Source organism: Phodopus roborovskii, unplaced genomic scaffold (assembly GCF_943737965.1).
Source record: "Phodopus roborovskii unplaced genomic scaffold, PHOROB, whole genome shotgun sequence".
NCBI lineage: Eukaryota > Metazoa > Chordata > Mammalia > Rodentia > Cricetidae > Phodopus > Phodopus roborovskii.
The window spans coordinates 11,415,790-11,476,737 of NW_026126599.1; the positions used below are offsets into that span (position 1 = coordinate 11,415,790).

The 60,948-nt window shown below is 44.4% G+C and overlaps 1 protein-coding gene across 2 annotated transcripts; it reads right to left on the reverse strand.

The window, feature by feature from the left end:
- Positions 1–24,833: 24,833 nt before the first annotated feature.
- Polr1d (RNA polymerase I and III subunit D) lies at positions 24,834–57,333 on the reverse strand. Of its 2 annotated transcripts, XM_051205156.1 has the most exons (3): positions 56,931–57,319; positions 35,231–35,305; positions 24,834–25,468 (listed from the first exon to the last, which is right to left on the reverse strand). In XM_051205156.1, exons 1-3 carry the CDS (start codon positions 56,954–56,956, stop codon positions 25,210–25,212), a joined length of 360 nt encoding a protein of 119 aa, XP_051061113.1. In that variant the 5' UTR covers positions 56,957–57,319; the 3' UTR covers positions 24,834–25,209. The 2 variants fall into 2 exon arrangements, with proteins under 2 accessions (XP_051061113.1, XP_051061112.1); XM_051205155.1 differs by lacking the exons at positions 24,834–25,468; positions 35,231–35,305 and adding an exon at positions 55,565–56,120 and having other exon boundaries at positions 56,931–57,333.
- Positions 57,334–60,948: the final 3,615 nt, after the last annotated feature.

Below are 60,948 nucleotides of genomic sequence, written 5' to 3' on the forward strand. Positions count from 1 at the left end.
TTGCCTACATGTATGTGTATGTATGACATGTGTTCCTACTGCCCACAGAGAATAATTCCCTGTGACCTGGAGTTACTGATGGTTGTGAGCCACTGTGTGGGTGCTGGGAATTGAACCTGAATCGTCTGGAAGAGCAGCCAGTGCTCTTAACCACTGAGCCATCCTACAGCCCAACGTTCTGATTTTTATTAGCTGTTTTTCCCCTTTCTTTCCCTTTCTGTATTTTGAATGAGCCCTCTATTTTGTCACAAAAACATTCACAAGGGAAAAGACAGGCTTTAAAATTCTGCCACTACTCTATAAAATCTGAAAGAAAACTACAGCCTACCTCAGTCCCAGAGTAGGCCCTGCAAACACAGAGAAGCAACCCAAACAGTTCCCTACCAGAGCATTCAGCATGCCACAGAAAGCAGGTCACAGGAAAGGGCCGAGCTGAGCTGCAGCTTTGTATACCTTCTACATTAGGTGACCAAAATCGCTTTGGGAGTGGGGGGGAATCAAAATCATTAACCCTCCTTCAACCTTAGTGCCTCTTTCCTCTTTTACAAAAAAAAAAGTCAAAATCAAATCCTAACATCCCCCCACCCCACCCCAAAGAGACACATATGCAAGTTTGTCAGTCTTCAAGGCAGGCTTCAAATAGACTGAAAATGTCCATCGTCAGCACACAAGATTGTTCAAGAAAGCCGAAAAGTGGCCCAAGGGAAGATTTTTGTATGGGAATTTTAACTTCCCATTCCATTTGACTTTTGGTCTTTGAAATACAGGTCAAATCAATGAATTTAATGAAGGCCCGTTGACACAATGGCTTCGCCTTGCATTTTGACCCACATAAAGGGGAGGCAGTCCAGGTCACAAGGCTTTAGCCGAACTTAAGTGGTTGGTACACAAATGTGACAGAACGTTTAGAAACCCAGAGACTCACGAGACCTATTGACAAGCAGTTAAAAGTATTTGAAGTAGCTGCATGAATGAACTTTGGTAAGGTAGCACCATTGTCTTCCATTGTTTCTTTCTCTTCATATGAAAACTTTCCCCCAAAGAACAAGAGTCAATGAATGTGAAATGTAGTGTCAGTTTTACTGGGCTCTGGCCGCCTTTCAGTAATGTGACTTTTTTGTGGTGAGTTCATGCTATTTAAAAGTATTCTTCGCTCTGAGTTTCAACTCTTGCAAATGGTGGCTTCTCAGCCCACTACCCACCCAAATCTTTTCCAATTTCTTTCATGCCATGAATAGCTCTTGAAGTTGAAAGAAGTGAAGATTAATTTTAGCATTTTTTGCTGCTTCTGGACGCTTAGATTTTTCACGCAGGATGCCTGACTGCTCATTCCCAGCTTATGGAGGAGGGGTGGGAAGGAGCAGAAGGGAATGGCCATCTAACTGCAATTCCTTCACTCCTCACACCAAGGGCACAGGCAGGCAGCTCCATCCCAAGATACTGCCCAAATTGTCTTTCAGTTTGGGAGAGACAGCAGACTCAATTAAAAGCAAAGTGTCAAATCTTTAACAAGTATGTGGGACCAAGGAAGGTGAATGGAAAGGGCTCTATTCAGTCCAGACTGTGATGGCCCCTGAATTCCGAAAAGGCTTGTCTCTGAGACCCATCTATACTTATTTCTCTCTGTGTGTATGTGCATTTGTGTATGCATGTGTGTATGAGTGAGTGTGTGTACATGTGTGTAAGAGTGTGTGTGCGTATGTGCTTTATCAGTAAACATCCTTTTTTTACCAAGCAATGAGGACAATACCAGTTCCCTGGGGGGCGCCACTATTGTTTGAAAACACCCTGGGCTGTGGATAAGCCCTGTGGACACAGCCGTGGGATGTGAAGTCTACAAAGGCCTGCTCTGAAGAGCCATGTGCTGGCTTCACAGGGGTTGATAGTTCTAAGATTTGCTAAATATGCTTTGGAGTTTTTCTCAGTAAATCTCTATAGATAGATTTTTATTGTATTTCCCCCTTTTGTCTGGTGTGTGTGCGTGTGTTTGAAATTTCTCCCTTATTCATTGACCAGTAACTTTTTGTCACCCACCCTGACTTTTTTCCTTACATCTGCATTTAAGCTGTCATTGACTGCTGCTGTCCCCTCCTCTCAGGACCTGACAGCCAAAGCCTCGTGCGCTTTTATCCCTTTGTGCCTGCATTATGACATAACCTGCCCAAAGTGGCCCAGCTCCCCAATTCTTGTATGTAAAATTTGCAACATTTTTTGAGACGGGTCAGTGCCCATTTGGGGGACCCTTTCTTTATCTGAGTACCGTGCTAAAACTTTTTGCAGATGTGGCCTATTCAGGAGCAGCCCGAGGCTGCATGCAGAGATGAGGAAGGGAAGAAAAGACTTTCCTATTTTGTGATTGCCATAGTAACTCCAACATTGCCAGTGTGTTTGCTGGCCTGGTCAGCCGCTCCTGGGATTTTGATTTCCTGTGCAATCAAGCCCTCTACTGGGGACCATGGCTCCTGTGACTCTGGCTACACAGAGGACAGTGTGCTTGCTAGGTTTGAAATTAAGCATTTCACTTTAAAATAATACCCATTTGTATCCATTTTGTTCAACGTAACAACAGCTGCTGTCCCTGGAATGACAGAGTTTCCTTTTAATGCGAAGCTTCATATGACATTTATGAATGAGGCCGGCTCCATTCATTTGCAGTTTGAATTCACACTGCTTATTTTTTTTTTTTTTTTTTTTTTTTGTCATTTTTTTTCCTTTCTCAGCATATGGGTGAAATTCAGCATTATTCAAGTAATTATATACACAGCTCATGAGGAGGAAAAAGCCTGCTTTGTTTGTGCCATCTCTTTTAAACTAGTTAGTGGGGCTTGGCTCTTCCTCCTTTTTTTTTTTTTTTTTTTTTTAATTTTAAAGAAAGCCAAATCCAGACAATGAATTGATGGAAGCTTTCAACGTGCTGTCTGCCTCGAGAGAAAGAAGATGTAATGCTGCCACTGTGTTTATTTATTATTTGTGGATAAACAGCTAAAAATACCAGTCCTACTTGCTCACTGGGAGAGGGGCAGAGAAGCCCTGCTAAAATCATTGAAAAACTACCGTTGTGCTCTCTTGTTTTGTTTTTGCAGTGTACCACCCAGGTGAAGGTGCAGGGTGAAAACCACGGGGCACAAAAGACCAAATGGCAACCTTTTCAGACCATTCTGCAGTTTCACAGTATTGCCAGTATGAAGAAAATTAATTGGCATCTAGTCACCACGTTACCCGATAAACGAAGCGTAGTGGCAGGCCTGGATACAGCCGTTCCTAGCCCCAGTTTGTAAACACATGTGAGCCAGCAAGCAATTGGAAGTTACGGACTCAGTGCCTCCTCAACACACTGCCCTAACCTGGAAATGTAAAAAGTCTGAAAGAGTGACTGCTAATCTTCAAGTCTATGGTGCTTTTAACCAATAGAGCACACAGGGGCTGCAGAGAAGGCTGAGAGGTCAGAGCGATGACTGCTCTAGTGGATGACCTAGGTTTGATTCCCAGCACTCACATGGTGGCTCACAACCACCACCAACACCCTCTTCTGGCCTCTGTGTGCACTGTGTTCATGTAGCAACTGGCATATATCTAGGCAAACACCCCTATACATAATATAAAAATAAACTTTAAAAATTGGTCATTTTTGAGGCAGTTCTGGCTACCATGGAATTCCATCTATAGACGAGGCTGGTCCCACACAGAGATCCATCAGCCTCTGCCTTCCAAATGCTGGGATTAAAGGCATGTACCACTATGCCCAGCTAAAAATGTTTTTTGTTTGTTTGCTTTGTTTTTTTTAAATACATGATATTTTTCTTACATTAACTCATTTTTCTTTTTGTTTTGAGCAGAGTGTCTAAGTGTAGCAGGGCTGGCCTAGAATGGACAGTCCCCCTGCCCCCTACCCTGGAATGCTGGGATCACTGGGGTGTGCCACTACGCCTGCACCTTATTCATCTGGCCACTTACCCAGAAAGTTTACAGACTCAGTGTGGCACAGCGCTAAACACGGAGGCTAAACTGTATGGGGCAGGTTCCACTCCTAGCACTGAAACAAATAACAACAACAAAAAAGCAGTCTAGGCACTGGCTGGGCAAATACTGCCATTATGTGGTGATGGTAAAACACAAAGACCCTGTGGCCCGGCATCTCGGCCTCTGCTAGAGAGAGCACCAGGCTGTGTGTAAGAGGGACACTCAGGCAAACCCAGAGGGTGACCAGTGTGGAATTCAGAAGCCTGGGGAGCCAGAGAGGGCAGAAGTGTTCAGAATGTACATAGCCTGGTGGTAGGGAGGAGGCAGCCTTTGTGGGAATAAGGGGCGCTCAGCAATCCCCGGTATTTCTCTGTAAGTACTCTTGTGGCAGGGATTAAGGCTTTCCTATTAGAAGTTTCTTTGTTAACAGGATGGAAACCTCAATCTTGGCCCCCAGAATAACTCCTAAGCTTTTGCCCTATGTCTCATGAGGCCAAAAATCACACCCCCCAAACTAAGAAGCAGCTCTCTTTGGCTTTGGCTCTGCCGTGTACCACTCAAATTGTCACAAGGAACCCAGGGCTTCCTTACCGACGACCCTCTTTGTTAGCTACCCCGTGAGCACGTGTCATATGTCCTGTGAGCTCCCCACCCTGTGATGTGTATATCTTCTGTGGTCTGAGGACTGCATTTCTGAGGCTCAGTGGAAACCTCAGGGACAGTGATGAGACCCAGTAGTACCCAAAGCAGTGGCCAGGAGGGAGGGAAAAGCAGCTTGTAATGGAGACAGTCCTTGACCATGAGGTCTATGCATCCCATATGGGGTGCCCTCTCATCTCCCTGCTTACACGCACACGCACACACACACCTCCTATAATATAATAGTAACATTATTCTGAATTTGTGGGTATATTCTCTCATGATTGCTTTTCCTAGTTTAGGGCCAATGGGTCAGCCCTGTTCTGCAGGCCTCTGGCAGAGAGCATCAAAAGCTTTTATTCCCAACTTGAGTGTTAGAAAGGCAATGGCAGGCCCAGTTGTTGAAGCCTAATTCTCAATGTATAATCCTCATCAGCTAACAGCAAGTGTTTACTTGGGTAGATTCAATCAACATGTCCCACTCAGTAATTCAGGAGAGGCTGAGGTTATGGGATGGAGACTTAGGCAGAAATCTAGAGAAGTGTAGATATGGGCCCAGGACACACCATAACACCCTTTGTAGCAGTTGTGGACTCTGTAGTTCAGAACATGGTCTGGGTTGTTGTGTGATCTCTGTGTTCTTTGCTTGTGTGTAAGTCCTGGCACATGCTCTCTTGTGTGTCACCAGGACCTAGCAAGTCACAGCAGCTGCTGCCCTTCCAGACTCTCTGGGGTCTTTCCAGCGATCATTTGGCCACCTCTTATCCCAGTGACATTTATCTCTGGACATAAAAGATACCCAAGTCTGTCCATCTGTCCATTCTTCCCCCTTCCCTCCTTTCTTCCTTTTCTCCCTCCTTCCCTTCCTTCCTCTCTTCCCGTCTTACATATCCCAGGCTGCCCTTGAATTTACTATGGTAGCCAAGGGTAGCCTTGAACTTCTGACCTCCTACCACCATCTCCCAAATGCTAAGATTACAGGTGTGTGCCACTACACACAGTTAATGGTGTGCGGGGCAAAGATACTAGGCAAGCACCCCTACCAACTGAGCTGTATCCTCAGCCCCTTCACCCAGATATTTCTTCACCTGGATGCCTGCTATAAATGAATAGCATCCTCTAACACCGGCCCCTGATGGAGCTTGGGCAGCAATAGGGATAGGGGACAATGAACCTGCCACAAATAAAAGTATAAAAGTGTATTTGTGTGTGCATGGAAGGAAGGGGTGCAGAAGCTGAGGGGAATGGCAAGGGAAGGGAGAGATGAGGTCAATGCCGGGTGTTCTTTCTTTCTTCAAAAGGGAGGTGTTGGAATTTACTAAGCATTTATTCACGTTTAAAAAGAGTATGACTTCTAAAGCAGAAATCCCACTTTTAAAAATGTCTAGAAATGAAGTTGACAAGGGCACCCGGGCTGGTAGAGACACAAAGACTTGTAATCCAATATTTACCATGTGTGAGCGGTGGTGTTCACTCCTTGAGGGTCATTTTGTCACTGGATATTTTAAAGAGACTGAATTTTTAAGTGTTTGGATTTTTAAAGACTGTGGATACAAAAAAAAAAAAAAGACTGTGGATCCATACATCAGAGAGGAGGGAGACTTAATTGAGAAAATGCCGACCTAAGATGGTCTGTAGGTAATCCTGGAGGGCATTTTCTTAGTTAGCAATTGATGGGGGAGACCCCAGTCCATTGTGGGTGGTGCCATCCCTGGGCTGGTGGTCCTGGGTTCTTTAAGAAAGCAGGCTGAGCAAGCCATGGGGGGCAAGCAGCTCCCCTTCAGGTCCTCTGCATCAGCTCCTGCTTCTGGGATCCTGCCCTGTGTGAGCTCCTGTCCTGACTTCTTCAGTGATAAACAGTGGTGTGGCAGTGTAACTAAGAATATGCACATATTCAAACCAGTTAGAGAATTTTACTTAAAGTGCATCTTTACTTTCACCTCTGAGTAACATACTGCTGTCTGTGTAGCAACTATGAAGGGCGTCTCAGTCACTGTTCTATTTCTGTGACAGAGCACCATGACCCAGGCAACTTATAAAAGAAAGCATTTAATTGGGCTTACAGTTTTCAGAAGGGTTCAGCCTACGATGGTGGAGCAAAGGCACTGTGACAGGCAGAGCTGAGAGCTCAAGTCTTGATCACAGCAGTACCCCATGTTTTCCTGGGGGTACCTGCTGCACTGCTTATCCCAGGGACTTGCTGAGCAATAAGCAGCAGGCTTCCCATCAGGGATGTTGGACCCCAGGGTGCCATACAGCCCCATGGCACCATCACCAACATAATAGCCCATTAGCTGCTGAAGTTGGCCAGGATGGTGGCAGGATCTCAGCTAAGGCAGGAGTTTTCTACACAGGACTTTGCAGACTGTCGTCAGGACTATAGGTTGGGCTCATCCCTTGTTGAGGGATGAGCACGGTGTGACAGCCCTGGTGTCTGATACTCAGGGCAATTTTGTCCTCACACATCGGCTAAGCTAGGATTCATATCGGTGAGCCTTGAACAGACACTTCAAGCCTAAATCTGAAATCCCAAGGCATGCACAAGGCCATGCTAGCTCCTTCCTGTGACCTTCAAACCAAAAATCTTACCCCCCCCCCCAGGAGGGATTAAGGCTGAAAGTGTTATTAGTGGCGACTAGTTATGTATGCATGTATGTAATGATTCCGTCAAGCCTGGGGCTCTAGGCTGCCTGAACCTGGCAACCCTTTTGTCTCAGGACACACACACTGCCCCTGATGGCTGCTTACTTCTTTAAGTCCTCAATATCAATGAAATACTTCGTTGTGAATATTTGCTTTGTAAAACTGGTTGTAAAATACATGTGATGATCACTGTTTGTTCTCCTTGCACCCTGTCTGATGGCAGTAAATGCATTCACTTTTTGTTTGTTTGTTTGTTTTTGGCAACTATATCCACCCTTCATTTTCAGAATTTTTGATCATCTCAAACTTAAACCTCTTCCCCAATTCTCCCAACCACTGTTCACTTGATTATTCTCCTCTGCCATGCTCTGTATTTGGGGGATTGTGCAGTACTTTTGAGTATGTATGGCACTTAGCATAAGGACCTGGCTCTAGGTTGTTTTCCGCTGCCATAATAAACACCATGGCTACAAACAACTTGGTGAGGAGAGGTCTTATTTCACCTAGTAGCTTATAATCCTTCAGCAGGAACCTGGAGGCAGGAACTGAAGCAGAGACCAGGAGGGAATATTGCTTACTGGCTGGTTCCCCATGGCTTGCTCAGCCTGCTCATTGTATAACCCAGAACCACCTGCCTAGGGGTGGCACGGCTGTGCTCTTTCACATCAATCATCAATCAAGAAAATGTCCCACAGGTTGCCTACAGCCAGTCTGATGGAGACATTTTCCCAACTGAGGTTTCCACTATCAAGTGACCTAGCTTTGGTCAAGTTGGGGAAAAACAAACAAACAAACAAACAAACAAACAAACAAAAACAAAAACCTAATCATCTGTGATGTAGTTTGTGCCAGGGGCTCCTTTTGCAAAGCTAAATAATACATGGACCAACCACACTAATACATTCAGGCATTCCTGAGCAATTGAACTACTTCCACCCTAGACTACAGGCAATTCCAAAACTGCAGAAACATGGCTGTGTGCCTGCTTTTCAATCACATTTCGATGATCTTGTGTCCCATCACCTAACCTGCTGGATCTTCTCCAGCCTCCTCTACCTTGGTTTAATGTAGCTTCCTCTTTCAGATCTGTTACCCTTCTCAGCTCTGCAGTCTGAGCTGTGGCTAGCCAGGGAAGAGATATCCAGAGGCCTGTGGACTTCTCCAAGAGCTAGCTACCGTCTCCTCTGTCTGCTCCCACTTGCCAAATAACCTGAACCCTACATACCATCCCTGCTCCTACCAGTAGCGAACGACCCCGGGGTGGAGATAAGCAGAATGGCAAGCCAGTTGGGAGACTCCCATAGAATCCACATGCCAAAGCAGTATTAAAAACAACAACCCTTATCTTGCAGTGGTGGCCTGCGTGCCTTTATCCCAGCACTTGGGGGGCAGAGGCAGATGGATCTCTTTGAGTTCGAGGTCAGCCTGGTCTACAGAGCGAGTTCTAGGATACACAGAGAACCCTGTCTCAAACAAAACAAAACAAACAAGCAACAACTCTCAAACTACATCAGCTCAGGGAGGACACTGGAGTGATTCTGTCCCAGCTCCTCTTACTTTCCTCTTCCTTCCTTCCTTCCTTCCTTCCTTCCTTCCTTCCTTCCTTCCTTCCTTCATTTATTTTCTTTCCTCTGCAAAACACACAATGGATTAAAGACTTTGCCATGAGGTGGATAAACTTCTTGGATCTGCAGTTGACTTGATTGTCCTGACACCACACTGTGTGGGATGTCCCAACCCTTTTGTTGATTATAACAGCATATCTTCATCATTGTTCTCATACTCCTTTAACACACACACACACACACACACACACATCTTCCTCTGTTGTTGGCGACTGCTTCAACATGGAGATGTTTTATTTCTCTCCCCTCTGTCCTTCCCTTACTTTGCTGTTGCCATAGTCACGCTAGGACGATAGCACTGGTGCAGGGTGGTTTCTGTACTGTACCACCCTGAGCTTATTGTTGGAGATCTGTATTATTCCACCATTCTGAAGATTTACATTTTTAATGGCTCATTTATGTAATCCCATAAATAAAGTAGCGAGAAAAGCATCCCACACAAATGAGTGAATTGGAGTTTGAAAAAGACCCTGAAGCAGGTCACCCAGGGTCTCAGCTGCGGGGCCTTGATTGGTGTGGCCGGTGTTAGCCAGGGTGGCAGTGGGCTTAAGACCACCCAGTCAGCGCCCAAATGGGGCATTACCAAGGAATAGCAGGATGATGCTGGGGTTCAATCTCCCCTATTGATCAGAGAACACAGTTACACTGCAAAATCCATTTCAATGCAATGCTCATTTACCTTGTTGCTCCGACAGCTGCACCTCTCTCTGGCAGAGCAGTCCCTCCGTTAGCATTTTTGCTCGTGACAGCTGATGTTCCCCCTGCCCCTCCTTTCTTCTTAACCAATATATTCCTGGGGCTGCTAAATTCTCTCTAAAAGGGCCTGTGAATCCAAGCACCTGCCTCAAGAATGTATTTGCCACAGTGAACAGATACATAGTTGGAACAATTCACTGTTGGGCCTCCCTCACCAGTGTCCCTCTTCATCGTTTTTCCTGCCCCTGCATGAAAAGCTTCAGTGAAGTTTCTGCTCCTCTGGGAGAAGTTTGTACTAATTAACACAAATGAAGAAAATGGCCCGAATATAACTGAATCAGCAAACATGGTCCCTGGTTCTCAGGCTGCTTAGATGCAAAACCCAGGAGACATTGTTCTGTGCTCCAAGGCACTTGTTTAACACTAGTTGTTTATGGCTGTCCCTGGAAACATTTGTGTTTCAGCATCTTTAAGCAAAGTGTGGCCATGGGAGCTCTCTCTCTCTCTCTGTCTCTTTCTGTCTCTGTCTCATTTCTTCGCATCTTTGCAGTGGTCCCTGGGCATGCCTGTCAATCAGAAATGCACAGTTGATAGTCTGTGAGTTGCCTGGCACTCAGGCATAGACAAACAAGAACAGGGAAGTGCTGTAAGTGCATAGATGAGTTGATAGTTACAAACTCCCAGCTCCTTGCAAACAGTGGTCCCCCAGTGAGAAGGCATTCAAGTTCCAGTTTGCCTATTTTCTTCTCATGGAAAAGTGCTGCAAAATGAGGACTTTTAACCCGTTCTCTCATTTGTCTGCTTTATGTGAAAGGAAAAATGTGTTTTCTGTTATATCTTCCTGAAGGGGAGAAACACCGTGCAAGCCAGAGAATTTCGTGCAAGCCAGGGGTTCCGTTGTTGCTTTCCCCAAGGAGGCAGAGATGGTAGATGCCCAAGCTGGGGGTCAGAGGCACTAATATTCCAGGACCCACAAATCATTCTTAGAGTGAACACTGTGAAGTCCTGAGAACCGTCTCATATTTGCTGGCGGAAGCCCCATCACCAGGAACAGAGCCTTGTCTGAGGTGTGACGGGAGACACAGAGACTTACCTGACTCCTGTGGTCATCTGTGACCCTGTCCTTTGGGTATGGCAAAACAAAAAACAAAAACCTTTCTTCATGAATCACAGTTTGTTGTTTCTTTCGAGGCATTGGGGATAGAATTTAGAGCCTTGCACACACAGGAGCAAGGGGAGCATTCTGCATTCTCCCACCCATCATCCCCCACCACCCAAGGGAGCACAAGGGGCTTATCCGGCAGACTTTTCATCACTGTGACGAAATGCCTAACAGAAACAACTTCAGGAAAGAACTGATTTCAGCTCCTAGTCTCTGAGGGTTCAGGCCACAGTCCTTGTTGCTGGGCCTGTGGTGTAGCAATAGTGGGGACATGTGGAGGGGCTGTACAGTCCCTGGTAAAGTGGAGTAGAGGCGGGGGGGGGGCACTGTGTAGGATGCTCCAGTAAAACAGACAGGGACTCTGTGTCTTCTACATTTCCCTTTTTCTTTTCTTACAAGAAAGGAATACATCCCACCAGTTTTAGCCTTTCACAAACAAAGGTGATTCGATTTCTTTTGTTGTAAACTTTGTTACTGGAGATGGGTTTGACTGGAATAATCTGGAAATCTTGTCTTTTGTTTGTTTTGGGATATGTTATGTGTGTGTGTGTGTGTGTGTGTGTGTGTGTGTGTGTGTGTGTGTACCCACACGTGCTGGTTAGCTGTTGGGGTTTTTTTGTTTGTTTGTTTGTGAACTTGATACAATCCAGTATTATTTGGAACAAGGAAACTTCATTTGAGAGAAAGCCTCTGTCAGATTGACCTGATTTTCTTGAGTAATGATTGGTGTCAGAGGACCCAGCTCACTGTGGGTGGTGCTATTCTTAGGCTGGTGGTCCTGAGTTGAGCAAGCCACGGGGAGCAGGGCAGTAAGCAGCACCCCTCCATGGCCTCTGCTTCAGTTCCTACCTCCGATTCCGCTTTCATTTCCCTTTATGATGGACTGCAACTTATCTGACAAATAAACCCTCTCTGCCCAAAGTTACTTTTAGTGTTCATCACAAAAAACAAAAAAAAAAAAATCCAGGCCGTCACAGTTTGGAGCTGAAACATTCCCCCTCAGGGCCATGTGTTTGAACCTTTGATCTCCAGCTTGACGTGTAGTTCTGAGTTTATGGAACCTTACAAACCTAAAGCTAAAGTCTAGCTGGCAGACACAGGCCACGAGGGGTGGGGCTTTGAAGATGACAACCTGGCCTGACTGAGTCTGGCTGTCTGTCTCCTGACCCATCGAGGTGTGGCTCAGATGCCTCTGCTACAGGTTCTTGGATCCAGGAGCTTCACGGTGCTTTCCCAACCACAGTGGCTTCAACCTTCTGAAGCTGTGAGCCTAAGCAGCTGCTTTGCTCCCTTGAGTTGTTCTAGTAGGTGTTTTGTCAAAACAACAAGAAAAATAATGAGTACACAGACCAAAGCACAGCTAAATCAGAGAGAGAGAGAGAGAGAGAGAGAGAGAGAGAGAGAGAGAACCAGTTATTGTTCCCATAGAGAGCCCAGGTTCAGATCCTAAAACTCACATGATGACCCACAACCATCTATAATAAGAGTACCAGGGGATCTGGTGTCTTTTCTTGGTCTCTTTGAACACTGCACACAATACACCTACATATAGTAAAAAATTCACACATATGAAATAAATAAATAGAAATGGCATGAATGCTTCCATCAGCAAAATTTCCTTCCCTTAAAAAAAAAAAAAATCGGGGGGTGTGGTGACACCTGCTTGTACTCTTAGCTGGAGATCTGGAGATGTAGAGACAGGTGGATCCCCAGGGCTTGCCAGCTAACAGTCTAACCAAATTGGTAAGCTCTAGGCCAGTGAGAGATCCTGTCTCAAAAAACAGGGTAGGCAACATCAGAGGAATGATTCCAAGATTGGCCTCTGACCAGTGTGTGTGAACATGTACACACACATTCAAATGTACACACATACACACACACACACACACACACACACACACACACACACACCACACACAAAACACCATATACCACACACCACACTAAGCCAGGTATATAGATGAACGGGCTGCTTTGTAAGTTTCCCAGTGAATTTGTTTGTGGCTGGGATTACAGACTGAGCCACTATGCCTGCATTTGATGAAAACTCTGACAAGATCCCATGAGCATTTATACTGTTAAAAATGCAGGGATGGGGTGGGGAGGCAGAGGTGGGGTGGGGGAGGTGGGGTGGGGGAGGCAGAGGTGGGGTGGGGAGGTGGGGTGGGGGAGGCAGAGGTGGGTGGGGGAGGCAGAGGTGGGGTGGGGGGAGGCAGAGGTGGGGTGGGGGGAGGTGGGGTGGGGGGAGGTGGGGTGGGGGAGGTGGGGTGGGGGGAGGTGGGGTGGGGGAGGCAGAGGTGGGTGGGGGAGGCAGAGGTGGGGTGGGGGAGGCAGAGGTGGGGTGGGGGAGGTGGGGTGGGGAGGCAGAGGTGGGGTGGGGGAGGTGGGGTGGGGGAGGCAGAGGTGGGGTGGGGAGGCAGAGGTGGGGTGGGGGAGGTGGGGTGGGGGAGGCAGAGGTGGGGTGGGGGAGGTGGGGTGGGGGAGGCAGAGGTGGGGTGGGGGAGGTGGGGTGGGGGAGGTGGGGTGGGGTGGGGGAGGCAGAGGTGGGGTGGGGGAGGCAGAGGTGGGGTGGGGAGGCAGAGGTGGGGTGGGGAGGCAGAGGTGGGGTGCAGGAGGTGAGGTCGAGTGGAAAGGGTAGGAGGGAGAGCTGTGCTTAGAATGTAAAATGAATGAAAACAAATAAAAATGTAGCGGTACTAGGACAACATCAATGCTCACTGGGCATTGATAAAATTTCATTTCCATCAGTCACCTCCAAGCATTTCTTACCCCTTGCTAAAGATCAGTGGGTGAAGCTGGAAACTTCAACCTTCAAATAGCTTGGTCCTTAGGGTGACCATCCCCAAGCTGAGGCTGTATACGGTTTGGGCTATGACACTTGCTAAAATTTTAAGATTATTTTTTTATTTATGCCCATTTATGTGTCATTGCACTTGTTTGTGTGTTCTTCATCCCAGCCTCCCATCAGCAGCTAGGATTATGGGCACACACCACCATGCCTGGCTTCCACTGATGACCACTTGTTTATTTATGCAGTTTCTCTGTGTCTATCAGGCCAGCTTGGAACTGTGGTCATCTCCTTTCCTCTTTAGAGTATTCCATTGATGGCTTTAAACAGAAACAAATATGCCTAGCAAATGATAATTTATTCCCTGTCCCCATCATCCTTTCTACACACAAATATTTTCCAAAGTTGGTATCAGGAGGGGGGGTAGAGGGAGGGAGGGAGAGAGAAAAAGAGAGAAGGAGGGAGGGAGAGAGGGAGGGAGAGAAGGAGGGGGAGGAAAAGAGAGAGAGAGAGAGAGAGAGAGGGAGGTGGCTCGGCAGTAAGAGCACTGACTACCCTTACAGGAGACCTATGCTCAGTTCCCAGCACCCACATGCTGGCTCACCACTTACTGTAACTCCAGTTCCAAGGGATGTGATGCCCTCTTCTGGCCTCTGTGAACTGCATGCAGCCATTGCATGTATACACACACAGGAACCCAGCAGACAAAATAAAAACAACTCTTTAAAAAAAAAGTCTAATTTTTCCTGGGTATGGTGGCTCATACCTTTAATTCCAGCACTCAGAAGGCAGAGACAGGCGGATCTCTGTGAGTTCAAGGCTAGCCTGGTCTATTTAGTGAGCTCTGGTCCAGCCAGTTGTACACAATGAGATCGTGTGTGTGTGTGTGTGTGTGTGTGTGTGTGTGTGTGTGTATTTAAGTGACAGTTTATCTTCTGTTTTCAGTCTCTTTGAAGCTGTGTTCCTCTCATACATACAACACTGGTGATCCTTACTTCAAGAATCCTCTTTTGTACTTGCAGACCCGCAATATCCTAGGATTTGCTGTCCTAGCTTAGTCATGAGAGGGAGCATGATTGACCAGGATCAACCACATGAATGGAGAGTCAAATCAAATCCAGAGAGACCTAAATCTATGTTTTTCTATAGTTTAAATATTAAGGGGTCTGGAGAGATAGTTAAGAGGGCCTGGGAATTGTGAGCCCCCCCCTCAATATTTTTGTTTTGTTTTCTTAAACAGAGTTTCTCTGTGTAGCCTTGGCTGTCCTGGAACTCACTTTGTAAACCAAGCTGGCCTTGAACTCATAGAGATCCACCTGCCTCTGCCTCACAAGTGTTGGGGTTAAAATCATGAGCCATGACCATCTGACTTATCTTTTTCCCCTTTATTTCATGTAAGGAACTACTTCCAAATATTACAGGAGGTGTACCTCAGACAGATCGCTTGGTCAGCATGCATTAGGTTTTCTCTAGAGCTTTAAAGAGAGAAGGCAGCCACAGCATTGAAACAGTTACAAAAACTCCCTTAAGAAAATTAAGAGCAAGAAATAAGACCTTCAAGCTTGTGCTTTGGTTTGGTTTTGCACAAAGTATTCCAGAAGCATCCAGTTATACTTTGGACACATTTTCGTCTGGATTCCTGACCTTTATAGTGCAGTAGGCAGTTACGGGGTTGTCCTGAAGTAGCTGTTTCTCCTCTCTTACTTAAGGCAGCCAGCCCTGTGCTGCCATTATTTAGTTGACCATGTAGTGAAGTCATTTAAATGGTTACTATAAAACAGGGTTTGAGAGGGAAAGTAAGCTTTGGCAGTCTTTCAAAGCTCCACAGACTTGGGCCCTGGATGCTGTGACACAATTGTGTGACATGGGAAGGGTATGTGAATTTTCTTTGAAAAGAAACTCCCTTCTAAACCAAGCATCTGTGGTCAAAGTAAACAGTTGGTTGGAGACCATGCTTGAGAAACTGCAGAGCACCGCTGCAGAGGCATTGACCAAGCAAGGGGCTGGAATGTGAATGCCGTCAGAGATGTGTTGGAACCATCCAGGTTCCAGGGCCAGCATCCAGATTCCTGTCTAAGGATGTCTTGGAGCTTAGGCATTTTGTGATTGACCAGGAAAAGAAAAAGTAGTTATTAGGAACTATCCAAAACGAACAAAATAAGTAATATCAGTGCCTAACTTGGACACACACACACACACACACACACACACACACACACACACACACACACACACAAAACCATGGTTCTGTTTGTTGAAACACAGCCCCCTTCAGCTACATTATTCCATTGATGAAAAACATTTACATCTCCTTTGTCAGCCCGTTTTCTGTAGAAATTTTATAATCACAAGGCAGCTCTATTTGGTTGCTCTGTTCCCTGAGAAGTGTTGCTGAGGGGCTAGGCAGGCGCATGTTTTCATTCCACAGCCAGAAAGTTGTTGTTTTAAACTTTAGTCTATCATACATCAGACCTGTCAAGCTCTTTCATTAGAGTTCATGGTTTTTAAGCTCATTGTAAACAACTCAAATTGATTTCTCAAAAGAGGGCAGAATGCTTTGCCCTAATGTTGTGTGCTACAAACTGTTATAATATTCCTTGTCAAGAGGGCTTTCTGGAGTAGATTTCTCAAGAGAAGGAAAGAGGGACTTAAATGAGTAAAAACACTTTGAGAGTTGAATCAGTGTTTTGTGCGTTGACTTCTTTTTTTTTCTTTTCTTCTAAGTCTAGAAGTTTTTGTTAACAACACCACCAAAACCAGTTGCAGAGCTGGAGAGAGGGCTTAGTAAGTGAGAGCACTTTCTGCTCTTGCAGAGGGCCTGGGTTCAAATTCCAGCACCCACACAGCCACTCACAACTGTCTCTAACTTTATCCCAGGGATCCAATGCCCTCTTCTGGGCCCCTGAGGCACTAGGCATGCATGTGGTATGCAGGCAAACACATAAAAAAAGAAATCTCTAAGAACCCTGTGGCAGAGGCTGGAGAGATGGCTCAGTGGTTAAAGAGCACTGGCTGCCCTTCCAGAAGTTCTGAGTTCAATTCCCAGCAACCACATGGTGGCTCACAACCATCTCTAGTGGGATTTGATGCCCTCTTCTAGCATGTAAATCCACATGCAGACAAAGCACTCATACCTAATAGAAAAATAAATAAATAAAAATTTTAAAAGGGAAATTTCCTAGCGCCCCCCCTTTACCATCACAGTGGGGCAGAGGGCTCAAAAAAAAAAAAAAAAAAAAAAAAAAGAACCCAATGGCAATATTTATCAAGAGACAGACACTGATTGTCATCTGACATCTTTAAGAGTCACTTGGTCAGAGAAGGTTGGAAATGGTATAAGAAGGCATATGAAGAGCTGGAAGTTTGCCAATAACTCTGAAAATATTTTCAAATAAAATCATATCTCCCAACAGGGTCGTTGCTGCTTGCCCCTTTGCATCTGATATCATTCAGTTTTGGAAGCAGAAGCTCCATGGTGACAGGAAGTAAGAGAGGGCCTCTCAGGCTGCCAGAGCTGGTGAATGCCTGGGGGAAGGTCCATGCCTCCATCTCCTGAAGGTGAGAAAAACCACAAGGACAATCTTCTCCAGTCTGAAGCCACTGGTGTTTCCCATCTCTGGCTGCTTCGTTTCTAAGGATACAATGATGCAAGAGCAAAGCCAGGGAACTGACTGAGTCTGTTGCTCCTTGGACCCCAGGCTCTGCTGGGAGTGGGAGTTTTAAGAGGCATGATCTAGTCTGGTGGGAGGTCGGGGGATGTGGCACCGCAAAGAATTAAGATTGCAGTCCTGCCATGCACACGTTGGTACTTCTTGTTAGGCTGTCAGTGGATCTCAACCTTCCGAACGCTGTGGCCCTATAATAGTTACTCATGTAATGGTGACTCCAACTCCTAAAATTATTTCATTGCTACTTCATAACTGTAATTTTGCTACTGTTATGAATCATAATGTGATTGTCTGCATTTCCCGTTGGTCTTTTTGGGGTCATGACTCACAATCAGAGGTTAGTTATTAAAAGGAGCAGGGTGAGGAGTGGGGATGGCCACAGGTGGCTGGTGCCCCTTTAAAGAAAAAAAAAAAAAAAAAAAAAAAAAAAAAGAAAGAAAGGAGCCTGTCTGGGGGTAGGGGTTGGGTAGCAAGAGGTCAGGGTTCCCAGCCGAACTGTGAGCTAAACTTTCATTTTATAAAGCTAGCTGCTAGGTGCTTTGTAATTACACAAATCCAAGTTGACGTTTATTATTTATTTATTTGGTTTCTCTGTGTAGCACATGGATTGTCCTGGAACTAGCTCTGTAGACCAGGCTGGCCTCAAACCCACAGAGGTCACCTGCCTCCTAAGCGATGGGATTAAAAGTGTGAACCACTTGACTTTTAATATGCCTTGCAAAATTAAAGCTTGCAATGGGTTTGTTGATATTGGGGCCCAGCTGGCTCGAAATTTCAGTAGTAGTTACAGGATTGTGTATATTGGTGATTGGAACAAAAGGCCTTAATGGTCATAGTAATGTTTAGACAAATGTGGGCCCAGTGTGAATTTCCAGAAAAACTCAGCTAAAATGGCGGCTACCAGCTATCTAGAGAACCACAAATTAGCAATAAATAAGACTGTGATGTGATTCACTGTGTAACTATTTCTGCTAAAATGCCCCTTTTGTGTGGTTCTGTAGAAATATGCCTTTGGGATTACTAGTGAACACTTTTGCCCAGAGAGAGTGATATGTGTTGAATATGCCCATGACTCCCTGTACCTTTTTAAATTTCCCAGTTCCCCGCTGATGCTCTTTCCCTGACTTTGGAGCTCAGACTTGAGGCTTGGTGAACATACTACACACTTTAAAAAGCCAGATAGCCTTGAACGAGGAAGGCTGTCTCCTCCTAATGCTTGCCCTGGGGAACATGCAGCCATTTGTTGCTGGAGATTCTTTCCAGCCTGGTCCTGCAGCCGCCTTTCAGTCCCAAATAAAAACACAGACATATTAATTATGAAACTGTTGGCAGATGGCTAGGGCTTCTTATTGGCTAGCTCTGTCTTAATTATTAACTCATGTCTATAAAGCTATGTATTGCCACCACACGTGGTCTTGGCTTACCAGAGACTGCCCGGACCTGTTACTCCTTTGGCAGCTACATGGCATCTCCTCGAGGTCTCTCTCTCTGCCTCTCTCCCCAGCATTCTCCTCATCTCCTAGACCTGCCTATCTTCCTGCCTCAACTGGCTATTGGCCAAACAGTGTTTTATTCATCAACCAATAAGAGAAACATATATACAGAAGGACATCCCCCATCAGCCATTCATTCTGTGTTCAGAGAGAGGTAGCTGGGTTTTCTCCAATAACATTCACTTTAGGAGCTGGTCATGATGGTGGGGTAGGGGTGGTAGCATAACCTCAGGTTTTCTCAGCTTGCCTCTCCTGCCATGGAACCATCTCCTATGAACCAAGGAAGGGCGATGAGGGAGCTCGTTGGCACCAAGATGTCAGCAGAGCTTTGTTCCCATTGGTGGGGACTGGATGGGATAAGGGCACACAACTTCTTGAATGTATTTGCCTGCCACTGTCTCAGCTTAAGGTAGTTGGAGATAGGATGATGAATGCTATGTCCTGCCCCATTAGCTGAGCAGATACATTCTTTAGAATACTTAGCTTTGGATCATAGTATCAGAAGGAAAGGTGGCAAACACATTAGTGGACGTGTATAAGGAACAGACAGAGGTGTGCACAGGTCATGCCATTTAGCAACATAGCTAAGAAACAGACATTGAGTATGAGTCAGCTAAAACGTGGTTGACAATACATACCTGGAGACCATGAATCAGTTAATAATGGCTGACAGCATGTCCAGGGAAAACTCAAAGCAAACAGCATAGTAATATATTATAGTACTATTCTGACAGAATGCCACTTTTATGTGGGTTTTGTCTAAGTATAGCCTTGAGTTTAGAAGCCTTTGCCTTCACCAGCCTGCCTATATCTGTCTGTCTGTAGGCCTGTGGGCCCACCTCTTTATGACCTGTGTGTGTGTGTGTGTGTGTGTGTGTGTGAGTGTGTGTGTGTGTTTTGTCTATGCCTGTGTGTGCCTGGGTACCTGCTGGCATCTTCCTTCATACCTAGTCAATTAAGTATGTACCATCTACCTGTGGCTCTGGGTATGTTCTTAGCTTCCCAGCCCCTAAAACACTCCATCGCTGGCCTCTGAGCTGGGACTCCAGCCAGGCTCTCAGCTCAAGGCTGTGGGCACATAGCACAGATGTTATAAAATGGCCAACAGATGTCTTCCTGATTCTCATCGGCTTGCTACAAGGCTTTAGCTGAAACAAAGGAAAGGACATTTCGATGGTATAATGAGAGTTTACCCTGAAGTTAACTGCCTTAACAGCCAAAATAAATTATTTTTCTAATGAAGGTACTTACAGCTGTGAACATCTCTCCCAGCCTGCTCAAATTGTGTCTCATGGATTTTAGTGTGTTTTGTCGCCTTACTGATCTTCCATCACTGGTTTCCCCTCTGCCACCTGATCCATTCTCTCACTGCTTTCTTCTGTGTCCCTCGTTTCCAAACTTTCAATTTGCATTTTCAGCATTTGCTTTTATGGAATTCCTGTTTCATATCCTGTATCGCTATCTTATTTCATTCAGCTGTTTATCTGCATCCTCTTTGAATTACAACTTTATTTGTATCTACTTTGATTTCACTAGACAATCTTATCATTATTCTTTTTAAATTCTTCTCCAATTTAATGTAATTTAGTCTTAAAATATTTTTTTTAGGCTGGGCATAGTTGTGCACAGCTTTAATTCCAGTACTTGGAAGGCAGAGGCCAGCATGGTCTACATAGCAAGTTCTAGGACAGCAAGGGCTAGACAGAGAAGCCCTATCTTGAAAAACCAAAAATGAAAAATATATCTTTCAGATTTATTTGTATGAATGGTTTACTTGTATGTCTATGTACCATATGTCTTGTGCCCTTAGAGCCCAAATGGTGTCAGATCCCCTGGAACTGGAGTTACAGACAGTTGTGAGCCACCATGTGGGTACTAGGAACTGAACCCAGGTCCTCTAGAAGAGCAGCCAGTGCTCTTAACTGCTGAGCCACCACTCCAGTCCTTTAATTCACATATTTTGGGAGATATTACTGTAAAACTGGTATTGAGAGACAGAACTGTACTGCTTGATTTTTCATGCTAATTTATTATTACTGTGTGTGTGTGTGTGTGTGTGTGTGTGTGATGGGAATGTTTGTGTGTGTGCCTTTTTGTCTACATGTGCATAGTGTGTGTGCAGTGCCTCTGGAGACAGCAAGAGGGCATCAGATCCTCTGAAGCTGGTGTTACAGGCAGTTGTGAGCAGCCTGATGTGGGTGCTGAGAATCAAACCCAGGTCTTCTGAAAGAACAGCTAGTGTTCTCAGCCTCTATGCCAATGTTTCTCAACCTGTGGCTCATGACCCCTTTGGGGGTGGAACAACCCTTTCACAGGGGTGGCATATCGGATATTTACACTATGATTTATAACAATAGCAAAATTACAATTATGAAGTAGTAACAAAAATAATTTTATGGTTGGGAGTCACCACCACATGAGGAACTGTATTAAAGGGTTGCAGCGTTAGAGAGATCGAGAACCTCTGCTCTAAGTATCTGTCTAGCCCCACAGTAAACTGTTTTATGTTTTTAGGGTCTCTGTGTACAGCCCTGGCTGCCCTAGAACTCACTATTTAACTACGCTGGCCTAGAACCAACAGAGAGCTCTCTGGGACTAAAGGAGTGGGCGACCACACCTGGCTCCCACAACAAACTCCTTAAAAGTTTAGGTAGCTACTTAGTTCTTAGCCAATAGTCCTGAAAGGTGCTATAGTGTATTCTACATGGAAAAGTGTATCAATTGCAAATTACTCTATTCTGGTACATTACTAAGTTTTATTGAATTATTACAGCACTTGGCTAGATCCTCCAGAATCATATGCACTGAAATGTAGAAAGAATATACCTCAGCCGGTAGGGCACCTATATGTATAGAGCTTTCAGCACTGTAAAAAAACAAAACAAAACAAAACAAAAACAACAAAATAAGACAGGTGTGGCAGTGCATGCCTTTAATCCCATCACTCAGTAGAGGCAGGAGGATTACAGTTCAAGGTCATCATTGGTAACTACAGACTTTGACACCTGTCTGGTATATATGAGACCCTGCCTATAAAAAAAAAAAATAGAATTTGCCTTTTAAAATCTTATATTAAGAGCATGGTCCACACATTTGTCTTTTTATTAATCTCTTAAGAAATAAAAACAAGTGTAACTTTTGTAATAAAAAAGTACCCTTTTAAAAAGTATGTTTAAATTTTTTTTTTTTTCAAGACTACAGTGCCTCTCTGTGGCTCTGCTCAGTAACTTCCCCTCATAAGACACAAGGTGCTCAGGCTGGTGCCAGCTGTGCTTGGAGCCCTGATTCTTGGGCAGTGAAACCCCATCACTTGAGGCCTTTTGTGTGCAGTGGCTGGGTGGATGGGGGATGCAGGGGACTAAAGATGAGGACATTAGCACATTTTGCTTTAGAAAATTCTTCTTGGGGTGATGAATTCTGTGCTGACAACTGTAATTTTCTTTCTACATTTTGGTGACTTTGTCTCACCGTCTGTTTCTGCTGTATTGATGACATATTTTTTGTCTTGAAAACATGGTCTCACTCTGTAGCAGGCTGGCCTGGAACTTAACAATATGTCTCCGGCTGACCTCAATCTCATGGCAATCCTCCTGCCTCAGTCTCCCAAGCCCTGAGATTTTTTTTTTTTTTTCCTGAATGCACTGCATTTTCTTTTAGCTGTTTGTCGTGTCTCATCACCAGTGGTTTAAAGTGGTTTGGATTTTAGTCAGTATGTTAACCAGACTCCAGACTATTTTATCACAATGATATGATAATTGAACAAAACGTTGTAAGAAAGATTTGTTTGAATCAGTTTCAGAGTTGAGCTCATTATGGTGGGGAGGGTAAGGGGGCTGCAGTTTATCTCAGGGAGGCCAGGAAGAAGAAAATGCCTGTACCCAGAGTTCTTTCCCCCCCCCCCACTTGTTTAGTTTCTTGAAGACAGAGTTTCTCGGTGTCTCCCTGGCTGTCCTGGAACTCACTCTGTAGACCAGGCTGGCCTTGAACTCATAGAGATCCATCTGCCTCTGCCTCCTGAAGTGCTGGGATTAAAGGTGTATGCGACCTTTTCCCACTTTTATTTTACCCAGGGCCTTAACCTTTGGGCTGATCCAGGGAGAGACTTCACCTTTTTGGTCAACCCTTTCTGGAAGCATCAAGAAAGCCAGAGGTAAGCATCCACGATCTCCCAGGAGCACCTCAAGCCAATCACTGTAACAATCCAGTTTGATGACTGACAAGTCTACCTGAGCCCACCTGGCACCAGACTCCTGTGATCATAGATTTTAGTTCTGGCCCCTGAAAGACTCATAGACTCAAAAACACACATAGCATATCTCCGACAGCATCCACAGTCTTAACAGTGCCAGCAGCATTAGCAAGCCCAAGTTCCAAGTCACCTCTGAGACTGAGACAATTCTTAGATGTGGTATGTTTAAATAGGGAAACTTAAGAAAGGAGGGGACACGGGGACACACACACACACACACACACAGAGAGAGAGAGAGAAAGAGAGAGAGAGAGAGAGAGAGAGAGAGAGAGAGAGAGAGTATGAGATGAGGATAAATGGAGTGTCTTTCTGTGGCCTTTCTCCTTGCCCCCTAATGTATCTGGGTCCTCAGCAATGATATGGTACAGGCCACATCAATGATGGACTGCCCCCTTTAATCTGGGAATGCCCTCATAGATGTACACACAGAGGGGCACTTCACATCCTACCCAGTTGACAACTAAGATTATTTATGATGTGTCTCACTGTGGCTTTCTTCTTGTCTTTGTGTTTCATATTCTTAGAGTTTTTTGAGCTTGTTGTGTTTGTGCATTCACAGTTTTTATTATTTGTTTTGAGACATTTGTCTCACTTATAGCTCAGGGCAGATCTAGAACTCACTATGTAGCCCAGGCTGCCCATGAACTTATAACAATCCTGCCTCATTTGCCCAATTTTGCTTAGATTTTGTTAAAATATTTGGAAAACTTTTGTCAACGTTTCTGAATTTTTTGCAACTTTTCTCTATCTGTAGAGACACCAACTATGAGTGTATTTGCACATCTTAATTTCTTCCAAGGCTCACTGGTCCTCTGTTTCTTTCAGTCCAATTATTTCTTTCTGTAGTTTATGCTGGACATTATCTGTTGCTATGTCATCTTAATACAAAATATCATCTGCCATTAATCCCCATTTAATACATCTCAGATGTTATTGTTATGCCTTTTGGTAATATTTTGGAGATGCACATATTTGAGTCATCAGATTAGAATTTGAAATTTTTGAATTTTAACAATTTTTAAAAACTACCTTTGTGTGTGTGTGTGTGTGTGTGTGTGTGTGTGTGTGTGTGTGTGTATGTGTGTGTGTATACAGATCAGAGGCGAGCTTGCAGAAATTGGCTCTCTCTTGTGTAGGTCATTAGGCTTCGTGGCAAGCACCTTTACCCACTGAGTCATCTCATTGGACCAAAAGGTGTGTCTGTTTATTTTGTTTTGTTATTTCTTTTTTTTTTCCACAATGAAAATGATAGAATCCATAGCCATTTACTGGACAGATCACTAATATGTGGGGTGGGAACCCTAGAAGGGGGGGTCCCCAAAATGTTCAGGAGGAGGCAAATGCTATGCAGAACAGTACTTTAACTATGGCAGACACACATAGCCTACATTTTGGGGCAGTGGTGAGAGAGTTCATGTGGCACTAGCATGTGCTTGCTTTTGTGACAGTTCTCTAAGACAGCCCTGACTGACTGAATGATGGATGGATGAAAACATGAATGGACCGGACCTCACATGCTACAGGAGTGCAAGAGTCCTGCTGGTTGCCCCATTCTCCATACCCAGCAGCCACCATCTTCAGGAGTTCAGCTATGCCTGCTTGTATAGATAGCACAGTTAGGCTTGTGATCTACTGGTAAAATAATTAAGATATTTTTAACTACTGAGGTTTCTTTGAAAAGAACTGCCCAGCCCATGCATATTTATAAGTAAGTGTAGAAAAGCAGCCTTATCTAAGGGATGAGTCTGAGAATGGAACAGCCACTTTCCGAGTGACACGAAGTCCAAAGCTGTGTGAGCACTCCTCATCCTGGCCACTTAGAGAACACACAGCGTGGCCGAGTTCCATCAGGATGGCCACCAGTCAGGCTGTGAGCTTAGCCTTTGACAGCTAAAAGAGGAAAGCAAACATTTCTTAAGTATTTTATTTTGAGAAATTCTGGGAAATGACCACAAAAAGTGCAGTACATCAAAAAACTGGGACTAGTTTTTAACAACCTGAAAATTTCAAATTCTAGAACTGTTTGTTTTGAAACTAACTTGCAAACAAGACAGGATAAAACAACATGTATGTGCCTAGCAATGCTAAGTCGTCTTCCATGACACCTTCAGGACAAGGGTTTGTTTTAGTAAAAGGGTTTTTTTTTTTTTTTTTCTTTTAACAATAACGACATCTTAAAGCAAAGGGCCCACTGCAAAGTCATTCTCAGGTGTCAGAGCCCTGTCACCTCCCTGTCCTCACTGCACCTGGTGGCAGGCACAGTACTGGGCTGGCCCTGCAGCTCGCTCATCGCCTGCTGGTTCGGTGGTCACCCTTGTCCCTGGAGGCCCGTTTCCTCGGGGGCGAGCCTCGGGCTGAGTGCAGGCTGCGCTTAGACGAGCGGCTTCTGTGCTTCTTTGAGTTTGTTTCTTTCTGGTCTTGGCTCTGGCTAGGTTCCTTGCTGCCCTCTTTTTGTTCATGCTCTTGCTCTTTATGGGAGGGCAAGGTGTTCTTAATTGTGTTAATTAGGAATCTTTTATTTGTACCAGCAAGAGGACACTTCATCCTGTGAAGGAGAAGAGGGAGGGAAAAACATCATAAACAAGAAAGTTAAATTCCCTCCCAAGCTGACCTACTATCCAGATCAGTACAATAGAATTCAGCTCCCACAGAACCAAGCTCCCTTGCCCTGTAGGAGGGTAGGAGGACTGCCATGAGCTTGAGGCCAGCCTGGGGCACATAACAATTCAGGATGACACAGCAAGACCCTGGAAAGACAGTACAATGGCCCTGTGCCTGAACATTACAGCATTACCTCAGGAGACTCTGCAGACACTACCACAGCAGGGTCAGCCCTGACACCACACCTTGGCTAAGGCAGAACTGGAGAAAAGTTGCCATAGTCTAAGTGGTCAGTGACCAGCAACCAGGGAAGCCATTGAAGGTGGAAGTGCTTCCTTGTGTTTGTAGCTGGGGCTTCTCCACCCAGCAGAAGATGAACAGAGGCACACAGCGCTATGGATGGCTGGCCACTCAGGGACACAGGACAGTCACAGCATAGACAATGTCAGGGCAAAGAAGCATCACTTGACTCTGAGTCCAGTAGGTCTGGGGAGTGGTGATTTACAGCAGACAAGTGCCTTGGTTATGAAAACCAGATTGCATGCAGTGCAGCCCTCTGCCTGCTAGTCTACAGACAAACCCATGCCCATGCCAGTGACAGGCAGCCATCTGCTCAACATAAGCCTTTTACACTCTGGATGCTACAAGACTAGAACATCACCTCTGGAAACACTGAGGCAGAGGCAGGCCCCCATGCAGAGAGGATATTTATCCTGATGCTATGGTAATTACAACTCATGTTGTTGTTTAATGCTGCCACAGCTACCATAATCACCCATGGTAGTGCACTTTACATCTTGGCAATCAAGCATGTGGCCATCTGAGAAATGATACTCCTTAATTACCTTTTATTCAACACTCCCAAAGCTTACTGTGTCCCCAGCACTGTACTGAAAAGCAATGTGAAATAGTGGGCTATGTGTGTAAGTGGGAGAATGCATATAGAAAAGTATTTATTCATTTTCAAAACCCAAGTCTCTTCCATCTGCAGGACAGTACACCTGCATTTTCCACACAGTAGCCTGTGTGGAAAAGACAAACCAGGCCATCAGTGGGCTTATCTATGTGGGAGAAGACTGAGGGGAACAGAAGCAGGTGGGAACACACACAGGTTAGCTGAGACCCACGGAAGGTCTCCCGTGCCATACCACTCGGGCCTCTGTCCAGACCATGATCCCACAGGAGCACATGCAGAGCCCGCAGGAGCACTTGCAGAGCCAGTAAGCACCACAGAACATTCTCAGGCAGGAAGAGAAGAGAAGTGGCTTGGCACAGGAGCAGACATTGTGAGGTTTCAATCCCTCAGCAGAGTCAGCTGGGGTGGAGATGAAGTCTCAGGAAACTTCTCTGGGCCCCATGATCTTGAAGTATAAAGTGAAGGTTTGGATTTTGGTGGTCCTGAAATACTGCAAAGGGTACACACTCCCAGCCTCCTCACTAAAGTGGGATCATCTCCTGTTGTCCATTCACCAGTGCATGCCAGGCCACCTGAACTACCTACGGCAATCAGAAAGTCCAAATGGATCTGGAAAACTGCATGTCTGCACACAGACTGGGGCGGGGGTGATTTGCTTTCCAGTAACCAACCATTCCCAGCAGTGTCGGGGATGTAGCTGAGCAACATGTGAGAAACCCTGGGTTCAACTCCCAGCACTCAAAGTAAAATGCTGACGGTGTAAAATGCAGACTCATAATGAAAGTGCTTCCCTGTCTGTCTCCAGACTGACCCCAACCGCTTAGGAAAGCACCCAGCATTTACCAGAACAAAATCATGTTAAGAAACTACAGGCTGCTTGCTGCTCCAGGGCCCCTTGAACTGTGGGTTCTTGCCTTGGGCATCAGACTCGGGAATGACACTGCAGAGACGCTGAAGAGACTATGGTCAGAACAAAAATGACTGCAGACAAGAAAGCCAGGCAAGCTCAAATGAGTGTTTGCTGAGACACCCAAGGCAGTGCACAGCACCAATGGTCTCCTTCTGTAGGAATAAAAATGGCGTTCCACTCACACTTGTCTAGTTCAGCAGCCTCTGCCTGGCACCTGCTCAAGTTCCCATGATCCTTTTTATGGAATGTCCCAAATTAATAATCCCACCCAAGTTCTAGTTTAAATAGTGAAGACCATTCTGAGTTAGTAAAACCTTTCCATGAATATAGAAAAACAAACCATGGCTTACAACTGAGTAACTGGCTCTCTGTTCCTTTAAGAGCTATGCACAGAGGTCCTTCTCCAGCCTGGCCTGGTGTCTGCCTGCATACCTAGCCAAGCTACTTCACTGCAAGAGTGCTGTGTACCCTGGCCTCGGTGCAAGGCCATTTTTAGCTTCTGCCTAGCAAGTACCTGGGTGTGTCTTTTGAGTCCCAAAGCCCAGATCCACTCCAAAATCATGACAGCAGGACATAAACAAACATCAGTGGCATTCAAGCTTGTCAGATGATTCCAAATGTGCAGGTAAATTTGGAAACACACCAAATTCATTTGGCTCACCAGGCAAAATGCCTGCTATACAAGACCGACAAGCTTGCTGGGCCATGGTGGTGCACACCTTTAATCTCAGCACTAGGGAGGCAGAGGCAGGCAGAGCTCTGTGAGTTGGAGGCCAGGCCAGTCTACAGAGGGAGTTCCAGGGCAGGCTTCAAAACTACACAGAGAAACCCTGACTTGAAAAAACAATAAAACAAAACAGAACAAGACTGACAAGCTTGGTCCCCAGCATCAGGTAAAGGTGGAAGCAGAACTGACTCCCCATAGCTGTCCCCTGACCTCCACATGTGGGCACATACTCTCACACATCATGCACTCACACATTAACAATCTTCTAAAACAGCAAAACCATTATCAAGACTACAAACCCACCATGGATTTTCTTAATGTCTTCAAATATTGTAAAAAACATGTCTTTTAAAATCACGTGTATGCATGTCTGTGTATGTGCAAAGTGGTGCAGTGTTCATGGGACCAGAACAGGGGATCAGATTGCTTGCAGCTGGAGTTACTGGTGGTTATGAGCCATTCAGTGTGGGTGCTGGGAATCAACCTGAGTCCCCTGCAAGAGCAGTCATACTTCTAACAGCTGAGCTCCCTCCTCACTCCCTCCTATATATTTTTAAAAAGTGTTGGGGGGGGGGAGTTCACCTGTGTGTACATGCAGGGACAGGCAAGAGGACAACCTTAGTTGTCATTTTTCTGAATGTTGTCCACTTCCTTTCAGACAAGGTCTCTTACTGGCTGCACCTCACCAATTAGGCTAAAGCGGTTGTCCGGTAGAGCTCCGTCTCTACCTCTCCAACCCTGGGAGCACAAGCACCCACTGACAAACCCAGCATTTTTTCATGGGTTCTGGGGCTGGAACTCAGATCCTCGTGCTTGCAAGACAAGGGGCTTGTCCATCCTCTAGTACTCAAGTGTCCTTTTTTTCTTATTCTTTCTCCTTTCTTTCTTCCTTTCTTTTTTGTTTTTTGACACAGGGTTTCTCTGTGGCTTTGGAGGCTGTCCTGGAACTAGCTCTGTAGACCAGGCTGGCCTCAAACTCACAGAGATCCACCTGCCTCTGCCTCCCGAGTCTAGGATTAAAGGCATGTGCTACCAATGCCCAGCTTCTCAAGGGTCTTTTAATAGATTCTTTATTTTTAAAAGTTTTTAAAGATTAATTTTCATGTGCATAAGTGCTCTGTCTGCATGTATATCTATGTACCTTGTGTGTGCTTGGTGCCTGAGAGGCCAGAGGTGGCATCGGATACCCTAAACTGGAGTCAGAGATGTGAATTAGCTGCCGTGTGGGTGCTGGAAACTGAATCCAGGACTTCTGAAAAAGCAGCCACTGCTCTTAATCACTGAGCCATCTCCAACCCCCAATAGTCATTTTGGACAAGGATTCTTGTTATGGGATATTTTGGTTACATTCTGATGCTCCTGACTGCTAACAAGAGTTTGCTATGAATCAGAAGGAGCTAGCTACTAGCTGACCATAATTAGCCATAGAGATTTTTGGAGGACCAAGGACAGAGACACAGGAAGTAGGAGGGTGGGGCTTAGAGAGTGTCTTCATCTTTTTTTGAATCAAGGAAGAGAGAGAGAAGAGAGACAGGAGGTCACTTCTCTGCTTCTTCTCTGGTCATTCAGGTTCTTACCCAATATCTGACTCCCCAGTTTTTATTGATAAAGAATAATTACATAAATGCTTCAGATCCTAACAAGAAATCTTATTTGATATGACTCAAATCTATTAATTCACAGGATCCTTCTTTTCCTTGTAATCCATCCATTTGAGAAAGACACTGCTTCCTTGGCCTGTAAAATCCCACATCTTGATGCTGTGATTTCAACCTTTAGACACAGATCAGACCCCAGCTCAGTGTCTTTACCAGGGTGTCTCGTGCATGTGTGTGTGTGTGTGTGTGTGTGTGTGTTCTTTTTATTGTAGCTTTTATTTTTGTGAAGAATCACTAACGTGAGGGTTGTGGCTCAGCAGAAGAGAGCTTGCTTGCCTAGCACTGTATAAGGCCAAACACAGGCTCTATCTCCAGCACCATAAAAAGGAATCACTAATACGGTAAGTATATCACAACCCAACATTCAGCAGAAAAAGCGACCCCCCCCCTCAACTTGACACAATCTACAGTCATCCAAAAGGGAATTGCAATGGAGAAAATGCCTCCATAGGCAGGACTGGCTTGTAGGCAAGCCTGTGGGACATTTTCTTGATTGGTGACTGACATGGGAGGGCCCAGCATACTGTGTCACTCCTGGGCTGGTGGTCCTGGGTTCTATAAGAAAGCAGGCTGAGTTGAGCAAAGCATGAGGAGCAAGCCAATAAGCAGTACCCCTCCATGCCTCTGCATCTGTTCTTGCTTGGACTTCTCCCAGTGATAGGACTGTTACCTGAGAGCTATAAGATGAAATAAACCTTTTCCTCCCCAAGTTGCTTCTGATCATGGTGTTTTTCACAACAACAGTTACCTAAGACAGTGTCCATCACTTCTCACCTGATAGATTCAGCAGCCACTGATGGTCACATGGACACAACCAAATACTGGAGTCTGTAAATGTTTTTGCTGTCCTGGGGAGTCAAACAATACTTTGTGTGTGCATGCTAGGCAAGTGCGTTAGCATGGAGCTAAGTCTCCAGCCTCCCTCTTTAAAATATGTTTTATGATGGAATAATTTACATACAACTTATCTCTTTTTACAAGATTTATTTTATGTGTATGAGTGTTTGCCTGCACATGTGTATATGCACTATGTACAAGCCTGGTGCCTACTAGACCAGAAGAAGGTGCCAGGACACCACTCATCCAAATGGCATTTCAGGTGTTGTGAGCCGCCATGTGGATGCTAGGAACCCAGCTTTGGAAGAACAATAATGCTCCTAACCGCTAATCCTTCTCTCCAGTCCTCAAATTAATCTACTGAAGTGACTAACATCTGGGCTTTAACAACACAAGGACTCAGATTCTGTCACAGTCAAGATACAGAATGTTCTGTAAGTCCTTCTCTAGCCCTCTATCTCCCAACAAACAACTGGTGATATGTACTATGGTCCTAGTTTGGGGTCTCCATAAAGCCAAATAAATGGAACCACACACTGTCATGTTTTGTGTATGGATTCTTCATAACACTCCTGAGATTCATCCAGGCATTTTACCACAACCATTCTGTTTCTCCACACTGTTGGGCAGTGTAAGTTTAGAGGTACAACTACAACATTCGTATCCATGTGTGTGTGAGGTGATGGCCATATGGACTGTTTCTAGTTTGAGGCTTGTGATGGCTTAAAAGAAAATAGCCCCCAAAGGGAGTAGCACTATTATGGGGTGTGTCACGGTGAAGGTGGGCTTTGAGGTCTCTTTTGCTCAAGTTCCCCTCAGTGTGATAGTCAGTTATTTTCCTATTGCCTGTAAGATGTAGGATACTTGGTTATTTCTCTAACACCATGTCTGTATGCATGCTGCCATGCTCTCTGCCATGATGATAATGGGCTGAACCTGCGACATTTCTTACAACCTGTCTTAGTGAGGGTTACTCCTGCTATGTTAAAACACCATAAACAAAAGTAAGTTGGGTAGGAAAGGGTTTATTTGTCTTATACTTCCATATAACAGTTCATCATCAAAGGAAGTCAGCCTGCATTTTATAGAACCCAGGATGCCAGCCCAGAGATGGCACCACCCACAATGGGCTGGGCCCTCCTCTATTGATCATTAATTACAAAAATGCCTTATAGGCTTGCCTACAGCTTGTTCCTATAGAGGCATTTTACCAATTGAGGCTCCCTCCCTTCACTCTGATGACTCTAGCTTGTGACAAGTTGACATAAAATCAGCCAGCACATAATTTTAAGAGTTTCAACATGTTGTAGGTGATTCAATCATTATAATTTCATATTTTTTGATCAAATTACTCCATCTTTAACTTCAAACTGGTTCCAGAGACTTCCCAACCTGATAGTAATCCTTGACAGTTTCTTGCTTTCTGGCATGACAAGATTTTCCAGATCTTTACAGTGTTTTATTCCTGTGAAGTAAGAGTTTAGCTTGACCTACAGGGAGGGTGTGGTCTTTGCCTTCAGCTTTGGGAAAGTAATCTACATCATACGTGATAGAAATGTCTTTGTTGAGGGTGGAGCTGGCCACACCTTTCGGGCTTAGAGGAGGGCTCGACACACAAGAAAGATCAACTATGTTGACGTAAGGTGAGAGCTTTAGGACATGTGATATAGGTCAACCTGGAAATTAAAAATCAACTATGTAATCAACCAGTCAACCATGTAATCAATCAGTCAATCAATCATACCCACGTAATGGGGTCACAATAAAAACTTTGAACACCAAGATTCATGACCCTTCCTTGGCTGGCATCACTCCGTCCTCTGCTGATGTGGGCAAGGCAGCATGTTCTGACTCCATAGGGGAGGGGCCGAGAAGTTTCCGATTTGAACCAGAGTCCCTCCTTCTGACCTCTTCTTATCTTGCCTTATTTTAATCTGTGTCCCTTTCCTGTAACATCCTGTAGCCACAAGTGTAGCAGATTCCAGCAACATCCTAAATTCTAGTGAACCACTGAAACCTGAGGGCATTTTGGGAATCTTGGTATGAGAAATGAAGGCTGTCTTGCAGGACTGTGGCATCCTACCCTCAGTTTGGCTTATTCTGAGCATTGCTTCTGATGTGCAAGCAGCAGTCCCCCTAGGGACCTGTCTTCTTTCAGTGAAAACAGTATGTATTTGAGTAACAGGCTGGCACCAGACCTCACTGCTAACAGCAGGACAATCAGTATTTCTAGGGCTTTTCTGTGTTCCAAAACTTAAAAAAAAAAAAAAAAAAAAAAAAAAAAACCCTCAGTGTTTTCAGAAAAATAATGCAATACAACTTCCTCTGGATATTTCCAATTAAAGTTCTTACTTCTCTGACTTTGACCTTTAATTTTATCCTACTATGTAATGTTTTCAGAATACCAATATAATCATCAGGGCTGAGAATATGGCAGTGCCCACTACTCTCAACTGACAGACTCAGAGCCATTGATGTCCATAGTGTTCAGGATCTCAGCATTGTCATTAGCACCACAATGAAGGAAAACAAGTACTTCATGTCTTCTTTTGTCTTCTAGAAATATGGGCAAATTTTACAGCACTTGAAATACTTCCTTTCTGTGTGCCTCTGGGCTAAGATCCCATTCAATGGTGTCTATCTGCTTTATTTTGCTTGGTTTTTAGGAGTTAGCAACTTTTTCTTTATTTTGGTTTAATTTAGCTCTATATTTTATGAAAATATGTGCATGGTTCTAAAAGCCAAATTTACAAAACAATGTGCCAAGTGTAGCTCTGTTGGTGGGTACCTGCCTAGCAGGCTTATATAAAGCCCTGGGTTAGAACCCCAGAAACACAAGCTGTAGGATCAGAATTTTAAGGTCAAGGTGGTAGAGAGGCAGCTCAGGGGTTAAAAGCACATACTGCTCTTACAGGGAAGACCACAGTTTGATGTCCAGCACCCACAGGAGACAGCTTATAGCAGCCTATAACTGCAGCCCCAAGGGTTGGCCAGAGGGCACCTTCAAGTGCATGCAACATACACATACAATTAAAAAAAAAAAATCTTAAAAAAACTTCAAAGTCATTCTTGGCTACACAGGGAGTTGAGGGCAGCCTAAGATACAAGAGACCCTGGCTCAAAAACAAAACAAAGGGCTGAAGAGATGGCTCAGTGGTTAAGAGCACTGGCTGCTTTTGTAGAGAACTGGCGTTCTATTACCAGCATCAACACAACTGCCTATAATTCCAGTTCCAGGGGCACTGACACCCTCTTTTGGCCTTCCTGGGCATCAGTTATTTGCATGTGGTCACAGACACACATGAAAGCAAACACCCACACATATAAAAATGAGAAAGCAGGCATATTTAAGGTAAACACTAAACTTTAATGGAGAGGAGCACTGTGAAATACTGTCCTCTGGACATGACATGATACCACACTCATCAACTCAGCAGTATAGTCACCTGCACAAGAGCAGGCCAGCCCACATCCTAGCATAGGTGGGCAGGTAATCGACCTCTAGGCGGCATGACTCACTGAGGAGCTACCCGAAGCTGACAGCCTGGGGGAGAGGGAATCAGTGGATGGCCCCACACCCATATCCCTGTGGGCAGCAACAACTAAGTGGGTTATTAAAAAAAAAAAAAAAGATAAGAAGTTGGGAGGGTGGTACACTTCTTTAATCCCAGCACTCAGGAGGCAGAAGCAGGCAGATCTCTGTGAGTTTGAGGCCACCATGGTCTACAGAGTTCCAGGACAGCCGGGACTGTTATGCAGAGAAACCTTGTCTTGAAAACCTCCCCCCAAAAAGGGTAAGAAGTTGGGAGGGGGAACATCGGGTGGGATATGCAGGGAATTACAGGAGAAAATTAGAGACAGATATGATATTTCCTTGTATAAAAAACATCTTAAAAAGAAGTTATATGAGAAACAGAACAGGAAGCAAGATATAAAAGAACTCAAGCTTCTGTTCTTACCTACCCCCCCTTTTTCTTTACTCTTGTGTCCCACTGTAGTGAACTACAGAGTAGCTACTGAATGCTGTTACTAAAGGCATGACTAACAGACTAGAATTAGGTCTTAAGGTTAAATTCTTCCTCTGCTCATGTTATTTTACGTTTTACTTATTTATTTTGTGTGCATGTGGAGGTCAGAAAACAACTTAAGGAAGTCAGTTCTCTCCTTCCACTATGTGGGTCCCTGAGATCGATCTCAGGTTGTCATTCAAAAAGTAAGTGCCTTTACCCACTGAGCCATCTCACCCACTCCCTTATTATTAAGTTTGTATAGAAACTCCAGGGGTAAATGTTGGTTCTGCTGGCTAAACCAACGATGATGGTCACAGGTTTAACACTGCTATTTGGGCCTGGAGGTATTTCCACATCTCAGGCCACCTTATACACCAAATCAACCATAACCCTATCAAAATTTCTTTGAGCGCACTTGCGGCCCATGCCTTGCTGCAGCTCAGCTCCCTGCAGTGTTCTTATCTTACACCAGCCTCTGGGTGATTTACACAGCACCCAAGGCTTTGCAACCTCTATTCACATTGCGGTATCTCCAGGCTAGATTCACAGGCTGGCTTTACCCTTGTGGTAATCCTCCTGCCTCAGCCTCCTGGCTTTTATTTATTCATTCATTTATTTATTTTTAAGTAGGCTTACTCAAGAACTTACCAGCCCATTGGTCCCATGGTCTCTGCTCTGGTTTTCCCACGCTTTGCCTCCTTTAGCAATTCTTCTATGGCTTTCCTGTTGGGAAAAGGGAAGATGTCTGAAAAGCACCCATAAACGACTTTCTGGAAATCATTATTGCATGAATAGAACCCTGCTAGGACAACTATCTAAAATGACTAATAGTTTTCAATATGAAACTGAAACTCGTGTGTGTATTCACATGTGTGATTTGCTATAGATCAAATCTAGGGCCTCACATGCTAGACAAGCACCCTACCATATAGGTATATCCCCAAGCCTGAAAATGAAGTGTTTTATGGGTGGTGGTGGTGGTAGAGACAAACTGGAAATTGCAATATAAATTATTAAACTTATGTCCTTAATGTAAGAAATCTGTCTATCAGCCAGGTGTCAGTGGTGCAGGCCTTTAATCCCAGCACTCGGGAGGCAGAGGCAGGGGGATCTCTGTGAGTTTGAGGCCAGCCTAGTCTACAGAGCGAGTTCCAGGACAACTTCCAAAGCAATACAGAGAAACCCTGTCTCAAAAAAAAAAAAAAAAAAAAAAAAAAAAAAAAATCTGTCTATCTTAATTTGGAAAATAACTAAAAGACATGAATTGCCAGATGAATGTGTGTATTTAAAATTTTCAGGGCCAGAGCTCCTTGCCTAACATGCATGAGGTGCCAAGTGCTAGGTTTGATCCCTAACACTTACACATACACACCCTCACAACACCCACTCACACTCCCACACACATACACACAACACATACATACATACAAAACTGTTAAGCCAGGTGTGGTGAAAGGTGGCTGTGAGTTTGGGGGTCAGCCCAGCTGCAATGAGACTGTCTCAGAAAACCAAAGCAACAATAGAAACCAAGAAGTAAACAAGCCTGAAACATCAGTTAAGTCAACAGTGTTAACTTTTTCTGTCCATCTTTGGTGAGGGTGTACTCTTTTCTCCATACATGAAGAAAAAAGTTGAGAGGGGCTGGACATGGGGATGTACACCTTTAATCTCAGCACCAGCTAGGTCTATGTAGGGAGCTTTACATTAACCATTTAAAAACAATCCAGACACCAACCTGAACTCATTTTAACCACAGCCATGAGACTGTACTCCATCTGCTATGATAGTAGGTAGCTCAGCCTTCTTTACTAAAGAGAGGACCACTGCATGTCCATCAGAATCACCCAACACCCAAAAGTCAAATTAGTTTGTTTTGAGATAGCTCAGACTGTGTTTTTCTTTTTAAAAATTTGAACATTTGTGTGTGTGAATGTTTACATGCATGTGTGTACCAGCACACCAGTGAAGTCAGAGGACAACTTGTATGAGTTGGTTCTCTCCTCCCACCATATGGGTTCTGGTGATACAACTCAAAGCAGGCTTGGTAGGTCTTCCTCACTGAGTCATCTCAATCCCCTTTCCCCATTTCTTGAGGGCTGATGTCAGTCTATGTAGTAGTAAGTATTTAAGGCAACTAAAATGAAGGACAAGAAAATGAAAGTAAAGAATAAAGAACAAAGGAACAAGAATTTACAAGACTAAAGCTGGAGCAGCTGCATCTCAAACAGTGGCTCAGAACTGAGTCATGTGACTTGCAGACACCCAGCGCTGAGGGACAGAAAGACCACAGGCTGCACACACAGCACTTTCCCTGCCCGTGCCTTCCCAAGTCTTTAAAGTTACCTTTGATCAACTAACTATAAAGTACAGGACAGGCCACAGGGCAGATGGAAAAACAGGTTTAGATAAAGGATGTGTTCAAACAAGCAAGACTCAGTGACAAAACACAGGCATCTTAGGGAAGTGGCAGAAACCTGCATCATTCACGAATACTGTGCAGAATTCAAGGAGTTTACTGCAGTGACCTGACTTTTTTCCCACAGGACAGTGATGAGAGTGGGACAGGAAGGTGGACAATATGCTAGATCTTCCACGAGGGCTGCAAAGTGTGAGGGACTCACACCTGCAATCCCTGACTAGAGTCTGAGACAGAGAATCCCCAGTTTTCGGGCAAATACTAGGACATGAGCAGATGGTTGGATTTCCACAGGACAGCTGCAAACAGCTGTCCATAGCTCCCGATGAGCCAGCAGCAATGAGTACTCTAGTGACAAGGTTGTGTGGATCTGTAGAAACAAGACAGAGTACCGTTTCTTCATGATTTACTGTCTAAAGACATAGCTGAGGAAATTCAGGATATTTGAACTTAATTTCAGAAAACCATTCAGTTATCTGTGTCACCCACCTGTCAGCAGCCAAGGAGGAAAGTTTACATTGCAGAGGTTTGGATGACAAGGAAATACTCAACTGGAACATTGGGGCAATTTGCAAAGTAGAAAGAATTATTCAGATACAAGATGAAGGTCTGGGTGTGGTGATATGTGCCTGAGGCCCCAGCATTCAGGAGGTTGAGAAAGGAAGTTCCACTCCAGTGAGCCTGGGAAACACAATAAAAACCTGCCTTAAAAAACACCTTTAATCCCAGCACTTGGAGGCAGAGGCAGGCTGTGAGTTTGAAGCCACCTGGTCTAAAGAGTGCTGGAATAATAGGAATGTATGCTACTGTGTCAAGCTTAGTTTTTGGAAATACTGTGCCATGAATTTGAATGGAGTACTATTGAATCCCTTTCATTTCATGTCCATATGGCCCAAAGAGAACAAGAAAAGCACCATTTAATCAATGACATAACAACCAACAGAGATATTGAGGGCTGCTTTTTGTATCAACAGTGATCATCTCAGCTGCCTCTCAAGTTAAGTGGTAGTATTTCATATGGATCAAACTGTCCTGGATTCCACAAAAAAATATGAAGGCCACTTTGTACCTTCCTCATCTCTTATAGCTGAGCTCTCTCGGAGCCTGGTGCACACACAGTGGATTCTCAGTTTGATACGGGCAATTTGAATTGAGATATGGTAAAATACAAAATTCACAAGAATTAAAACACCACCATAAAAACCTGACCAAACAGTGGGGGCAGGACCGGAACGGAAGAGACATTTCCCTGAGAAATAAAAACATGAGACAGTTTAGTCAGTAAGGTGCTTTGCCAGGCAAGCATGAGGGCTGGAGTTTGGGTCCCAGCACCTGTGCAAAACAGCCAGGCTGCTGGCGCTGTCTGGGGGCGGGGGGGGGGGGGGGAAGGTTATCAAACCTTTAGGGGTTGGAGACTTGCTGGAGGAAGTGTATCACTGAGGGCAGGCTTTGAGGCTTCTTAGCCTTGTCCCACTTCCTTCTTTCCCTTTCTCCTTCCCCCCCTTTCTCTGCTTTCTGTGTGTGACTGAATGTGACCTCTCATTGTCCCATGTCTGCTGCCTTCACCCTGTGTCTGTCACCATGCCTCTCCCACCATATGGACACTTAACCCTCTGGAACAGTAAGCCAAAATAAACTCTTGCTAAGTTGCTTGTAGTCATGATGTGTTGGAACCCGTATATGGAATCCATTCTGTCTGGTCAGGAATTTAGAAAGTTTAAATTACTCCTATTATCTCTACAGGATACCCAGAATTGGTGGTAAATGGTTCCTATCGAAATAACAATAGACTTGGGCCCAGGTGGGTCCTGAAGGCTAGCTGTATAGCTATGGAATGCCTGAAGGCAAAGAGCATGCAGTTATGGAATGCCTTTAGGATTAAGGGAAGTAATTGCTATTTGCTCTTTATACATGATAATAGAAGTCTTCTGCCATTGTCCCCACCTTTGGTTGATTACTTAAATTGGTGTATGAATAAACTGGGTATATTCAGTATGGATTAAATATGCCCTCCTATTACTATCTTACATTTCTGTCTTTCATTTATCATCTATAGCTAGCCTTTCCCTTATCCACACATCCAGACTCAGGAATGGACCTGGGGCTTATCGGCTGGTTCCGATTACAGCCCCACAAACACCAGTCCTCAACAATGATAGTTTATTACAGAAAAGTCACTAATACAGTTATGTATTAGTTACGTTGAAAGTTATGTTGAAAAGGTAGCTACCCCCATGTTCAACACACACACACACACACACACACACACACACACACACACACACACACAGAGGAATCCTTCTCAGTCTTAAAAAAAAGAAAATACTGTTATTTGTGATGAACCAGACAAGACACTGACCAGGGAAATGGATAGGGCATCAAGGAGCAAATGTTCTGTCATCTTACTTAGACTGGAAGGTAAAAAGTTTAAAGTCAGAAGTAGACAGCAGCTGAGTGCTAACCAGGGCTGAGGGATGGAGGGAGGAGGTCTGGGGAGATGGCACACAGAGAAGAGTTCAAATGAGCTACTGTGCAGTGTGGCAACTCTAACAGAAAGCACTGAAGCCTTGAAGATCTCAAGAGTTCTCACCAGAAAAAGACAGAATCATATGAGTTAGCCTGACTGGGCCTTTCCACACTGTTTGACAGACTTTAAAGCTGGTGTTCTCAACCTTCCCAATGCTGCGACCCTTTAACACAATTTCTCACGTTGTGGTGATGCCCAACCATAAAATTATTTTCGTTGTTGCTTCATAACTGTAAGTTTGCTACTGTTACGAACTGTAATGTAAATATCTGTGTTTTCTAATGGTATTAGGTAATCCTTATGAAAGGGTCATTTGGACCAAAAAAGTCTTGACCCACAGGTTGAGAACCTTTGCTTTAAAGCACCATATACAAAATGAACGCATACCATTTATTTATTATTTTATACATTATTTATATAAATAAATTATTTCATTTATTTATTATTTTAAAATAAATACAAATACTGTATCTGTAGCAGAATAGTAGACAGTAGGTGACATGGTAGAAGAGGCAAAGTAGACAGTGAAAACATGGGCCGGAGATGAACCACACTGATCCTGGTGACACCAGGAAATAGCAGTCATGAATACATATGTAGAATGAGGCCAAGGTAGAGTTCTTCCTTCCACGGTGAATGGTTTTGATCCTTTACTGCTGTCTGAAAGTCTCAGCAAGGATGTGTATTGAGAAAACACCCCTTTCCTAGCAAGTGAGAGACCCATCAAAGAGAACTGACCTCTGCTTTGGTTTGGCTTCACTATTTACGAGTAGAAGCCTCGTTCATATATGCAGACACTCCCCAGCTGCTAAGAAATGGAAGCATAACTTTTGAGCCTAGCATAGCTGACATTGCTGACAGCAGCTCTGTATCTGCTGCTCTTACAGCAGATCCTGCTGCTCTTAGAACCCTGGAAAGTAGCACAGATGGTGACAGCATGTAGGAAAGCATAGCTGGTCAGTGACCATGAAGCAGAAACAGGAAAAGGAAGGGACTCAGGTCCCAATATACTCCATGGGGCAGCATACCCCAACTTCCACTACACTCCATCTCTTAAGGTTTCTCCAACTCCTAAAGCACCAAGTTGGGAATGAACCCTGTAACAGGTGAACCTTTGAAGGGGAGCATCTAAGATCCAAAACACAGTGTATATTAAGTCATGTGTACCTCCAGGACAATGAACTACAATGACAAGAGAAGGAAGGCTGGTACTATTGGGAAATTCTTTTCTTTCTTTTCTTTTTTCTTCTTTTTCCTCTCCTCTCCTCTCCCTCTCTCTTTTTCCCAATACAAGGTCTCTTAATATAGTTCCAGCTGTCCTGGAACTCACTATGTAGACCAGGCTGGCTTGAACTTAGAGATCTGCCTGCCTCCAGAGTGCTAGGAATAAAGGCAGTGCCACTATGCCTTGCTGGTAATGTTTTCTTAATAAGAGGCTCTTTTCATTCAGGGTACAGTTCTAAACATGATGATGGTGTTTCTTATGTGATAAACTTTGATGAGAACAGAACCCCAGTGATAGCAACAATACATTTGACACATGAGGGTACCCACTTTGTCTCAGGCAATGCTTCTTTGAATACTGACAGATCTACACTATTGGGGATGTGATACAAAATAATGGCAACAGTACCTATGTACCTACCAAGTACCTATGCCCAACCCTCAGCTCCTCTGTGCCAATCCACAGAGAAGGAAGTAAGAAGAAACTGAGGAGGTTGCAAAACTTAAACTTACATCATGTCACAGTAATCAGTAAGCAACGGTGCAGTGATGTAATCCAGGTAGGCTGACTCTAGGACCCAGGGTCTTAACGCTGTTATCACTGCTCTTCTGTAAGGTGTGGAAAACCTCTAGGACTTGATGTAGTAAGCCACACAAAGGGACACTTGTGTGTGTGTGTGTGTGTGTGTGTGTGTGTGTATGTGCGCGCATGCGCGCGTGCCTAGAACAGTGTATAACCTAAATATCTGAAGTGAAACACACATGGTTACATGGCAGGGGCCATATTTATGACAGAACTGCTTAGTGAAGGAAAAGCACTAAGCCCTTCACCTGGACATATATATTCTCATCTCACTGTAGTTCCTCATCTGCAGGTGATGCTAAGAGTGGGCTATTGCCACATTGATGACTTGTGCAGTTAATAGTTTATGTGGGCTGGTTCTCACTACCTCAGCTCTTAAAAGAGAACATCTCTCAGTTTATAGGCCACCTGCTTCTCCACAGACATACTGACCTCATTTTCACAGAAGTGTTATTACAAATATTTATTCCTAAATCTTGATATAGAAAACAGCCATTCATTTTCACCTCATATTACAAGACCTGAGCAAACATGCCATGCTGTACATATGTATATGAAGAAAAACATCTCTTATTGAAAATAAAGAGTATGTGGGGCTGCTTAGGAAATAATAACTCGAAGTAGAAAAGCCCATGGATTATGAAATCCCAAGGGCAGTACATCTGTTTTATAGGCCAACTGTTAAATTGGAAGATATGTGTATACATCCCATTGAAATACTAGTTGGGAGAAATCCAAACAGAATAAGGTCAAAATAATTATTGAGCTTTTTTACTCAATAAAAACATTTGTTTGCTCTTTGAGAAGACAGATGAAAAAATTATGCAGATAGAAAAAGGATTTATACTCTTGGAAAATGAGTGTGGAGGGCAGCCAATATCCTAGCCCCCTCCCCAAAAGCTAATAGCAAAATATGGCAGCTGCTTGAACTGAGCAAAAGATAGGAAATGCAACTAATGGCTGAAAAGCAGAGACACAAAATAAATCCCAAGTCTTACCAAACAGCAGCTCAAAATATGAGCAGGAAAAAGGTATAGGGATTGTACCAAAGAGAACACAGTGGAAAGTCTCTGAGTTTGCTGCCAGGGCTCCCTAAACTTGGGCAGAAGTTTGGCATATTCCTTTGATAAACATGTCAGACACAAGAAAAGCACCTCACTGATAGTTGGGTTTGTAGACACCTCCCCAGACCCTAAAGGAGCTTTGTTTGCTACAGAAGCCCTGAAGACTGTCCTAACCCTGCTGCTGGGCTGGCTCTAGGCTCTTGGCCTTTTGGATAGCAATCAGTGCAGGCCTGGTCAGCTCACAGAGCTCTTTGTCAGTGTGTCAAAGCTGTGACTGGCACACACTAGAAAACAAGCTGTCCACCCCACAGATCTCAGCACTGATTCACCAGGTGATTACAAATTATACCCACAGCTAAGTCCAAGAATAAAGAACAATGAAGATAAGAGAACTATCAAGAATTATAGGCACTTTAAAAGGTGTTTTCATACATGTAGAAACTAGTCCCTTGAGGCTGCTGTTTTAAAGGTAAATATACCTTTAAAGGGAATTATACCTATAATTAACTGAACCGAATGGTTTAGTGTTTTAAAATTTTTATTTATTTTCTTATCTTACATACCAACCACAGTTCTCCTTCCCACCCATTTCACCCCCCCTTTACCCCAACACACCCCTGTCCCCCTTCCAAAAGGGTAAGGCCTCCATGGGGAGTCAACAAAGCCTGGCACATTAAGTTGAGACAGGATCAAGCCCCCTCCCCCCTCCCTGTCCCCAATACTCATATAACCCCTTCTCCCTCTGAGTGTCTGTCTTTCTTTCTTTCTTTCTTTCTTTCTTTTTTTTAATTAAGATATAAAACATTTGTACAACTAAATTTGGGCTGGAGAGATGGCTGCTTTTATTTATTTATTTATTTGTTTGTTTATTTATGTATTGGTGTTCAAGAACAAGGTTTCTCTGTAGCTTTGAAACCTGTCCTGGAACTCGTTCTGTAGACTAGGCTGGCCTGGAACTCACAGAGATCCCTCTGCCTCCCCAGTGCTGGGATCAAAGGTGTGCGCTACCACTGCCTGGTTTACTGGCTGCTTTTACAAAGGACCTGGATTTGGTTCCCAGCCCCACAAGGAAGCTCACATCTACCTGTAACTACAGTTACTGGAGATCCAACACCCTCTTCTGGCCTCCACAGGCACCAGGCACACGTATAAAAACAAGCCTAGCAACATACCATGAGAAGAAAAGTCTGTACTCTAAACCCCTTACCCAGGATTAAATATCTGGCTGGGCCTAACAATACAGGGCAGGGTATAGCTTAAGAGAAAAGAGACGACACAGGAACTGAGCATGTAGCCCACACCAGGGTAAGGGTGCCTTGTTCTGCCACATGGACTGCCAAGACCTGGCCTTCTCCTGGCACTAGGCACTTGTATCTACTATACTTTAGGTGTTGAACACTGCTTTGAGAGATGTAAATATCCTCTACAAAAGCAGCAGAGATTAACAAAGCAGAACACATACACATAAAACCACTTTTAAACCAAGGATCAAGTACAAACATCTACTCTGCAAATAATTTACTAAAACAAGTCGGCAAATTCATGACTCTTTACATTTTGCAGTGTCAAGTTTCAAGCTGTCATTCAGGTATTAACTCATAAGAATGAACTTAAGTAGGGAAAGGTAATTCCAAATTTCCTTTCACAGTTGAGAAAACATCCTACTTAAAACACATACCAGGACTTGGAGAGAGAACTCCATTCCTATAATATGGTAGGTAAGTTAATAGAATCCAGAAACTGAACACACACACACACACACACACACACACACACACGGGGTGTGTGTCTGACTTGGAGAGCAGTGGCCCTTTGAAGGACATTTTTTTAGAAAGCTCAAAGTACTGAATTGAGGTGGTTCACTGAACAAGTAGGCCAGGACTATAGGACTAGAAAGTAAAGTGATATAAACATTTATTTTTAAAGCTGAAGGATGCTGTGGACTTCTGGTGCAATGCAAACATGTTCTTATGTACACTTAGTTCAATGGCAGAGCTAGTGTGGGAGCTCAAACCCACAATCCAGGCACGCTATTCAATGGCAGGGCTAGCTAGCTTCTTGACTCACACCTACAATTCCAGCACCTGGGAGGCTGAGGATAAAGGATGGCTTCAAATCTGAACCTGGTTGACATAGGGAGTTTTAGGACAGTTAGGGCTACACAGTGAGACCCTTTCTTTGAATAAAAGCATAAACACTAGAAATAATACAGAGATAAATAAAAGGAAGAAACCACTTAAAGTGAACAAGCCCAAGGCAGAAGATTCCATTAGAGATTGTGTCAACTTTTACTCTGTCCCATCATGCATGAGCTGCTAAATGGAAGGAATTGCCAGAGCAATGGGCTCAGTGTTTTTGGCATCAGAAACCAGCAGTGTAACAACCAAGACCCAGTATACAATAAGGTAGGACTGTATTCTGCAGAGACGCCATCACACAGGTTATCAAAATGCTTAACACAACCTTCTAGCCCTTCAGTAATGCCAAGCTTTAAATAGCTATGCATCCTAGAGCCATCTTCTCTACTAATGCACACAGACTGTCCTTAAGACAAACAGCAACTGTACTTGCACTGGATGGAGCCTTACTAGCAAAGAGTCTAAGATGGAATTAAAAATAGAACAGGTGCACAAATGGGGAACTTCTAAGAGGAAGGTCATACTGTTTGTTTCAATGGTGCACTGTGCCTTCCACCCAGGCATACACTTTCATGCTTGCTCACCGTTTTCACTGCAGATGCTGGGCCATGGATTAAACTTCTGTTTGTCCCCATACACACTGTGTTTAAAGGCCCCAGATCTAAGTATTTATAGTTCTCTGTTTAACATCATTTACAGTAAAAAGACCCAAATGGACTACAATGCTCTGGTAAAGACCCATTAAATAAAATGTGTTTTAAAAAATGCAAGGTGAAAATTACTCATGTCAGCATTAGAAGTCAGCTAGCTTAACTGTGTCATACAAAGCCAAGGAAATTATGGTTTAGAGTCTTTAACTTTCCTAAGACTAAATAATTATCTGACTTGGGGTGGTATTTAATCCAAAATTATCAACACCCACCAACAAGCAACAAGTATGGCTTGCCAGTCAATCTAGGGAGAAGACACACAAGGCTAACCTACCTTGTGACATTTCAGCACATGGTCATTACTCCTGAGGACAGCATAAGGACTGGCAATAACTGCCCCAGTGTTGTGCTATGTCCATTATGGGACACTCTGAAACACACAAGCTATACAGCCAAATTCTTGTCTGAAAAGTCCACGCTGAGTAGGAGTACCCAGTAACTGACCCTAACACTCTTCCCGATGCTTTGGGACAAGGGACCACGCAGTTTCTATCAGTCTTGAATTGAGAACATACTGGACCTGCCTAAGAAGAGGAGACAGCCACAGCACTTGAGTTTGGCCATTTGTAGCTTTTGTAGCATTCAAGAGCACAGAGCTATGGGGTCTGTTAAATGAAGACATTCCTACAAGCCTTTTAGAGCTTCTATGGGGACTAAATATAATCATACATGTAGTTATGCAACAATAAGGCATTGAATAAATATAAGGTGCTATTTTAAGATTTTCAAAATTGATGGCTATATATTAAGGAAAGCACACAAATATTACCTAATACCCATCACATACACAGTGATTATAGCATGACACTTCATAGACTTCCAGAACACTTGACCTTGTTGTCCCCCTCTTTCAATACTGAATCAACAGAAGCTTTGGGGTGGTGGTGCTGGTATGTCCAAAGTCAAAAGTAAGGGGCAAAGATGACTCTAAGCTCAAGTCTTTGCCTTGTGTCTACACCACTTCCTTAGTTTTACTCATCCATGAAGAGAACTCCCATATTGTTGAGGCTGTTCAAGAAGTGTTTTGGAAAAATATAAGTGAAAAAGTTAAAATGAGCCAGGCAGTGGTGGTGCATGCCTTAGTTCGAGGCCAGCTTGGTCTACAAAGTGAGTTCCAGGAAAGGCTCCAAAGCTACAGACAAACCCTGTCTCAAAAACAAACAAACCAACAAACAAATGAAGTTAAAATGGATTTATTTAATGATTCCCATGAAGCTTAATAAGATGAAAATTTCTATTTTCACAAACCATGTCCTCCTAGTAAAAGCCTTTTGTAGGTGCTGAAGCACTTTAAGCCACTGATGCTTGCATGGTTAAGATTTGCTGGCTGTATGACTGAAGTCAGCTTCCTTAACTTTTCCTTTCCTACAAGTAGGAAGCTACCAACTCTGAAAGGAGGGTTAAGCTGGTTTCCCCACTTGAGTCAATCTCACTTTACAGTCAGAGCTATGTGCCATCTGCTTTCGGTTAGAAATAAGCCTAGTTGGCATTCTCAAGTCTTGGCTTGCTGGGAAGCACACAGCTCAGATAAAACCGACCCATTAGATGCAGCCAACAGGAAGGAAACCTTCTGCCTTTGCCTGCCTCAAGTCTGGGCAGCAGACAGTGACACACCCATAGGCTGACAGTTCTAAAGACAAGACATTTTAAATCAAAGTTCCTAATCATAAGCCTCCAATGCCCCCTTCTCACCATCCACTTAAGGATAAAGTATAGCCTTCACATGCAGACAGGAGTAAAAGTGTAACCACAAGCCTGAAAGCTCAGATCACAGAATCTGCTACAGAATATTAATCCAACTCATTCACTCCAACAAAGAAAATGATGACCATACTCCACACCTCATCTATGGAATGCAGTGCTAACTGAAACTTATGTCTCCAATTTCGTAGATTCATCATTTTTGAAGAAAAACCCTGCTAAGTATTTTTAGCACCAAGACTTATGCTTGAGTATGCAGAACAGAGTAAGTAAGCCAGCCAGCATCTGAGACCACTTTAGATGAGGAATCTCAATGATGCATGATCCTTGAATGATGAGTTCCAATTACAACTTATTCTGGGATCTCAGTTTGTTAGAAACTAACACTTACCCAATGCTGCTCCCAGAAGGCACAGGTCATTAAATGAAAATTGCAGTGCAAGGCATGCAATAACTCCCTATGAGTTATTGGTGAGGCAGGCCCCAGAAGTCTCCAGAACAACACAGGCTATTACAATTGCCCTTGGCTACCCTCCATACATGGTAAGATCCTATTTGACTGACTGCAGGGCTAGAAAAATCAACCTCAAACCAACCAAGAAACCTTCCTGCTAGCTGGAAATGTTGGAAGGTGCTATGTGAGAAAAGACATCAGTCTTCTTACCCAGAACTGGACCCTGCATGCCACAATTTCAGCCTGCCTAGGCAAGATGAAACTACTAGCGCAATAGTTGCAGTACTGTGAGAGGGTCATTATCATTTTCTGATTGGATTTGAAGCCTGTTCCATAGGAGGTACTATAATCGTGGTCAAAAGCCCATAGTTTATGCTATAGCATGCACCAGATTGTGGGGGGTGGTAGAGAGGAAGCAAGCGATATAAAATATGTAAATTACAAATATAAGTGTGTGTGTGTGTGTGTGCGCGCGCGCGCGTGCGTGCGTGTGTGTGTGTGTACACATTTAGATTTGAAGACACTAAGTGCTATAAAAGGGGAAAAAAACTGCAGGGAAGGGTTTGGGGAAAAAGCTTGCAATCAAGAGTTAGAAGAAATGATAGGTATGATTCATTGACAAACTCATGCTTTTGACTTCCTGAGTTCACAAGTGTCAGCTGATGAATGATGGGGGGGATGCCCTTCTGTATATGTGTTTCTTTTATTCGTTGATGAATAAAACATTTGTTGGTCAATAAGGCAGGAAGATAGGCAGGACTAGGAGAGGAGAATTCTGGGAAAGATAGGCAGAAGGAGTTGCCATGTAGGGACCGGGTGGAAAGGACCTATCAGGCAGTTTCTGGTAAGGTAAGACCATGTGGAAATACATACTGAAATGGGCTGATAATTGGGCAGAGCTAGCCAATGGGAAACCAACAGTTTTATAATTAATATAGCATCTGTGTGTTTCTTTGGGGCTAATGGCTGTAGGACCTAGTGGTCAGCAACAGATGAGTATGCAAAATCATGACATCTGAGAGTGTGTATCCACTAGGGATTGTGCTAAGTATTTTAATTCATTTATTCTTTATCTACCAAGTGAGTGTTATTATCTACCCAGTTTACAGATAAGGAATCCAGAAGTTCAGAAAATCCTAGTCACTCATCCATATTCACAAACTTGGAAGTGGTAGAGCCACCAGGCTTTCTCACCACAGAGTTCTCACTCTTGGCCCTTATGTAATGTTGCCCTGAAAAAGAGGGCTCTACAAAGCAGTTTTTTCTGCCCTTGAAAAGGGAAAGAAACCCAAGCCTGAATAGCTAAGCAAACTGGTTCTGTCTCTTCTTCCTTAGATATTCTAGGCAATTTGATTTTCTCAGGGGCTCTTTATGTCTTGTCTTTTCTTTCTTTCCTTCCTTCCTTGTGGAATATTAGTTGAAGACATGTTACATTTGTTTATGCTGTGGAACATTTGTTTAATGATGTAAAGATGTGTTGCATTCCTTTCTGTTGCATTTCTTTAATGCTATGAAGCTGTGTTAGTTACTTTGCCTGTCTAAAATACCTGACTGGTCTAATAAAGAGCTGAATGTCCAATAGCTAGGTAGCAGAAAGGACAGGCAGGTCTGGCAGGCAGAAAGAATATGAAGAGAAAAAGAGTAGAAAGGAGCGAGAAAAAGGAGGAGAGAGCCAGGGACCAGCCATTCAGCAACCAGAGTAAGGGATGATATATAAAACAGAGAAAGACAAAAGCCCAGAAGCAAAAGGTACATGGGATAGTTTAAGAAAAGCTGGCTACAAACAAGCCAAGCTAAGGTAGGGCATTCATTAAGTAAGAATAAGTCTCCATGTGTGATTATTTGGAAGCTGGGTGGTGAGTCCCCAAAGAGTAAGACTAAAGAATAAAAAGAAAAGAAAAAACCAACTTCCTTTCTTTCTTTTCCTTCCTTCTTTCCCATCTTTTCTTTTTTGAGACAGGGTCTTTCTACATAGCCTTAGTTGGTCTGGAACTTGCTCTGTAGACCAGGCTGACCTCAAACTCAGAGACTGCTGCCTGCCTCAGCTGGAGCTTTCCTTTGATGCAGGTAGAAAAGGTTATTTACTAGAAATAGGAATTATTGACTAAGACATACATATGGTCTATTTTATGCAGTTTTATGCTCATTGGCCTAGATTGAGGCCTGGCTTCCAACCAACATTCCAGATACCTGGCACTGTACCAGGTACCCATCTGCTACAGACCTTTCATTCCTTCCTCATCTTTAAGTGTGGGGAAGACTTCGAATATTCCAGCAGAGGCTTAATTTCTTTTGGAAGAGAAATCCAACCCACCTATTTTTTATCGTTATGTGTTATGTGTATTCTATTAATAGAGATGGGAACCTATCCTATCTCTTTACAGTACTCCATGAAGCTAAAGGAGCCACAGAATCTACGGAGTTCTTGTTTGTTTCAAAATTTTCACTCAAGAAGACACATAATCCAACTGGTTTGTCCAACATATCTAATAATATTATAATAATCACATTAATCGCTAATATTGATTGACAGCATGCATTATTGCCTCATGTGCCATTAGAAACTAAACTGCATGCAGGCCAACTTGTTTCCTGCTCTATCCCTGTGCTCAATAGTTACTTAACAAATGAACAAAATGTTCTTTTATATTTTGAAGACAAGGTCTTGCTGTATGAGCCACCAGGCTGGCCTCAAACTCTCCATCTTTCTGCCTCAGCTTCCCAAGGGCTGGGATTAGTTCTGTATACCACCATGCCAAGCTGAACTGTTTGCTTTGAAGAGAGCAACATGGTATCAACAGGCAACAAACAGCAAGTTAGCTCTGTTCCCTGACCCTTTTCTCTTCTTACCCCCAATTTTTACATCTGGAAGTCCTGGATTTGCATCCTCTTTAAAAGATGCCAATTATTCTGATATGGTTGTTAGGGAGGTGGATTTAGAGCTGATAACTCTTTTAACTCCTATTATTAGGATAGACCAGGGGAGAGGTAGATCTTGCCTTACTGGTTTTTGGTTGTGAGGGAGTGGCTGGAAAGCCTCAAAGTAAGTGAACACGAATATGGGCCCCAGAGAAGTTTGGGTTCATTTCCAACCTTTCTCTCCATATCTTTCCCATGATACAGGATCTTTCTCTAAGTTTCTTTTCTAGAAGTTTCTTGTATATAATGTTGTCAAGGCTCTAGTCTTACTTATATCTCTGTCCATCAGACCTGCACTATTAAATGGCCTGAATTCACTGCTGGTTTGACTATTCTCTGCCACTCACCCATTTTGCACACTGCTATGGGATGCAAAACCACCATTTATGGCATATATTGGTTCTTTTTTAAGATTCATTATTGTCCCCTCCCTTTTAGTGGTGGTAATCAAACCCTGGGCCTATATACACTAGGGCAAGTACTCCACCACAGAGCTAAGGTGAAGCATCTCCTCTTGTTTTGAACATGGATTCAAAAAGTTGTTCAGGCTGAGCTTTGAACTTATTCTGTAGTCCAGGCTGTTGGTGAACTGGAGACCTGTTACTCCCAAGTAGCTTGGATTATAGGTATGAGAGATCGAGCCCAGCTAAGGGCACCTTTATACTGGAAAGAGGAAAGCCATACATCTTTGAACACTGATACTTTTACAATCCACCAGCTTCAGTATTTCAAGAGTTCCTGGAAAGCAGACCATGCCTGTCTTGTTTACTGTCCTCAGCACCTAGGCTAGCTAGCTACCAGAGCCGGTGGGTGCACTGGGAATAGCGACTGCCTCAAGCCTGTCTTATCTGTTCCATTCTATGTTCTGAATTTACCTAATCAACACATTAGCACAAAGTCTTCTTTTTCATATGTATAACTCACTTGCCCTGCCCCAAACCACAGAACGCTTGTTAGGATGACTCATTAGACTCTCATTTCCATCAGTTTTTAGGACAGTGCTATTTATTAAGTGCATACTTGCTTTGTAGACATTGTGAGGTTCATTGTGGGCTGGGTGTGATAAGCATTCCATCCTTGAAGTAAATGGACCCACAGAACAACTGTACCACAATATCTTATAAAATCTAAAGCAGCAAAAGAAAGTACAGTATTAAGATTGTCCTGAAAAGGGATAGATCTGGTTATTATAGGTCTTTGAAAGCAAGTTGATGGATCTAATGGCATCTCTTGGAGGCTCCATTTGAAGGATGTTCCAAAGATCACCTGAGCTTATAAATGAAGTTAACCAAAACAATTACTTTTGTCTAAGACATGGAATACTATAATCTTTTCTTAAAAACACATTTGTATTAGTTGAGTATGGTAGCATACAACCTTTAATTCCAGCACACAGGAGACAGAGGCAGGTGTACCTCTGTGAATCTGAGGACATCGTGGTCTACACAATGAGTTCCAGAACAGCCAGGGATACGTAGAGAGACCCTATCTCAATACCCACTGGCAAATATTTTTTTCTAACTAATTTTTTTCAAATATATTTTGATTATATTCTTTTCCTTCCCCCTGGAGACTATAATCCTAATAAATGAACTGAAAAGGATGACCAATCATGGGCCAAAGAAGATGTACTTTCCTATTTCTTGAAATGCAGGATGCTCTGGGCCACAACTAAATGGATCCCTTTTTATGTAGACACTTTTTCTTCTCTACAGAGATACTGCACAAACCTGTATTACATCAATTAGGGCACTTAGATGTTACTGCTATATGTAATTTAGAACTAGTTTGTAAAGTGCTTTGAAAATGGCAAGTGCTAAGCCAAATACTCAGAATTATTAGATATTAAAAGCCTTTGGTATGTAAGCATATTAGTTAATGACTGGCTCTTTAGAAAGCACAGGATTTTACAGCTGAACAGAACTTCTGATCTTGAATCAGTAAAACTGCAATGGTTTGAGTGCAATGTTATTAGGGAGTAAGTAAAATAGTGATGTCTCCACACCCCTACCTCCACCCCCTGAGTTTATTTAAATGTGATCCAAGTCTGTCTCCCATATTCTTCCTGTCCTTTCTTTCATGGCCTTGGCCTGGAACTCACATGTAGACCAGGATACCCTCAAACTCAGTGCCACCTGCCTCTACCTACAGGCATTAAAGGTGTGCTCTACCATGCGCAACTCCCTCAGCCCTCCTTCAGTTCCTACACACTCCATGCAACAATTCCTTCCACACATATGGGACTCCTGATTATCCTGTTTTCTCCCTTCACCCATCTGCCTTCTAAAGACATCAGAGGTGAACCTGCTTATGGCCACCCTAAATTCAGCCTGCAAGCCACAGGGTTGGTAACAGTTAATCCTTTTCTGAAATGAAATCATGAGATGTGGTGTCACTAGTGGACACACTTTCTGTTTGCACTAACTGGGCTTTCTTACATCTTCCAAGATTCCTTACTTTGAGATGGTTTTCTAGAATCTTCATCACCCTGGAATATTCTTTATCTTTGTGCCATGACTGAACTTTCATCATCCCTACCTAAACATACCCTTCTAATGTCTGTATTTTTCTTTGGAAAACTCAAAACCAAGATGTTTCTCAGCAAATTCCTTTCCTTAGACCCCCAAATAAATGCTGCCCATAGCCTAGTGGCCTCTGGGCTAACTCCAAGAGACTTTTCCCCCAATTGCTCAGCTGACTTCCTCAATATTACTTTTCCTGGCTTCCACAGTGAGGATGCCCAAGGCTTAGTTCTTGGGCCCCTTCCTTGTCATTTTCCAGCCTTTGTTGACTTAAAGCTTTATGATTAGGACTCACAAAGTTTATTTTCAGCTTAGATCTCTTCCGTGGCCCTCAACTCATGCCTACAATATTCAAAATAGAGCATCTGACTTCTTTTAAGCTCCTCCTGTTAGTAACTGGCCCCAATCATAGGTGGAAGTTGGAGTCATGTTTCTGTGACTTCCACTTCCCATTCTTGAGGACTTCACCCTTTTCCCTGTTGTTAGCTTAATACTGTTCTGGGCCACCTTGACTCTTGTGGATTATCTGTTTTCAGTCTGGTGGTTTTGCTACATCTACCTCATCATCCCACACTGTAATCAAAGTAACACATCACTCCAGCTCCCCCACCCCCCAATCCAGATAACGGGCCCTCGTCCTTCTCTCCTGCTCTACAAAACATGTAAGTCTTTCAGTGTTCCAGCCTTTAGCTTCTACTTCAGGACCAATTCACATTTCTCATCATCACTTGCTCTCCATGCTACACAGCTACTTCCTTCTTTCCCTTCATCTCTGGAAAACCTTTCTTGATTTGTGACTAAAGCATATACTTCTCAAGTTCACTACTTGACCCTGTATGTTTCTTTCATAGAATTATACTTAAAAAGTTCCTACTGTTAAACTGGGTGTGGTAGGCCACACCTTTAATCCCAACACTTGGGAGGCAGAGACAGGTGGATCTCTAAGTTTGAAGCCAGCCTGGTCTACAAAGTGAGTTCCAAGACAGTCAGGGATACATAGAGAAATCTTGTCTTGAAAAACAAAGTTCCTACTGTTGTTATCTGTTCTCAAGGCCTGGTACAATGCAGGCACTCATATCTTTTTAAAAAGTGGGCCTAGTGGGGGAAATGTAGACTTTTGGCAGGGTATAAAAGGTCCAATTTAACAAACACTTTCCATATTCTAAGTATATTGGTGACGTTCTTCTGAGGCAAGTTCTTGCTACGTACATTTAGTCTGGTCTTCAAATTCTCCTGCTTTTCTCTTCAATGCTGGCACTATAGGCTGTATCATCATCCCTAGCAGATAATGAAGCTTTGACTAAAGACTGTCATCAACAAAGACTCCAAAGCACAAGGCTCTAGAGAATGGGGGGGGGGGGGGATTGGGCTCAAGGGCTGATGTTTAAGGCAAATCAAGTCACACTTGGGTAGGATACAAAACAGGACTGAAGAGATAAACAAGATGAGTCTTGGATGTGATATGCTTTGCTAATCTTTTAAGTTTCCAAAACGTTATTTGTTCCATACATAATTCTCCTCCTCCAAATTCTAACTGTATATCAAATAGTATCTCTTTTCTGTAACCCTACGCAGTATTTACACACCCAAGGACTGAAGATGTTACCTGTTAAGTCCAGTCTTTTTCAGTAATTAAAATTGGGGTCAGGGAGACTTGCTATGAAAACACAATGACGGAGCTCAGTCTCTAGAGCTCATATGAAGAGTTGGGTAGGGTGGTGTCTAAGTTTGTAGTCCTGGTGCTTAGAAGACAACACAGGCAGGCCCCTAGGGCTTCCAGTCAGGTAGCTTAGCTTAACTGACAAATTCCAGGGCAGTGAGAGATTCTGTCTCAAAATCCAAGGTAGAGCTGGGAGTGATGGCAAACTCCCTTAAACCCAGCATGTGGGAGATTAAGGCAGGGGCAAGCAGATCTTTGAGTTTACAAAGTTGAGTTCCAAGCCAGCAAGAGCTATTTAGTAAGACTGTCTCAAAACAAATGAACCATCCTTAAGGCTGACCTCTGCCTCCATATGCACACGTGTATCCACACGAACATGCCCAGACAAAACACAATAAAAAGTATTTGGTTTACTCATAATAATTCTATATTTCATGAGTGCTCCGGAACTCTAGCAGTAAACTGGTATCTATCCTACAAATGCTACAAAGATGGAACTTGATACCAATTCAAATTCTCATGAAGAAAGCAAAAATAAAAAATTCCCATGAAAAGTTAAAATTCTCAAGGGTCCTTCAAATTAGCCTCACCCTTACTCAGTCTACCAATAATATGAAAGGATGCATTTACATTAATAAAAATCAGGCTGACAAGATGGCTCAGTGGGTAAGGACGGTTGCCACCAAGCCTGACAAACTCTAAATGGATCCCATATGGTGTAGAGAATCAACTCCAAGTTGTCTCCTGACTTCCATGTGTGTCATGGAATGCTTGTATATGCACATTAAGTGAGGGGGATGGGGTGGTGGTGGAGGTGGGTGGGTGAGTCCCTCTGCCAATCTTCTTTCCTGCCTTTTTAACTACAGTCTATGGATTATGATCTACTCCATCTCCCATTCCTCAGCACTCCAATCATATAGAAATGAATAGCCCTTTTAATATCCATGATCAAAACCCTCAACATGGCCCAATTATCTGTTTGTTCACTTTCTGTGTGGGTTCAAGTAAGGGGTGGCACCATCCTTGGGGATCACCTAGGTTCAAGGAAGAGAAACCACTCAAACTAGTTTAAACAAAAGAGAGAATTTATTAGGCAAATATACTTGCAGAGACTTCAACAGCTGTAATGGGTCAACAGCTGGAACCACACCTTTCTACAAGACAGAACATGCTGCAATCACAAACTCTAGTTCTGGGTTCTGCACCATCATGAGGGTGGTCCTCCGTGTACTCTGCACGAGGGACTAGAAAGTGGGTTCGTTTCTGCTTGCCTTTTGATCTTTATACTCCTTTATGCTGGCCTCAAACTTGTCAAGCACATGCTGGCAGACATTCATGAGCTCATTCAGGCCTTTCTGAAACAGTTCAACAGCTGGAAGGTTACCCCGTGTCTGAATTCGAAAATTAATTTTGCTTTCTGAAGGATGGGTCGTAGTGTAACCACAAAATTCCACTTCCGGGTTCTTCATGATCATGTACCGCAGAGAATTTCCTAGGGTATGGTCCTCCTCGTGCAGTACAAATGTCACACACTGTCTATCTGTTCCAGCTGCCTGGACCATTTCCAAGGCTGTCTTCCTCTCGCCTTCAGCCACTGAGGTCTTCAATCCTGACATTTTTCTACACACATATTTTTTTTGTAAGAATGAGATCATATGGAATACCGTTTTGTGATTAGCTTTTTAAGATTCACCACCTCATTTTCCTGCCTCCGAAACTTCTATCCATAAATAAATATTTAAATCGAGTTTCTCTCTACTCCATTTGACAATGCATATTGCCCACAAGGGGAGTCATCTCAGAAAAATCCACAAAATTAAATGTTTGCAAAGTCTTTCTTTGAATAGAGAAAAAGGGGCAGTTACAATAGGGTAGGCCCTGCTGGAAGATGAAAAGGGAGTTGACAGGCATAAAAAACACGATTACTTTAGCATAAAAATGGCAACTACTAGTTATCAAGGTGGTAGGCTCAGTTATGGCTTCCCTTTGAAAGAGGTAAGTAAACTAGTAAGTCAAAGGAAGTGAAAAGTTTAAAAGGAAGAACAATTTTGGCGGACAGAGAAAATTTACGAGCATTCTGCACACAAAGGAGTTGCAGTAACTTTAGCCGACTTAACATGCCAGCACCGCCTGGTGCGCGACCTTACACGAGGCAGTTCTAATGGGGGTGGCAGTTTGGCACTTAGAGCTGGATTCCCAACTTTTCTCCCTTCCATGATGGCTAGAGTCCCTCTGAGCTCTTCTGTATAAACAAACCCACAGCTTCTCCTCCCTCTTCCCAACCCGACCGGCTCAACTCGCTGTCCCTTCCTCAGCGCCTCGGGTCAGGCCTAGCCGCCCCGCTGGGCAGCAGTCGGCCGCGTGCCCGGTCGCTACCCGCTTCTCTGGTCCGGCCCGCAGCCCCGCTCCACTCTTCCCCTCCAACCTTACCTCTCCAGCTCCTGATCCTCTTCCATCGCGAGGGGCGGCTCCAGAAAATCCTCAGGTGGTGCTGCCGAAAAGAACGCTCTCCCCCATATCGCGAAAGATGCGGGCGAAGCAGGAAGGAAGAAACCACCGACGGAAGAAGCGGTGACGGAAGGAGGAGGGCGGAGCCGCAGCGGCGCGGCAGGGCCCGGCTGAGGGGCGGGGCGAATGCAGAACACGCCCCCTGCCACGCCCCTGTGCGAGCCGGACCGCTCACCTGGAACTGCGGAAGCAAGGCGGCTCAAGCTGTCCCCGTGTGCTGGCGGAGAGCCGTCCCCTCGCCTGTCGACCTCAGACACCTGCTGTTTAGGGTCGGAGTTGAACCTCTGATCTGCTAGCCCCTCCAGGGACGGGACTGCCCCCGGGCTGGCTTTAACCCCGGATTGGAGTCCTTTGGAGTCTATCGTAGGGCACCTTGTAACCTTCTAAAAGCAGAGAGACTCGTGTGCGAAGATGACTATCCTGACCATACTGTGGTTTAGGGGGACATTTTCCTCCCTGGGGTGCAAGTGCACATCTCCATCAGGTGCAAGGGCAGCGTTAGTCTTTCTTTTGGGAGAGAAGTATGAGTTTGGAGTACCGTCGTCCTTCCCCAGGAGCTCGGGTTTACCCTTTGCGGACGACCTGCGGTTCCTTTGGCCTTTGATCCCAAGGAACCGCCCTTCTCTTCTCCTCAGGTGCATCCTCCCAGCTCCCACCTGACCCTGGCCAGGCTGGGTCCCCGCCCTACCCCAGCTGTCCTCTCGCGCACACCTACACGTCAGCCACCCCGCACCACCTGTTCTCCCTTAGCCTGGTCCCGCAGCCCTCCCCTCCCTTCAGCTGTCCCAAGTCCGGCGCGGCGCTCCGGGGTGCACGCAAACACTTCCCGAGCGCCTTCTGTGTGTGTGTCTGAAGGGAGAATCCGGCCGGGAGCGATGGCGGAGGGCGGAGCGTGCTCACTCTAACTCGGGAGTGATGAGCAGGGCCGGTCTGGCCCCTCGAGCTCCTTGATTGGTCGAGAGGCTCAGAGCCCGCTCTTAGTCCCGCCTTTCTCCTCCGCTGATTGGCTCAGGTGCGTGTCGGGTTGGGCTCCTGCGCTCGCCCCCGAGGGGAAAGGCAGCAGGGGCGGTTGAGAAGTGAAGTCTTGGCCGGACTTTGCTTCTCGCCAGGAAATCGGGCCGGGCGGCGTCCTCGTCAGCGCTCCTGCGGGAGCCCGCCGCTTTCCCTGAGTGAGTTACTTCGCCTCAGGTGCGGGCGGTGACAGGGTGTGTCTTCGGGACAGGGGGAACCGCCGGGGACCGCGTGGAGTCCGGCCCGGCCCGGTGCGGGTGCGGGTTCCAGGCGCCGCACTGTGGGTCTGAGAGACGCTCGCTTTTTAAAACAGGGAGCTTCGGGGACGAGTTCTTGCACTTGGCGTGTGCACGTTTTCGGGAGCCAAAGCGACGCTAGCTTGCTGCCCTCTGGTTTTGTTCCCTGGAAGGGATGAGCAGAGATCCTCCTCCCCGCCCCAGCCTGTTGCGGGAGAATTCTCACCTTTCCCTTCAGGCTAGAGACAGATTTGACGTGTTTGGGGGAAGGGGAGGATCATTTCCAAAATATGCATCTCGGTTTGGAAGCATTTGCGCACAAAAGCACCGCTTGGGAAACATTGCTGGCTTTTCAAAGCTTTCTGCCACGTTTCACACAAGGACTTTTAAATGGAATATTAGAGTATTCCCGTTTACATTTAAGATTGTGTGTTTGCCAGAAACCTAAGGACGCTTCCGCATGACTTTACGAATCAATTTTTCTTTTTTCGCTGTAGAGCCCTGTCTGGCCTCCGTCTACCTCATGAGTGCTTTGGGGTTAGAAAGACGTGCGCCCCCACACCCCGCCAATTTTTCTTTTTACAAACACAGAAGCCAATGGCAAGAACAGTTGGAGGAATTTGTGAGCTTCAGTTGATCCAAACTGCCTTCACTTTAAGAATGTCACATTCTTGTAGTCCCAGTACTTAGAAGTTGGCCTCCTTCCCAGGACACATTTTGCTTTTTCTCTAGCCAGTACAGTGACACAGCACAGATGAAGCTGGATCTCAGTAGGTCAGTTCTGTTTGCTTTGATAGATTTGAACACCCTCCCCCACACCTTTGGACAAAAGGACTTTGGCAGGTAAAGAAGCAAGGTGGGGGAATCTAGTGCCCTAGTTGGCTGTTGGATCGTTGTTGAGCCAGAACTAACAAGGTTTTGCCATTTTAGCCTGTCCAAATTCCACGTGAGTTTTCCCATAAGGGTCAAATGTAGGCCAAGTCAGAATAGTACTAGAATCACATTGCTTTGTTTTCAGACCATTGCTCAAACTCTAATTCTGTATTTTGTTCCTCTAATCTTCAAGTCTGAACCTTTTCATTGGATATACATTCGGTGTCTACAGCATGCCCGGGCATTGGTGGAAAGGATCCGATCATTCCTTGCCCAAAGTTGCTAAGGGTTAATATACTACTTGGTCATCTGATTACCTCAGGGTATTTTGAACAAAGTGATGTGGGAACTTCAAAGTACTTCTGCCTAGAATGCATCAGAGAAACCATAGGCAGTCTTCAAATTGGTATGGGCTTTCTTCAGGAACATTCTAAATGCTTATGTCTATAGAATGTGACATTATCTGCTGTGCACATGGCTAGTCTGAAGGGCACAATGGGGTTGAAGTAATGGCCAGGGCTGGTTTATTGTTGATCTTGGGGTTCATGGCACTTTCTACAGGGGACACATATCACATTAAGGCATTTGGACTTCATCCAGTCCATGATACTGAGGTGTTAATTTCAAGCAGGAAAATGATGTAAGATTTGCTTTCCATAAAGATAACTGCAGCGGGGCTGGAGGATGGTGGTGGTCCAGATGAGATGTGAGAGACAAAATGGGAGGGGGCGTTACTGTGTAGTCTCCTGCCTCTTTGTGCTTTAGCATCTTTGCTGGTAGGGATTGGGAACTTGTAAAAATAAAAGCAAATGTGTCTATGGCTTAGATTAGGGTTTGGTGCTCAGTAAGAACTCAGCCGATGCCGGTTGTCAGCCTGAAGAAAGCTGGGGTGGCGTTCAGGAGGTACAGGCTACTAGGTGAATGACTAGATAGCAAAAATTAAAGATGACTCCTGGTTTTTTTGTTTGTTTTTGAGACTGAGTTTCTCTGTGTAGTTGCCCGGGAACTCACCTATGTAGAACAGACAGAGATCTGCCTGCCTCTGCTTCCTGGGTAGCTAGAATAAAAGGTGTGTGCCACTACCCTGTGGTTCCTGCTTTTTTTTTTTTTTGATTGGGGGCATGGGTGTGGACAAGGTAAGCTGCTCCTGGAGGCAGAAGAGGATCAGGTTCTTGCAGTTGACTTTAGAATTACTATTCCATCTGGGTTTTGATTCCTTACCGTGAAGGAAATAGTCACAGTACCTGTTTAGTAAGGTTTGAGGAGCAAGTGAAATTATGCATGTAATGCCCTTGACATAGTCTGTGGTGCAGCCCAAGTGCTGGATAAATATTAGTTGTTCCTTTAATGACAACAATACTAGTGAGATAGTGGAATGTTAGAGGCCTGAGAAGGAACAGTTTCAAATCCCTGACGGTAGAGTGAGAGGAAGGGAAGTGAAAGGAAGTGCAGCCCAGAATCAAGCCTGTGAGGAGCTACCTGGATGATTAACATGTTGTTGTGTATGTTGGGTAGGCATTGCCAAGACAGGCCTGAAAAGGGGAGAGAAAGGAAAAGAGCTTGCATAAAGCCTTTGTGTGTGGGGGAAGCTTTGTGTGAGATCTGGGGACAGGGAAAGTAGATGTTGGGGGGAGGGAAAGGGGAGTAGTGGCTGAGGTGTTAGCCTGGAGCAGCAGGTGTCTGAAGTGCATTCTGGAGCTGGGCATGGAGATACACATCCGTAATCCTGTCATTCCAGAGACTCTGACTCAAGAAGATTGCTGTGAGTTTGAGGCCACCATTGAGTGCAAAGTGAAATCCTGTCTTGAAACATTACAAAA

Excerpts from the sequence above, each read along its gene's own strand:
- Polr1d (XM_051205155.1), bottom strand. The coding sequence starts at position 56,956 with ATGGAAGAGGATCAGGAGCTGGAGAG. Across the intron at positions 56,121-56,930 it reads GAGGATCAGGAGCTGGAGAG|AAAAATGTCAGGATTGAAGA; the intron begins GTAAGGTTGGAG and ends ATATGTGTGTAG.